Genomic DNA, 71,674 nt, shown 5'->3' on the forward strand with positions numbered 1-71,674 from the left:
GCTCAAAATATAGAGGGAAAGAAAGACAAGTACATTGTTTCTTATCACAGAGCAGGATACTCTCATTCATTGCCTGGAGTTTAAATAGGTACAACCCCTTAACCGGGCAGTTTCGCAGCATTGTAACTGCAAATTCCCTTTGAGTCAGCAATTCCAATTTTAGAAAGTAACCTGCAGATGTAACCATCCATGGAGAAAATGACTCGTGTACTGAGTAATTCACTTTAGCATATTGGTAATAGCAAAAGTTTGGAAATTGCCCAAGTGACCAAAGTTAGGTGACTGATCAATAAATGACAGCATATCTACACAAGAATATCACGTTGTTCTTTATGTACTGATACGGAAAGATCACTACCATTTATTGTTAGGTTGATGAAGGATACAGAGAAGTGTGTGTATTATTTTACCACCTGTACTGAGGCCATAACACATATGTATATAAGATTTGTCTGCAGGCTGTTCCAGGGCACACAGAGGCTTTTTCTGGAGGGTTAACACCTTGAAGTGTCCTTCAACCAATAACAGGTGGGCATTGATGGATGAATACCTCAGTTCCCTCCCCATCAGTTGAAACAACTGAGAGATGTGGATTCAGCCTCAGTTACCCACAGTGGCGACCTGCTCCTTCACTCACACTTGGATTTCCTCGCTTTTCTGTCTCATCCCCCCACTTTTTCACTCTGCTGCTGGGGATGATCTCCCAAATGAACTGCTTGCACCCAATATTGACCTTAAGGTCTGTTTTGGAGGAAACTCAAACTGAAACAATGTAATTGCTTGTATTTGGATTGAAAGAATCATTGGCAGCCTCTAGGGGAGGGGGACTGGGCAGGTGAGGGCAGGAGTTACAAACCGGATTTTCATCATAGAACCTTTGGTATCTTTTGCAGCCTGTGCTGTAGGAAGTAATACCCATTGACCAACAATTTCCCAGTAACACCAATTGATAAACGATACAACTGGAGCAACACAAAGTGTTCTGGGAACACAAATGGGGCATGTAGGGAAACCCAAACTCAGCCAGTGAACATAGTCAACCGCGAGCTGTGGAAGCTGACTACAAAGGTTCAAATTCTGGCTCTACCCACCACTTGCAAGTTGCATGATAGGCCAAGCTGCTTGAACTCTTGGTGCCTCAGTTTCTTCATCCGTATAAATGGAGCTGATAACAATGGTACCTATTCCATGGGGTTGTTGTGAGGGATATTACACATTAATGTAAGTCTCTTAGTCTGTTCAGGCTTCTATAACAAAATGCCACAGACGGAGGGAGTGGCTTATAAACAGCAGAACTTTATTGCCCACAGTTCTGGACAATGGAAATCTGAGAATATGGGGCCAGCATGGTCAGGTGAGGGTCCTCTTCTGGGTCGCAGGCTTCTGGCTTTGTCCTCACGTGGCGGAAGAAGCGAGGGAGCTCTCTGGAGTCTCTTTTATAAGAGCCCTAAGTCCCCACCTCCTAGCACCATAACCTTGAGGGTTAGGATTTCAATATATGAATTTGGGAGGACACAAACATTCAGACCATAGCACCATGTAGGGCAGTGGCAGAGCTCACTGGCAACCCTCCGTCTGTGTTAGCTGGTGTTAGGTTCAGCTGTGCAGTGTGATAATGAGGGAATCCAGGTTTTTCCAAGGGAAATTCTCAGATTAGGTATTCCTCACCCAGCAGCCTCCCAAATGTCTCCATTCTGTGCATTTGCTGCTTCCAAGAGGCGAGCACAAACTTCCCTTGGGAAATTTCCAGATGAGCTTGCACCAGCCTCAGATCCACATGATGGTCGGGCAGAGCCTCACAGAGGCATCAGGGACAGTAAAAGCCCCAAGAACCAATCAGCAGCCCAGGCAAGTTGAGGGGACGAATCCGTGTTTGGGGCCTAGAACTGTACCAGGCAGCAGTTTTGACAAGAAGCTAAGGATGTGCAGTGTAGACAGAGAAGTGCCATTGGCTTTGGTTTACGTCGTCTTCCAGTTTTTATGTCTCTAATGGAATGAGCTTCCTTTCCTCCCTCTCACTTAAAGAGAACTGCACTCTGATAATTAAGCTCGAAGCGAGCCCACTGTGTCCACCATATCACATAAGTACATTTCCAGCTCTTGGTTCTGTTATTTAAACGGGCACCCTTATTTATTGTACATGGTAATACATATCTTTGTTTTCTGGTGTCTCCTAGACCCTAAAGCAGAAAAAATGCTCTAATAAAAATTCGTATATTGCCTCTTTGAAGCCGAGAGGCCGTATTATTAAAGATGGCAGAATGGTTTGGGTTTGGGATGTTTTAATGAATGACTGCCTTATATTTCTTTTCTTGTGACACATATATGATTAGTAAATGTTGTCTGCTCACTGATTAACTTTGTTTATTTCCTAATTAGGTTTAGGATCAGCTGTCTAGCAGTTATAGAAATAATTGTTTGATTAATGTGTGGGAATTTACATTTTCATTACACTGCTGAATTAAGTTCTGTCCCAATTAGCTGCAACGCCCTATGCCGATCTGGGGCACTGGAATTACAATTTTCACCCATTAAGTAATAACTGTTATATTGATTGGTGATAATTGGGTGCAGATAGTAAATACACATTAGCAGAATTTAAATTATATACCAACTGGTTCTTTCGGTTTGCTTCCAGAGTAGCAAAGTTCTAGAGACGGCTACCTGGGGGTTTGGCTAGAGTAGGACCTCATACCCTTGTTGGTACTTCTTCTGCTCGGTGAAGTCCATGAAGTTCACAGAGGAGCAGTGGAAATCATCCATCTACTGGTATTGGATATCTGAGCTTACAAGTGAGTATCTCCTTAAATTTCTCCCTAAGCCTACCTAGCTCACCCAAGTACCTCCCTGTTTCTCTCTCAAGAACCCTCAATGGCTCCTCATTGCCTGCCATTGTCGATTTAAATGTGCTGGCCGGTGCCCAAGAATCTTCAAACTACAATTTTTTCCTATCCATCCATTTATGTTAGCTTTTCTTATGTGAATGCAGACCCACTCAGGGTATCTCAAGAAGCAAGCAGGGTTCACTGGAAGGACATGTGCGGAGTGGAGGCAGACCCAGGTAGTCCCGGGAGGTAGGTAACAGGGCATTTCTGCCTGTCTCAGTTTCTCTCTCCATCCAGCTGTCTTTTTGTCTCAGTCTCTCCATCTCTACCTTTGTTTCCATTGTTTCTCTGTCTCCCAACTCCTGACGCACGTTTACTAAAATCTTCTCTTTTACCGCCAACCAGTTTTCCCGCCCTCTTCGTTTTTGCCCTCTCCCTCACAGCTGCAGCCTGCACATGGCTTTGGTTTGCTGTGGCCTTGACTCAACCCCAAGGACACCCATCACCAATTACCCCTGTCTCTCCCTTCCAATTCCTGAGGGAGGAATGTGGCCTTGGGACTTCACCACCTGCCAATCATTTGCCTTCCTCTATTGCCTTATTTGCCACAGACTTCTAAAAGCCGGGCTAAAATTTACACTACACAATAAAAAAAAAAATCAATTGTTTGAATTTAATATTATGTATCATAAAGGGAATTTTTATTCAGTACCATAAACGGGAGCCAGCATTTTCCTGATACAGCCCAAAATAAAAGCGTAACAATTAAAGTTTTAAAAAATCACATGTGTAAAAAAGTAAAAACTAAAAATCCTATGTGCCCCAACTAGAACTGTTCTCCGTGCCCCCAGCGCGTCCACCCTTCCCCTTGGAAAGCACTGAACTAGCTCACCCTTTTGAAGCCACCGCGCATGTTGTTTGCCAGCAACCTGAGGATTGGTTGCTCCCAGGTCATGTGCCCACCATTGGCCAATCAGCTGGGGCCAGGGTGAGGGCGTGGTCACGTGACAACAGACCCGCGCAGTGTGGCTGCTGGGCGCCCTCCGGAGAGCCCGTGGGCTGTGTGTGAAGTGATAACCTGGCCCGGGATGACTTCTCGCGGGGAGGGCATTCGTCCTGTTTCTCTGTCCTTTGAAGCCGAACAGAACAGGATGACCCCCAAGCGTCCAAGGGAAGCTAGACCTGAGGCCCTGGGAAGGAAGACGCCGCTCCGTTTGGCACCGTTCACAGACAGGTCCATCAAGAGCTGCATCTCGGCCCCAGAATTCAAGGTCAGCTCTGGTGGCCTCCGGAAAAGGAACTCCTCCCCTCCAAATTCCTGAAAGGTGGAACGACAGGCGGCCAGGCCATTATCTGCCTGCCAGCGAGGCCTTTATTCTCTGAGCCCAGAGGGAAAACGTCCGGGCTCTGCCGGGAGCGCCGGGCGCAGAGACGGGCCTCCGTTCCTGATTGCTGGTGATGCCCACGCTGTCACATCTGCAGGGGAGCTGCGGGCTGCCCAGGCGGCGGAGATGGGGGTCAGGAGGACAGCTGCGGCCCCCGGAACTCTCTGTGCTGGCCCCACCGCAGCTCTCCTTGCACTGCGCGGAACCCACCCGGGTGCTGAGGGTCACGCGAGGCTGTTCCCGCCCACCCCTTGTTTCCCTTCCCTCAGCACAGCCCCCAAATTAAAAAAACCACAACCAAAAACCATGATGCTTTGTAAAGGGAGCAGAAAAGGCTGCATTCACCTGGACTGTCCACTCCGGAGAGGAGACCTGCAGCTATGACGTTGGCTGCCGTGTCGTTAGCACCGTCTGACACACAAAGTCCTCAGCTACAATCTGCAAACGGATGGCTGAGACAGAATGGGAACTGTGGCCAAACTGAGCGCGGCTTCTAGAATAAGTAGCCAAGGAGAGAGAGCGCATCCTTCCTTTTATTTATTTTATTGCAAAAAAAAAAATTTTTTTTTTTACATTTCCGTTCATTTTTGAGAGACCGGAGAGAGACAGAGTATGAGCAGGGGAAGGGCAGAGAGAGAGACAGAATACGAAGCAGGCTCCAGGCTGTGAGCTGTCAGCACAGAGCCTGAGGCAGGGCTTGAACCCACGAACTGCCAGATCATGACCTGAGCCAAAGCTGGACACTCCACGGACTGAGCCACTCGGGTGCCCTTTTATTTTATTTTATTTATTTTTTTTTTTTTTATTTTTTTTTTATTTTAAAGTTTATTTAATTTCAGAGTGCGAGAGCAGGGGGAGGGGCGGAGCGAGAGAATCCCAAGCAGGTTCCACACTGTCAGAGCAGAGTCTGTGGAGGGGCTCGAACCCAGGAACTGGGAGACCATGATCTGAGAGCCAAAATCAACAGTCCAGGGCTCAACCGACTGAGCCACCCAGGCACTCCAGATCCTTCATTTTTAGTAAGGATATGACGAGAATAGAGGGAGTCCAAAATGGGACAGAGAGCCATACAGAGTGTCTTTTCTGATGGGATCAAAAATATTGGTTCCCCCCACCCCCACCCCCACCCTTCCACCTCTGCAAGGAAACTGGAATCCTTTTTAGTTCCGGCAGAACTCTTTCTTGGAGGCTCAGCCAAGAAACATACTGTGTAATGTAGTTTTCCAAGAGGAAGAAACTCCTGCCTTCCTGAGTGTAGCTCACAATGGTCCCCAGACCATACTCCCCAGAAAGACAGATGCTGGGTCCTGTCCGGTTGATGGGGCAGGTTTTGAAGTCAGGCTGCTTGGGATTGAATCCTGGCTCTGACATTAGCTGGCTGTGTGACCTTGGACCATGTGACTTAACCTTTATGATCCTCCATTTTCCCCAACTGTGAAATGGGGATTATGATTATAACTACCTTGTAGAAATATGGTGAGGAATAAATGAAATAATTCAGGTGAGACGTCTAGACCAGCCCCTAGCCCATGTAAGCGTTCAGTAGGTGGTAATGATTAAATTTCCGCTTCCCGCCTGCCTGAGTTTCTGGGTTTGATACTCATTCCTCTAAGAGCAGAGAAGTGATATATTGTAACTTTGTATTGCAAGGTCACTGTTTTGCATGGGGGAGAGGGTTGGACGTGGAGCCTTGGAGGGGTAGGAAAGAATGTTGTACCCTGGCTTGACTCTTGTCCGGTGCAGGCGATGCTGGTGAATATGGGCCATAACTGAAGCTCAGTTTGGGATAAACAGAGCTGAATATATCATCCCTGTCCTCCCGGAGCACACAGTCTTCTAGAAGTTGAGATAGATACATGTGTGTAACCAAAATGGCACCCTTGTACGGTGCTAGCACACCAGGATGCCTTGTAATTTAAGGTTAAGGGGTTGTACAAGATGTATTAATGCATCCACCTTGCCAGAGGCATCCGAATCAGCCTTTTGGCATCTACGACCATACCACCCTGAACGCGCCCGATCTCGTCTGATCTCGGAAGCTAAGCAGGGTCGGGCCTGGTTAGTATTTGGATGGGAGACCGAATCAGCCTTTTGGCTAATCCTTGGGTGGAGGATCACTTTCCAAGAGGAATAAAGATACTGTTACTCCTTTTCAGGGAAGGGAAATGGACTTTTGTGTTCTAATCACAGGACCTTTCCTGGGGTGTCACAGCTTGCGAAAGGCCTGGGTTCCTTTTCAACACTTTATTTCTGATACGCCATTAAATACTGCCACATAAAAATAATTTGGAGGATGAGCTTAAAGATGAATGAGGCAGGATCCAGGACCACAGCAGGGGAGGAGCTTGGAGACTGGAGACTTGAAGGCTCGTGTTCCATTCCCGAGACTGTCACTCTAGTGGTCAGCGCCTGGGAGGGACAGCATTTGAGCCCTCTGGGGACCAGCCTGTTGGCCGGGGGTGGGCTCACCCAACCTGGATTTCCATCATGTCCAGGGAGCCAGCCCCTGCCTGGGTCTCCAGAACTTTCCTACTGACTGTCCTGGCACCAGGAAAGTAACATCAAGGCCCTTCCTGTGCTCTGTACCCCATTCATCCACCTTGTAAGAATGCTGCCCTAAAGACACTCACTAATCCTCAGAAGATCCCTAGATACTCCAGAAATGTGTGAGTGCCCTGGAGGGGAGATTCCATTTGGGACTGGACTGAGCACCTCAAAGTGGGAACAACGGGCAGGTGACACCCCTGTTGCAGGTGGAAGTTTACTTCAGAAAATCAAAGAAACACAGGCCAACATAGCCAAAAAGTCAGAAGCTAGAGCGTGGAGCGGGCAAAGCTGAATTCCAGTAACTCTGCCGTGTCACCGAGGGTCCCACCTCTCTCTGCCTTCCAAGTGTTGGCTTAATCTGAATGCTGCCTTCCCCTGAGGTCAAAAGAGATCTCTCAGAGCCCTTCCTGGGGATATGGGTTTTTTTATTCATACAGAAGGCAGCTGGAGCTTAATCCCTGGGAAAGATGCTAGGAAGTGGGGGTAAAACGCCCACCAAAGAATGATTCCACAGAGAAACAAGAGAGCTGTCCGCTTCCCTCAGTTGGTCCAAGGCTGCTCCTTCAAGGTGTAATTCCCCAGCACTTCCTGAAGCAGGCAGAGCAGCCTTCTGGAGATCAGGAAAGCCCTCGGGCAGAGAGTTGCAGACAATGGCACCTCAAGCTGTCTGCAGCAAGCTGGATTGGAAGGGACTGGCCACATTCCCCAGAGGTAGCCTGGAGGCATCAGGAGAGTCCCTCTTCTGGGCAAGGAAGGCTGAAGAACATAAATTCATTCTGGTGGCAGTGGGGAGCCATCGAGGATGTTTTAAGTGAATGGATGGCAGAGGCAGAGATGCATTTCAAGACAGTTTCTCTAGAGGCCAAGTTGAATCTCAGAGTGTCCAATCAACCTCAATTCGTGTGGGAATCATGCCTGCTCCTTGCTGAGCGGTACTGTGATAGAGAGAGTGTGAGTCGCGAGCCGGAACGTAAGGATTTGGCAGGCAGTCGTGATGAGGGCTTGCTTGACTCGAGTCCCTGAGCGCCCACTGGAGCCACAGCTGACTGCAAAGTTACTCAGGATGCAGTCAAGTTCTCAGACACCTGGACTGTCCCAGACAGCCTGAGCCTGAGAGAACGGTCTGTCCAGGCTGTTGTCCCTGGGAACACACCTGCTGGGGGCCAACAAATGGAGCAGGCATGTAGGCGGCCCCCCGGTTGGTTGCAAGCCTCCAGGAGAAGATAGTCGAGGCTCATGGACCCAAATGTCTGTGTCCCATCAGGCATTGGAATGGGAAAAAAGTGTTTTCCGGTTTGGTCTAAATTGCATTTCTCCCCTCCTCCACTTCTCCCCGCGAAAGTATGTCTGAAAGGAAGACCAAAGGTTTCCAGCCAGCCGCCCTTCCTCTAAGGAACAAAGAGCATAGGACCTGAGGACAAGCCAACTAAGATGTGGTCCTTTATCTCCTGCCCAAAGTGAGGTGACCTAGGCCAATCATTTTGCCTTTCTGGCCTCTTCTGATCTCAAAAACAGTGCTGTGTAATAGAAATTATTTTATAAGCCACACATGTGAGCTATGTGTGTCACTTTCAATTATCTCAGCTCCACATTAATAAAAAAAGCGAGAGGGGGGCCTGGCTGGTCTAGTCGGTGGAGCATGTGACTCTTGATCTTGGGGCTGTGAGTTTGAGCCCACGTTGCCTATAGAGATTAATTTATTTTACATTTATTTCTTTATTTTGAGAGAGAGAGAGAGAGAGCACAAACTGGGGAGGGGCAGAGAGAAAGAGAGACAGAATCCAAACAGACTCCACCCCATCCGCACAGAGCCCAGTGCAGGGCTCAAACTCACAAACCAGGAGATCATGACCTAATCTGAGATCGAGAGTCAGATGCTTAACCAATTGTGCCACCCAGGCGCCCTGAATGTGGAGATTACTTTTAAAAAAATCTTTAAAAAAAAAATTTTTTTTTTTTGAGACAGAGCATGAGCAGGGGAGGGACAGAGAGAGAGGGAGACACAGAATCCAAAGCAGGCTCCAGGCTCTGAGCTGTCAGCACAGAGCCCGACGTGGGACTCGAACTCACGGACTGTGAGATCATGACCTGAGCTGAAGTCGGACCCCTAACCGACTGAGCCACCCAGGCGCCCCTAAAAAAATCTTTAAAAAAGAGAGACAAGAGCAAGAAATGTGAGATTGATTTTGATAATATATTTTATGCAACCCAGTGTATCAAAATTATTATAATTTTAATACATAATCAGCATAAAACATTATTAGTGTGATATTTTCCATTCTTCTTTTTCTACTGAGTCTTCAAAATCAGGTGTGCATTTTACATTTACAGCACCTCTCAGTTTGGACTGACCACACGTCAAGTGTCATTAGCCACTTGTGGCCAGTGGCCTTTGTATTGGGCAGGGTTGCTCAGAGTTGCTCAGATCTTGAATTTAGATGGTGGGGTTCTCAGATGGACTTTGCTTTTATTGCAGCAAGAGGGATGGAGGTTAAATACAGGAGAGAGCTTCGTGTGTGTATGTGCATGTGTGTGGGTGTATATGTGTGTATATGTGTGTACCATGTGCGCACACGCATGTGTTGTGCATGCATGTACGTGTGTATGTGTATGCGTGAAATGTGCGCATGTGCATACGTGTGTACGTGTGTGTTCATGTCCGTATGTATGTATGCATACATGGGCACGTGTGTGTGTGCGTGTATCTGTGAGTGGGGGTGGGGCTAAAATGCAGATGCTGAGAGGGGATGTGGAGTCTTTATTCCACAGAGCTGCGTTCAAATCTTGGTTCTGCCACTTACTGGCTTAGAGTCTTTGGACAAGTCACTCAACTTTCTAAGCTGGAATTTCTTTGTGTGTCAGATACTTATGATGGTACCTTAGAGTAGTAATGCAGAGAAAAGAAGGTAATACCTGTAAAGCAGAGAGCCTAGTGTCTGGCACCTTTTAGGTTATTATTGAAGATAATGTTCCATCGAGGCAAAATCAAAACCAAATGACGTGCACTGGAGATAAACAAAATATCCCCTTTTTCCTTCTGTAGGACAATATTTTAGGTTCTTGGCTTTAGAACAAGGATGGAAAATTTGTGGTACTAGACTATTGCTCCTCCATCTTATGTCTTGACAGACATCACTAACGAATCACAGCTTCTCTCCATCTGAGCCCGGATGGAACCTCGGAAGCCTCAACACAGGCAGCCACTACCTGTCAGTGTGAATTGACATGAAACATACATGCTATCCCTGTCTTAAATCATTAGCATCATCTGATGGAAGACAGATATCAGAGGAACCTTTTCCTCTCTGGGCGTTTCTTTTGTCCAGTTTGGGTGACCAAACTGCACGTGGTTTCCTGAATCCTGCAGTGGCTGGATCTTGGGAACCGGCAGTCTCTCTGGAATGCCTTCCAGGACCATGCGTCTGGGCTAAGATGGAACCCTGGCTATTTCACCCAGAGAGGCAGGTTCATTTAGAATTCCGAGGGCCCGATTTCTCTTGTGCCAAGTTGCCAGCAGGTAACGAATGACCAGGCGTGTCACCAACCGCCCGGCTTCCCATCATCATTCTCACTCGCTCAGTACTGCCACCCCCCCCACCCCCCCCCCCCCCCCCCCCCCGGTCACAGTCACAGGCTTCCCTCACCAAGATGAGAGAGTGAGAGCCAGCCACATTGACAGTCCCTCCCCGAGGAGACAAGGCAGCAGAACCAAGACCAGGTTTAAGGCAGATGCAAAGAAAACAGGTCCATCCGTCTTTGTTTCTTTTTTCATTCAACAAATATTTGCAGGGACCCAGGGCAGTTTCTTAGGGCCTGAAGGGAAGGGGTTGTCAAGATGGGTTGAGCTTGATTTTTGCCCTCAGAGCCTACAGGACACAGTGGGGGGATGGGGAGGGGGGCTATAGGAAGTCAGTCAATAACTGGAATACCTGATAAATGTAGTGAAACCCAAGGAGGTCACATCACGTCACCCCTGCTGGAAATCTTACAAAGGCTTCCGAGGCCTTTGAATAAAATTCGATGCCTTGACCTTGGCTCATAAAGCCTGATATATTAGGCCCCAGCTACTTCTTGGACCTCCGGACCCACTGCCCTGTCGTCCATTCTGTTCCAGTTAACAGTGGCCAGGAGGTCGCCAGCCACTCCCCCTGCCTGCAGTGTCCTCCCCTGACCTCTTTGTCGGCTCCTCCCTTTTATTCGAGTCCTCCCTATAGCCCCTTTCCCAACCAGGCCCCTCTGAGCCCACTGACAGCCTGGCCGGTGGCCGTTCCTCAGCTTCTGCCACTTTGTTCTGGATCCACTGTCCTCAGGCACTTCTCCCCAGTTGCTATTTTCTGTTGATTACTTCCTGTCTCTCCTCCAAATGGGAACCCCGGGAGGTCGGAGACTTTTCTTCTTTGTTCTCAACTGTGCTGTGTGCATCTGGGGCGCTGCCTGGTAGATGGTCAGTAAGTAGTAGACACCTAGCAGAGGGTCAGCAAATATTGGTTTATGTAGTGAAAGACTAATCTCCCGGCTGACATTTTTGAGCACCCACCAGGCACCGTGAAGAACATTCGACATGAATTATCTCATTGTCCTCATCACTACACGAAAAGGGAAGGGGTATTATCAGTCTCCATTGGCACAGTGAGGAAACTCTTCATGTGTGAGAAGTTGGCCCACTCGTCTGAGCTCTCAGCTGGCAAGTGGTGGAGCTGGGATTCGAACTTCGGTTTGGGTGACTTGACTCACATTCTTAAGCCCCTACCTGCAATGTCTTCATGTAGGCGTTCATCCGGCTCGGTTCTTGATCACTGTCATGTCATGTCCCACTCTGGGGTGGCCTGAGGTGCTCAGTCAAGTCCCAGATGGCTGGTTTGGGATCTCCCCCTAGTGCACCCACACAATTCTAGACTTTCCAGGGGTGGGTCTTCTGATGATTAGTGAGCGGCTTTAGGCCAGCATTCTTACAAGGTAACTGAATAGGGCACAAAGCACACGGGGCTTCTACAGACCCGCGGCCAAATCTGGAGACTTGAGTTCGAGTCCAGAATCGTGGCTGTGTGGTCGGAGGAGCCCCATTGCCTCCCACAGCCTCCATCTTGCCACATGTGTGATAAAGGGGGTGGGATGAAGTTGACAGCCTAGATGGTCCTGCCCATTCACCTTCCACGCAAGCAAGGGCTCTGCAGCCAGCCTGCAATAGAAACTTCCAGATAGGCCAGCCCCTGAGGTTTCTTTCACCTCTCACCTGCCGGCATCCACTTGCTTCCATGTTGCATCGAAACATACATGTGGAATAGCAGTAACGCCAACCTGTAATTTTATAGTTGAAAACACTTTTTGCTGACTATGTCTCAGCTAATCCTCCCAAGAAGGGAGGCAATATCTTGAAAACTATTTTCATGTCATTTAGTTTCTAGCACAACGAAGTATTTTCAAACACTTAGAGAGTGGAATGAGATAGAGGATTTATCATATGCATTTTCCTTCCTTCTTGACCCAAATTCCATTAAAATTTTTTTTTTTTAACTGCAATCGGTCTACAACTTTGTGGGGGAAACAAAGGTGTTGTTCACGAACCACGAATTTAAAATAACTTCAGACAGGGGCGCCTGGGCGGCTCAGTCAGTTAAGCGTCCAACTCTTGATTGTGGCTCAGGTCACGATCTCACGGTCGTGAGATCCAGCCCCGCATCAGGCTCTGCGCCGGGTGTGCAGCCTGCATGAGGTCCTCTGTCTCCCTCCCTCTGCCCCTCCCCTGCTCATTCGCACACCCTCAAAAAATTAAAATGAAAAAAATAAAATAAAACAACTTCAGACAGATTTAAGTCGTGTGTTCTCTGATCTATGGAGAAGGAAGTCTGGAGAAAGCCATAGTCTCTAACGCAGCTCCAAGCTCAAGAGTGAACAGACAGAAGGAGTAGGGAGACTCTGGTACTGACAGGGCATTATGTGTGGGCCGTGCCCTGCCCCGCAAGGCTGAATGAGTCCTTAACCCTCCTTACTTTGGGGGCAGTGGAAGTGTGGACACTGGGACTCAAGTTCGGGCTGGGCCGCAGGGACCTACTAACCCCAGCAGGGACAGGACCTTTCACACCAGAAGACAAATTGCTGATGCTTCCTGCAGTATGTGTCATCCTGTCCTCCTCAAAGGCAGGAACAGGAAATAGAAATATCATTCAAGGCAAGCAAAGTGCATCCCAGATGCAAACAGGATCAGGAGCCAAGAAGCTCTAAGTATTTGAAAAAAGAAACCACTGCGGAAAGACAAAAATACTGTCCAGCTAAGCAGAGATAACAGAGCAAACAGAAAATGGCAAACCAAACGTGATTGATCAATTTAGGAAGGCAAGCTAGGATGTCATATTCCTCGAACAAGAGTGAGGGACTCTGCGGTCAATTAGAGTATGTCGAAATTTAAAAATATATTGGGGCGCCTGGGTGGTGCAGTCGGTTAAGCGTCCGACTTCAGCCAGGTCACGATCTCGCGGTCCGTGAGTTCGAGCCCCGCGTCGGGCTCTGGGCTGATGGCTCGGAGCCTGGAGCCTGTTTCCGATTCTGTGTCTCCCTCTCTCTCTGCCCCTCCCCCGTTCATGCTCTGTCTCTCTCTGTCCCAAAAATAAATAAACGTTGAAAAAAAAAATTAAAAAAAATATATATAATAATAGCCACGTGGTTTTTTTCCTCATTACAAAAGAGTATCTGCCAATTGTGGAATATGTGGGAAAGAATGCAGAGTAACAATTCAAATCATACCTATCACAGCACCGAGAGGAAACTCACTTTTATTTTAGTGTCTGTCTTTTCAGTTTTCAAATATATGTGTATATATATGTGAATATATACATATAAACACATGTATTATTTTTCAAATCAAATCATTTTTTTAAAGTTTTTTTTTTTTTATTTTGAGAGAACCAGCAGGGGAAGAGGAGAGAGAGAGAGAGAGAGAGAGAGAGAGAGAGAGAGAATCCCAAGCAGCCTCCACACTGTCAGTGCAGAGCCCAATGTGGGGCTCAAACTCACAAACCATGAGATCATGACCTGAGCTGAGATCAAGAGTTGTGGATGCTTAACCAACTGAACCACCCAGGCACCCCCGAATAATTTGTATACAAAAGGTATTATGCTGTTGGTAACATGCTTTAAAATGACTTGGGGCGCCTGGGTGGCTCAGTTGGTTAAGCATCCGACTTTGGCTCAGGTCATGATCTCATGGCTCATGGGTTCAAGCCCCACATCAGGCTCTGTGCTGACAGCTCAGAGCCTGGAGCCTGCTTCAGATTCTGTGTCTCCCTCTCTCTCTGCCCCTCCCCTGCTATCACTCTGTCTCTGTCTCTCAAAAATGAATTAAAAAGTTAAAAAAAAAATTTTAAAGAACTCCCTCACCTAATAATATATTCTGAATATCTTCCCCATGTCATTAATCATTTATTTCTATATGATTTTTAACATATACATGCTGTGATGATGTATGGAACCCCCATAAGTGATTACCCTCATCCCCTATCTTTGTATACCTAGATTGGTTCCAACTTTTCACCCCTATGAATAAATGATGCTGGGAGAAGCATCCTTGAACACGAATCTTGGCTCACCAGGAAGCTTGTAATTTGGGGGTGGTAGTCTTCTGAAGGCCATTTAAAGTATGAGGATCATCGTAATAATACAAATAGCTAACAGTCACAGAGCATGTTGTGTACGGGCCAGGGACACCACACTGGTTTGTCCCCGGGCTCCCTGTTTTTGCCCGTTCTTAGTAATGCTTCTTTTACCCATTATTCAGAACCTGGGTGGCTGGCATTGCTGCTCGCTAGCCGTGTGACCTTAAGTAGGTCACTACAGCTCTCCGAGCCTGGGTTTGATCGTCTGTAAAATGGGACTGATAATACTACCTAATGCACAGACTAATTGTAAGGATTGAGACAGAACAGGCAAAGAGCAGGATGCTTGGCACACGGAAAGAACTCCGTAGTTCCCCATCTGCCCATGGAGCTAGTCAGGAATTAACATCACCCTTCCATTCACACGGTGGGGGAGTGCTCCGCCAGCCTGTCTGGATATCTCTTTGTCAAGCACCCTGCAACTAAGATTTTTCTCTTCTCTTCAAATGCGTCTAATCTGAGGTGGGAGGGGGGAATAAGAAAGTCCCCAGGAGTCGCCTCCCCCCCACCAGCTTCCTGCTGGCTGCAAAGATCCAACAGGAATCTGCCTCTAGAGGGGCTGCCTTCCCATCTGGCTGTAATCACCCTCCTGCCACCCAAAGTGAGAGCACCTCACAAATTAGGGAAATCAGAGGCGGGCACCGCAGACAGAGCTCAGGCAGCAGGATGTCGAGTGGCAGGAGAACCACTTGCCGAAGCTAAAATTAACAAGCTTCTTGGGTTGAAGGTTTTAATTAAAAAATGCTAGAGAATTATTTCCTTAATTCAGATACTTCTTCTTAGTAATCACTCTCCTCTGTGCTGCCCTGAGACTCTGTCTGCGGCTCATTTAATGGATGTTCTCAGCAGCCTCAGCTGCACAGGACCAGTGGCCGGAGTTTGGGGATGTGGGTGTCCTTCAGGGGTCCACCCTGGGGTCGCAGACCTCTTCATGCTGTGCGTTCCCCCTGGCCCACAGCATCCTCTCCAATGGCTTCAGGTGCCAGCCGTGTTACTGTTGCTCCCCCCCCCCCCCCCCGCCCCTAACCTAACCCTAACCCTAACCCTAACCCTAACCCTAACTACCACCACTGGCTTATATCCTGGATGGTCCTTGATCTCCAGAGCCACATCCAGCTGCCCACTGGAGACCACTGTAGGCAGCAGCGGTGGGTCTAAAGCAATCTCCCCCTTCCCACCTCCTCTTCTATTTCTCAATTCAGCGCATAGGGTGCTGGATCTGGATGCCCAGTTCCTGGGGCAGACTCTGTGCCCTGACCGTATCTCTCGTCCTTACCATTAGGAATTCACCAGACAGACTTCGTCTGCCTTCACCTACCGTTTGTAGCCTGAGGGTTTTTTCTGTCGTCTACATGCGGGCGCAGACATGCTGGGAAATTAGCCCACCCTCCAGAGGCAGCCCTCAGCTAGTACGAGCAGGAGCTGGTGTATAAATACCCCAGCTTCCTTGCTGTGAGAGTGGGATTCCTCTGCGGTCATGGTCTACACTATCCTTAGAGCTCCCCAGCAGCCAAAAGCACCTTTTGCCCTCAGTGGTAGCTGACTAGGTCTTCACTGGCTGCCTTCTCTTCTTCCCTCGCCTTCCCACTCAGCCATCTTCACTTCCTAAATGAGATTCTCCCTCTTGTCTCGGGGTCTACCACTGGGCACCAAGTTAAGGACTCTGCTCTCTCCCTTTGAGTCTCCATGTCCATCCATATCCAATGCCTGTCTCCTTAAATATGCCTCCAGTCTGACCTCTTCTCTTCCTTCCTGTTGCTACTGCCTTAGTCCAAGCCACCATCATCTCTGATGTGGACCCCTGCCCGGCCTCGCAGCCTGTCACCCAGCACTCCCCATCTTGTCCCTGAAGTCCATCATATGGATGCATTCAAGGTGATCTTTGTAGAATGAAATCTGATCATGCCATGATTCTGCTTAATCTCCCCGACGAGACCAGTGTGGCGACTATATCCAGCAGTCCCCACCAACCCTGCTGCCGTGAATCATCCGGCTCTCTCTGACTGTCACCATCCTAAATAGATCAGTATGGGTCCCTTTCACAGCGGTTGCAAAGAAAGGAACAGCTAATCCTATCCAGGGTGGGTCATCCTCCTTTCGAGTTCTGGGTGGAGGCATGGACATCTATATCATTTCATACCCAACGTGGGCAAATCAAGTGATATTTTTGTAATGACTCTGTGTGAACATTTCAGAGATGACTCCTTTTATTTTTTTTTATTGATCCTCTTGCCAGCTGCCATCACCCTTTAATTGTGTCTCCTTTCCCCTCCTCCCTCCTAGCCTCTCTGACAGATAGATAATAATGATCTGTAAATAAACATGAACGTGCACCAGGGGAGCAACTCTTGAAAAGCACTCTGCATGGCAGGAGGCAGGCAGACAAGCAAAGCACTCAAGTCGCTCAGACCCTGGATAGAATCCCAACTCTTTCTAGAACAGGGCTCTCTGAGAGAACATTCTGTGGCAATAGAGTGATCTACAGCTGTGCTGTCCAGTATAGTAGCCACCAGCCGCATATAGCTGCTGGGGACTTGAAGTGTGGTTAGTGCCACTGAAGAATTGGATTTTTAATTAATTTTAATTTTAACTACTTTAAATCTAATAGCAACCCGTGGCTAGTGGCTATGGTCCTGGACAGTGGAGGCCCAGTCATGTTACCGCTCTGGACCTGTATTTCTTTCCCTGTCAAATGGAAGTAATGATCTTTCTGGCATTAGGTCAACAGCAGCTGCTATACCAAATAGGCTTCACAGCACCGTGGCTCCAAGTCAGAAGTTTATCTCTTCTGTGTTAACAGTGTAGGGCCATGTCTCTGCCAAGGGACATTCAGGAATTCAGGATGATGGGCTCTGCTACCTCCAACACATCGTCTCTCTAATTACGCCTAATCTAGCCACCGGGAGGGGGAAAAGAACAGAATTCCAAGGCTAGGGATTTTTATCTTAAGTAATTAAGGTACAAGTTACAATATCATTCGCACTGTCCCAATTCTTGGCAAGAACTCACTCAACATCACCACTCATAACTGCTAGAGGAACTGAGGAATTTAGTCCCCAGATGGGCAACTCTGTCCCAGCTCAAACTCTTGCTTTGGGATAGGGAAAGAACACATTTTGTGGAAGACAGGTGACTGTATCCATCATACCTACTTTGGAGGGTTATTGTAAGGGTTAAATGATATTCTATGCATAACATAGTACTTGTGTCTCATTCAGCTTTTGCTGTGGGGAAAACAAAAAGCAACCTTAACACTTAGCGTCTTAGAACGACACTTAGATGCTAGAACAACAAGCAATTTAGCTCACAGTTTGGGCTGGGTTCATTTGAGTGGTTCTAGTCTCAGATGATCTTGGGTTACTCATACCATTTCAGTAGGTTGCTGGTTTGGGTTGTGTTGGCAGGGGAGCTGGCTGATCTAGGACAGTCCCAGCTGGACCATCTTGTCTCTGCTCTACTTAATTTCTTATCCTCCAGCTGGCTAGTGACAGGGTTCCAAGAGAGTGAAGGGAACATGCACAAGGCCTGTTGGGGCTTAGGATTGGAACTGGCACCCAGTCGCCTCTGCCACATCCTGTTGACCAAAGCAAGTCACGGGGCTGATCAAGACTCAGGAGCAGGAAAATGGACTCCATCCCTTGTTGGGAGGAGATGCAAAGTCATATTGCCATGAGGTATAGATACGGGGAGGGGAATAATTAGCACCATTTTTGCAAACAATCTACCATAATTGGGCACACAGTTCATTTCGTAAATGATGCCTAATGTTAAATTATTAATCCATGAAGGCAAATGTATTTTTTTATATTGTCCAGAAATTTATTGAGTATGTACCATGGGTCAGGCTGTAGGCTAAAGATAGAGGCTGGGTTTGGTGTGTTAGGCACTGAACTGCTCCCAAGAAGTCAAGTTAATTTTATATCATAAAAAGGGAAAAAATAAACTTCAGAATAAAAGCTGGTTCTCTACCCTTTGGCTCTTGACTGATGCCCAGCGTCGACTTGTCATTTCCTGGGTACCTCTGATGAAAAGTAGCTCGTTAACCGTGACCCCCGTTGTTTTGTCGATGGTGTGGTCATCTCTCTGTGTCTGGGTGCATTACCAATGAGGTTTGTAGCCGCTGTGGCTTTGTCTGCTGGAGGGAGGCACTTTAGAATAAACCTGGATAGATCCAGCATGAACTGACAGAAGCCTTTGGAGAAAGAGAATAAATAGCCTACTGATTCGGAAGGCTATATGAAAGGAATTCTTCTTGCTTCAGCGTAAAACGACTTGTCTTGCCTGCAAGATGAATCAGAAGCATAAAGGATGATGAATGGGAGTGGTTTCCAAGCGCTGGGAAATATCATGGGCCCCACACTGAAGTTGCATCTGGTGACTGCAAGATACATCTTGCGCCCAGTGACATCCACCTCTTCTCTCCCTAGGTACTTGTAGCCCTGCTCCCACCGTCTCGCTATCAAAACCAGTGTTCTTTTGCAGCTGAGAACCTCGCTGGGCACATGCTCTCTAGAAAACTCCCAAACAAAAGAAAATGCAAATTAAAGACTGGATAAAATGCCCATGACAGGGGACCCTGGAAAAGTAAGCAGGCACTCCAGGCCTTTGCCTTGCCTCTCTCTTGCTTCGGGCATCAAAGCGACTTATAAAAGTAGTACACAGAGACTTTCGCATGAGGAAAGAATCACTCCTTGGGAGAGTTTCTTCCCAACGTTTTAGAATAAAAAGTTTCAAATCTATGGGAGAGTTGAAATAATTTTATCCGTCACAAAGATGCTACCCCTTAATATTTTCTTTTTCTTGCTTTATTGCTTCTGTCTCAATCAACCCACCCTTCTTATTTTTCTGGTACATTTCAAAGTAAATTACAGTCATCAGCACACTTCAGCAGGAGCTTATTAAGACCACAGGTGTCAGGGATCCATATCATGTTCCCTGAATCACTAGCTGGGGGATCTGAGTGTTTAATAATTATTAACCTCACTTCACAAGTGAGAAAACGAAGTTCAGAGGTGGGTCACAGGACCTGCCCAAGGGCCCGTAGCAAGTAGGTGCTAACGCTGGGATTTAAACCCACTCAGGGCATGTATACACTCTGAGCCTGTGCTCTGCCCATTCTGCTACAAAGGCTGCCTATGCGATCTGCTCCTGTCACTTCTCCTGGCCCAGAGCTGCCCGTTGTAGCAGGGCCTCTGGGCTCCCAGCTTAGCGACCGTGTCTCTGACTCCCCGCAGTGCTTCTGCTCAGAGCATGAGACTGTGGCTAGACCAAGGTATAGAGTCTGTGGTTTGGGCAGGGCTCCAACTCTACTTGTAGCCCTTGAACCCCGAGTTTTTGTATCTCTTGAAACCTGTAAAATGGGCACAGTGATGGTTTCTGACTCATGGATTTAGTGAGATCGTTCATGGACATTTGTGAGTGCTGAAAAGAAATAGATTTTATGATAGTATTCATTAATATGTACTGTCCTGTAAACCTCAGTCTATAGACTCGGGCAGGCAGAAAAATGGAATTTAATTGTTTTTCCTTGTAACCAAACTCAGTTTTAGTTTGAGCTCACATTTTACATTACATTCTTCAGAAACATACCTTAAAGTAAGGATTCAGGTAAAAGTGACGTATGAAGAAGTGGTCCCGGGAAAATCTGATGAAAGTGAAGGCCAGTGAGACCCTCAACGGAGGGGGGTGTCAAGCCAGGTCTCATGGAGGACAGCCTCTGCTCGGACCTGCAAGGTGCTAGGGACAGTGACAGTCACACATCAGAATGTTCCAGACTGGGGGCACATAAGCTGACGATTCTTATGTCCTTCTCTCCACCCCCGTCAAGCATTAGTTACAGGTTTTCCTGGGGGATGTAAATGCGTAGCCACTCTGGGTTCTCTGGTGGGCAAGGCCAAGGGGGTTCTGGAAGCCTGAGAGCAGCCCAGAGACACAGGTGCTGGCCATGGAAAATCAAACACCTGGGGAGAGCGTGTGCATAAATATGGTAAAGGGTCCGAGGGATGTAAATGGGACGCCAATAACAATTTAGGTTAGTTCTCATTGGGGTTACCTTGGGCGGGAGGAGCATACGTCGTACCAAAGCACGGCAGTGAGATGGGAATCAGATCCTTCTGTTCTAGTCTGTTCCCTCTGGCAACACCTGCAACATCCTGACCTGTCTGCTCTTGGCGCATCTGCCCATCTGGGTCACTGCTGGGTGAGTCTTTGTTCCTGACCCCCAGCTTGGCCTGTAGGAGCTCTTCTGTGGCTTTCACACCACTCTGGGATTTAGGAAACCGTCTCTCTCTGGGACTTGCTTCGAAACCTGGATCCTTCTTCCGCTCTGATGCCATTCTTAGGCACAGGAACCTCAGAAGGGTGGGTCTCAGGTTCACATGTCAGACCCATCCCGCGCTGGACACCAAGAACTCAGGTCTTCCCCCTCCTATCTGCAGGTGACACCCAAGGGAAGGGTTTCTGTAGGTGTCTGCTGCTCTCAAGTGCCTCAACCTACCTGGGGATGCTTCCGTGGCCTGGGGTCAGGGAGGAGGGTGAGGAGAAGAGCTCCTTCTCAGGGTCCTAACACTATCGGAGTTCTATGGTTCTCCTTTACTCTCTTCTCTTTTGATCCCTGTGGAGCTTTTCAAAAACTAGGGCATCTTGTCCTTGCTAAACATTCTTCCAACTGGTTTATCAGCAGCCCAAGAGTGCTTCTCAAACGTTTGCATACATTAGAATCACCCGGGGGGACTTAATAAGGCTGCCACTTTGTGCAGGTCACACGTCCAGAGATTCTGCATCAGGAGAAAGACTGCAGAGCTCTCAAGCCAGGAACCTGACTGCTTTATTATGTCTACTCTTCTGTGTCAACTCTTTCTCAGGCAGAGTTGCCTTGCCAGCCATTTGCTGCCTGAATTGAGGGAAAGCAGGCGTCGTAAGGAAATGCAGTGTGGAAAACAACTCCAGTGAACACTCCAAAACATGTTGCTACTTCACAAGGCTTTATCCCAACTCATGAAGCACTTTCAAACATTTATTATAGGGGTGCCTGGGCGGCTCAGTCAGTTGAGCGTCCGACTTCGGCTCAGGTCACCATCTCATGGTCCGCAAGTTTGAGCCCCACATCGGGCTCTGTGCTGACAGCTTGGAGCCTGGAGCCTGCTTCAGAATCTGTGACTCCCCCTCTCTCTCCGTCCCCTCCCCAGCTCATGCTCTGTCTCTGTCTCTGTCTCTCAAAAATAAATAAAAGCTGAAAAAAAATTAAAACATTTATTATAAACTGTTGGATTGCTTAGTTTTCAGGCTCCCTCCTTGCTTCCATGTCCTTATACAGACATCCCGTTATGATTTTTGCAATTCGGGGTGGACTTTTCTTCCCCTTCTGCAGCAATTGCTCCTTGCTGGATGTTCTTTATGATAACCATGGGGTTGAAAATCCATTTGGCTATGGGTTCATCCAAAAATTTATGCCGAGGCAGTGGCTATACACAAAACAGACAGTCGCTCTGGGGAAAGGGGGCAACCGAGCATTGTGGTCAAGCATATGGGTTCTGGGGCTGATTACCCTGCCTCCACCACTTTTCAGCCATGTGATTTCAGGTAAATTCATTTCTCTGAGTCTTGGCTCCTTCAATTGGAAACTGAGGGTAATAATATCAACCACCACAGAGGGGGGCTGTGAGGACTTGAATGAGCCAATGTAGGGAAAGTGCTTAGCACAGGAGGTGTGTGGTGGTTACAAGTATCCATAACAGCAGGTGTTTCACGTTGGGGTGTTAGCCTGAGCTTTCTCCTGGAAGTTTTCCATTTGGGTACCCTTCATTGCCATTTGGCTGCAGATGGACTGGGTTTGAGAAGCAGTGGGGATTGGAGAATGTTAGTCAAGGGCAAAGGGAAGGGTCTAAGCTATTCTAGAGAAGGTCCACCACTTTACATTAGACCAGAAGTATCTTTGGGGGTCCCATTGGTTCAGACCTGGCTTTGTTAGAAATGACACCTGGCAAAGATCAGTGGTGAAGAGTAGACTTCAGTGGTTTTTAATTTTGTATTAAAGGGGTTGGAAAGTGTGGGGATCCACTTTATAGCAGCTACATTTTATTGAGGGCCAACTATGTGCTAAGCTTCTAAGAACTTTACACACATTGTCTTGTTTCATCCTGTCATAGCTCGGGTTGCCGTAACAAATACCATAGACTGGGCAGTTGAAACAACAAGCATTTATGTGTCACAGTTCTGGAGGCTGGGAGTCCAAGATCAAGGTGCCAGCTGATTTTAATGTCTGTTGAGGACCTGCTCCCTGCTTTAAGGATAACTGCCTTCTTGCTGTGTCCTCACATAGTAGAGAGAAGGAGGAAGCAAGGTCTCTCCTCTCTATTCCTATAGCGGCACTAATCCCATCATGAGGACTCTACTCTCATGACCTACTTGCCTCCCAAAGGCCCCCATCTCCAAATACCATCTCATTGGGGATCAATGTTTCAACATATGAATTTGGAGGTGGGGAGAAACATTCAGTCTGTAGCACACACATCATCTTATAGCACATCCCTACAACAACCCTATGAACTAGGTGCCATTCTGACCCCCATCTGAGAGATGAGAAAGCTTGGCTTTGGAATGGTAACTAACTTGCCCAAGTTCAGGTGGCTATTTGGGGACAGTGTCAGGATTTGAACCCAGGTCTGGCTCCAGATCCCACAGCCTCTTCACTCCTTTATCCAACGCTTTCCGTTGACAGGTGAACCCTTCTTTCTCTAAACAACCCTTGAAGGCAGTGGGTCTTAGATTTTTTGAGAATCCGATTGAACTCCTGGATCCTCATGGATCCTAAAATGTCCTAACTACTAAAGCTGTGTCGGTTGGGAGTGCCCAGTTCAATGTCAGTTTCTTCCAGCTCAGATGTCTCTCTTGGGGTGTCAGCCTTACCTTGTAGTCTTCGGGTGAATAGCACAGGGATCAGAACCAAGCCAAATATACAGGGAAACATCACAGCAGGACCATCCATCCGTTTGCTGGAATTACATTGTCATGACCTTGGCCAAACCATCTGATGTCTTCAAGCCTCAGCTTCCTCATCTGTAAAGTAAGATTGTAATAGTGCCTACTTCCAGGTTTTGTGGAGCTTTAATGAGATACAGTATGTGAAGCTCTTAAAAGAGAGGCTAGCGCATCAGAAGTTCTCCAATAAGTGTTAGCTGTGATATTAGGATTGTTAGTCCAGAAACAATAGTCCCCATTGCTTTCCCCCTTCTATCATTCATAACGTTTTTTGACTATGGATTGTGGCTCTTCACCAAGTCAGTGAGCTCTGGAGGGCAGCCGGACTGCTCAGGATTAGATTTCAAATGTATTCCTCTCCAGCTACGTGACCTTGAGTAAGCCCCTTCATATTCCTGAGCCTCCGTTTCATTTCCAGCAAAATGGGAATTATAATAGCACCTACCCTGCGATACGGTGTGTGCATGTACGACATGCTAGAACAGTAGCTGGAACGCAGTAAGGGCTAAATAAATGTTAACTATTATTATAGCCACTGGCATTATTGGCACTAATACTGTCCCACTGAGAGCTGAGCTCACAGATTTTTGCTCAATAAATGCTGGTTGGCTGACAGGTGACCCTTTCCAGGTCAGATAATCGATTATACTCCAGTCAGTGGGTTTCCTCTTCCTGGGAAGGAGCACAGGCCCTGCTGTAATACATAAAGCAGCAGACCCAACATCCACCCTGGCTGATCTAGGAACACGCATCCTGGGTTGAAACAGACACTGAAATATGATGCTCCCGGCCCAATAAAATTGTCAGATGAGCTGCTCTGAGCAAGTGCCTGATTAAGCGAATCTAACTGCAGCCGTAGGTTACTTCTCGGCACCATTGACTAGCGGGGCATCGATCGATCGTCTGGGCTGGAAGCAGAGGCGGTGCGGGGAGGTGAGGGTGTCCAGGCAGGCCTCCACTGTCAGAAACAAATTACTTATGTCTCCAGGACTGCCTGGCAGGAGGGCCATAAATCATGGTGGTAATCGATAGCTTGGGGGTGGACCATCCTGAGGCAAGCGTGGGGGCTCTGGAGTCGGGGGAAGGACCCGGGTCCCAGAGGGGTTGTATCAGACAGCCCCAAACCCAAGCTATTGAGCCCCAAACCCCGCTCTCTCCAACTGTGTGACCTTGGGCAAGTCACACACGCTAGTCACCTGGGGACCATTTCATCATGTACAAGATGGGGCTATTAATACCTCACAGGGCTCCCGGGAAGCGTAAAGGAAACGCAGATACTCTGCCACGCCCCTGTGTCCACCGTGACACCCACCTGTGGCCACCTGAGGACTTGAAGTGCAGCGGGTCCAAGCTGAGATGTACCACAAACGTACAAGAACACTCCAGATTTTGAGGACTCCGTATGATAGTAGGAACGCTTTTTAATGCTTAATGTCGAATGCTTTTTCATACTGATGGCATATTGAAATAACATTTTGGATATATGGGATAAAATAAAATACACTGTGAACGTTCACTACAAATGCTTCTTCTTTAGTTTTTGAAATACGGCGCCAAGAAAAAAAAAGCAGAAAATATCTCAATAACTTTTTATATGGGTCCCGTGTTGAAATGGTATCATCTGGGAGATACTGAGTTAAATGAAAGATATTTAAATTAATTTCACCCATTTCTTTTTACTTTTTTATTTGATTTTTAATAAGTTTTTATAGTTATTTATTTATTTATTTATTTATTTATCTATTATTTATTTACTTTGAAAGAGAGAGCGCAAGCCGGGGAGGAGCAGAGAGAGAAATTAAAAAAAAAAAAAAATAGGGAGCCTTTACCAAGTACTATTTGAAGTCTGCTACATGCATCAGCTCGCTTACTCATCCGAGTGACACGATGAGACAGACACCAATCCATTTCACAGTTGAGGAAACTGAGTTTCCAGGAGGTCCAGCCCTTACCGAAGTTGCACAACCAGCAAGAAGAGCCGGGATTTGAACCCGGTTCGACCTCACTCCAAAGCCTATATTCTTGACTGCTGCTCCATACTTGTTCACATCCACTGCCTGACTTGGGGCCGGAAGCATGCCATACATAGGGGCAAGGAGGAATTTGCAAGCTCAAGCAAAGTTCCTCAATCAGCCAGCTCCAGGTGCCCCACGTAGTGTCTTCCAAGGGCGGGACCTCAAGGGGGGCATCGCCTCCTCTCCGATGTAACCACTCTGCGAGTCGAGTACCCCGACGAGTGGGCTAAGGACCCCCACCTTTCCCAGACCTGGCGTCTTCCTGTTTGCCGGGGAAGGGTGGGGTAGCAATTCTAACCTGAGAGCCAGCCCCCCACCTCCTCCCTGAACATTCTCACAGCTTCCTGCAACGGTTCCTCTTACTCCTGAAAGGGATATTTCCAGATAGATAGGCTGGTTTATTTCCCATTTTGTCATGGAGTCGGGCCCCTGTGTTTGTAGGTGTAGGTGGAATTATCGGCTCAGGCGATGAAGGGGACCTTGTACATTGGTGTGTACGGGTAGAAGGAAGGATGCTGGGTGGACAAGGGGTGGAAGGTGGTGGGCACCTCTGAGTGTGTGAGCGCGCGTGCACAAACACGCGTGCCCGGTATCCCCTCTCTCCTCATTCTGGGAGCAACGTCGTCCCGCTTCTTTAGGGAACTGTCTGTCCCTCCACCCCTCCGTGTGTCGTTCCATTGAGCCCTATCCCTCCGGTGCTAAGGTAACTGTGTAACTCGAGCTAGGCCAATCAGAGTCCCTTTCTTGGGGATTTGAATCTTGAGCAGGTACCCTAGGGACAAAAATAATTAGTTCATTTGTCTTTGGAGGCAGCCACCATTCCTGCTGCTCGGGTCCCTGGGACTACCCCGGTTACCGGCCTTTCTGTGGCTTATTGTTTATCTCATATTGCAGTTCCGTGAGCTTTCAGTAACTCTCCAGTTTACCCTCCCCTTGTTTTTAAGCTAGACTCCATCTGCTTTTTTGTTACAGAGCTGGCCACCAACAGAGAGGAAGGAGTCCCAACTCTCTGGACTGTCTGGTTTGCCAGGAGGACTTGGTGGGGGGCGGGGGGGGGGGGGTTCAGTGGGGGAAGGTCTTAACATAATACTCAGCAGTAGCCTGAGAAGTTCAGAACCCCCTCGAGATTTTTGCCAGTTCTCAGAAGGATTCGAGTTTCCAGGGTTCTTGCTTCCGCACTTTGTGGCCCCACATCCCTCCAGACACGAAGCTCAGCTTCCTGCTTGAGCTCCATTTTAAAAAAACAATAGACAGAAATCCAATTGCACAAACTATTTGTGAGGATAATAGATTTCAGGGGCGGGGTGGAAGACAGGAGAGGTTAACCTCGCTCGAGTGAAAACAACTTCAAAATGGAACATGAGGCATCAAGATTTTTCAAATATCCCCGGATCAGCACTCTTCGGGGGTTGGTGGTGGTGACGAGGGTGATTCAGACCCCTTTCCCTCACCCGGCTCCAGCCTCTAAACATCTTGCTGGGTTTGCTCTGTCTCTCACCTCTGCAGGCTCTCCTAATCTCACCTCCCCGCCGTCTGCCCTGGCACAAAAGCATCCATTAGCTTCGTTCTCTAGTACAGAGTGACTTCAGACTTTTCTGCAAAAGCTTCCGGAGATCTGACGTCCGGGCCCTTGCATCTTACCTTTTATTCCCGACCCTGCAACTTCAGTAGCCAGCTGTTGGTAGCACGATATTTCCCCATGTAATTGTGACGATCGTTTTTAGCCATGACCACAGACCAGCCCAGGAACCTCCATCTTAGCCTGTCCCCCTCCTCTGCTCACTGCCTTCCCAGGGCATCACCCCCAGAACCAGAGATCTGGCTGTAGCCCCAGGGGCCTGCTGAGGACATGAGAATTGGTGTGATGTCCAATGTCACCATCGGGGGAAGGAGCTAAAAGAAAAGAGAATGGCTCTCTGTTTCATTGAGCGCTTACTCTGGGCCAGGCCCTGAGCCACGCACTGGGCCCACATTGCCTCTTTCAGTCTTCATGAGGACCTAGGAGGTGGGGTGCCGACGTGATCCCCTGTTCCCAGATGTGGAAACTGAGGTTTGGAGGAGCGGGTGTATCTGGGCCTCCACACCCCATGACCTCGCTTGTTCCCGGACCACAGATACAACAAGACTCAAGCCCCCCGCCCCCCCCCCCCCCCCATGTGGGCTGGCCTGCATTCGCTAAATCCACTTCTGGATCGTGTTTGCCCTGCAATCGACACGGTAATGGCCAGAGCCTAGAGTCCTGCTCTTCACGCTGCAAATTGAATTACATCCATCAGCCTGGCGCCAGCACTATTGTTCCCAGGGCCTTCCCAGCTTTAATTAGAATATTTTTATTTTCCCTAGGAGAGGGAGGACAGCCGATCTCAGCTTCAATAACCTTGCCGGGGGCCAGAATCTGGAAGCGCAGGGCTGGTGCACCATCAGACGGAGCAGCCCGCAGGAGTGGGAGCAGAGGGCAGAGATTCTGTGTTGGCGTGGGGTCCCCTCTGCCCTCTCCCACCTTCTGGGAGCTGCTGTGATGCCAACAGTGGCGAAGAAGGAGGCCAGCAGGAAGTGACTTTGAAGAGCACACGTGCTTACACACAGTCACTCACTAAGGCTCGAGGGACAAGGGCCACAGCTCCTAGGCACACTTGGACTGAAATCAAAGTGCAGCAACCCCAGAAGGACCTGTGTGGAGAGGCTGGGAGCCAAGGCTAATGGTTCATCCCCATGCATCGGGAACCATGTAGCAAGGTGGTTAGGACAGCACTCCCCCGAAGAAACATAATACACACTCCATATGTAATTTAAAATTTTCTAGAAGCCACATTCAAAAAAAAAAAAAAAAAAAAAGTAAGGGGCACCTGGATGGCTCAGTCGGTTAAGCATCCGACTTTGGCCTAGGTCACGATCTCACCGTTCATGGGTTTGAGCCCCGCGTCAGGCTCTCTGCTGACACCTCAGAACCCGGAGCCTTCTTCGGCTTCTGTCTCCCTCGCTCTCTCTGTTCCTCCCCTACTCGCACTCGATAAATAAATAAACATTAAAAATGGTAAAAAGAGGGGCACCTGGGTGGCTCAGTCGGTGGGGCGTCCCACTTCGGCTCAGGTCGTGATCTCCCAGTTCGTGGGTTCGAGCCCCGCGTCGGGCCCTGTGCTGACGGCTGGGAGCCTGGAGCCCTCTTCGGATTCTGCGTCTCCCTCTCCCTCTGCCCCTCCCCCGCTCACGCTCTGTCTCTCTCTCTCTCTCTCAAACATAAGTAAACACTTAAAGTTTTAAAACACTGGTAAAAAGAAGGAGTTGAAATGAATTGTAATGATCTCTTGTATTTAAATGCCAGTACATCCAATTATGATCATGTCAACATGGAATCAATGTGAGGAATCATTTACGAGATTTTTCACAGGGAGTCTTCAGCATCCGGTGTGTGTTTGACATTCACAACACCCCTCCATTCAGACCTGACACTTTTCTGTGCTCATCGGTCGCATGCGGCTGCCGTCCCGCCGGGTGCAGGGTGGGGGTTTGCACTGTGGAGCCTGACGCTGTGGGCTCAAGGCCTGTCCTGGTATTCGTTTATGGCATTATCTAAGTTCCCAACCTCTCTTCCTCACCTCCTTCGTCTGCCGGATGTTTGAGGACAATGACCTTTAACTCCCAGGCTGCTGTGGGCATTCAATGAAGCACTTCATGTCAATCCCTTAGCAGAGTGCCGGCGCGTAGTAGGTCCGGGCGTGTTAGCTCTTCAGTGGCTCTACCCATAAAGTAACGGCAGCTCACGAACCGGGCAGTGTCCTCCAGGCCAGGCCTTTTACCGGCTTGCTTGACACTATGCCTTCGCTGTAAGCCCATCACGGTGCTTTGAGGTAGGAATGATTAACATCGATATTTTACGGACGCAGCAACTGAAGCTCAGAGAGGGGCAGTAAGGATTTTACTGCCCCCAGGATGAGCTCTTCATGCGGCTGGTGGGGGGGCTTTGTGATCTGTCCCTCTCCACCTGGATAGCCAGGCAGCAGGGTGACAGGGAGAATATGCAAGCGAGGGCCTGCTGACCTGGGCTCGAATCCCGTTTCCACCACGTACCATGTCTGTGACGCCAGACAGTTTACCCCCCCCCCCCCCCACCGAGCCTCAAATTTCATCATCTGCGAAATGGGGGCAATCTACCGCATGAGGTCCTTGCCAAGATTTATTGGGTTAATATAGGAAGAGTGCTTGGCACAGAGTAAGGAACGTAAAGTGTAGGCACTTTTATTATTTTTATTGATGGCGTTTTTTATCACTGCCTGTCCCCTCTCTAAGGAAGACTGACTAGCAGTTCTGTCCCCCGATGAACCCCATTCTCTCCTTTCATACTGTGGGTCTTTGCCCAGCCTGTTCCTTATCTGCATCACGTCCCTTCCTTCTCTCGTTCCTTTCTGGTTTCGCCGCCCCCTTGGTCTAGAAAATCTGGACACGGTCCCCTCCCGGGGGAATCTGCTGCCCCCCCCCCCCATTCCTTCCCCCCCCCCCCCCCCCCCCGTGGCTCTGGAATGGCTGCTCCCCTGTCCCGGGATCAAACCCTGCATCAGGACAGGACCGTCCCAGCCCCAGCACAGGCCTGGCTCAGGGACACATGCGAGCTGAACAGAGATCTTCCCAACCCCTGGAAATGAGGTGGTGGCTGTCTTTCTGTGTTTGGTTCAGGCTGGCTCTTGGTTTGTGGCACAACTCCATCATTTTCTCGCCGTCCGAGACACTTCACCTCTTTATTCTTTTCCCTGTACTCTATCAAGGCATAATTTACATACAATACAATGAACAAACCTTAAACCGGCTCAGTTAATTTTGCCAAATGCAACACTCTTTTTTTTTAAATTGTTTTTAATGTTTATTTATTTTTGACAGAGAGAGAGAGAGAGACAGAGCATGAGTGGGGGAGGGGCAGAGAGAGAGCGGGAGACACAGAATCCCAAGCAGGCTCCAGGCTCCGAGCTTGTCAGCACAGAGCCTGACGCGGGGCTCGAACTCACAGACCGCGAGATCATGACCTGAGCCGAAGTCGGCCGCCCAACCGACTGAGCCACCCAGGCGCCCCCAAATGCAACACTCTTGTATCACCCTGACCGATTTATGTAAAATCCTTCCAGAAGCGTCCCTGCCCTGTGCCCCTTCCTACTCCGTACTTTTCCCCCCAGAGGTGAGCAATCCTCTGATTCCTAGCACCTTTGGGAAACTCTGCCTGCCCTTGAACTTCAGGCGCATGGACTCCTACTGCATGCTCCATCATTTCCATGAGATTCGTCCATGCTGTTGCACATCAGTGGCTCATTGCTTTTTATTGTTGAATAACATTTTGCTGTACGGACACCTAATTACCGCCCCCCTCCCCACCCATATTCTCTTATTGGGTGGACATTTGGGCTGTTTCCTGGGAAATCTTTGTGTTTTCATTTCTTTTGGATAAATGCCTCCAAGTAGAATTGGTCCTATGATAAGACTATGTACTACTTTATTAGCAACTGACCAACAGATGCCCAAAGTGGTTGTACTTTGTTTTCAAGACGCCACTTTCTCTGCCTAAGCTGAGGATGATACCGTGTCCTTCTGTCTTGGGGGCTTGGTGAGAAGGAAGTCAGGAACCTGCATGCCAAGTGGCTTACCCACGGTCATTATTATTCGCATGTGCTCTCCCGTGGGGTAATTTGCACCCGTGGTTGGCGGGTCCCACTGGTCTGGGTGCTGTGGGCCCTGAATGTCAGCACCAAACAGGAGACGTTTCACCTTGGAGGTGTCCTTCCTCACAGACTCCTCAGCGGGATTTCATTATCTCCCCGCTCTGTGAGGCAATTCAAATAACCACGATTATTTGCACATCCTCTGAACCAGAGAGGGCAGAAGACAAATGGCCCCCGCAAATCCCCCCTGCTACCGCCTTGGAGAGGGACCTCCAGGTGTGATCTCATGGCCTGGCATCAACCTCTTTCCTCCCTGGTTTAGCTTGGCCAGGAAGGGACATCCTAAACAGAATTCACAGCCTGTTCCCTGGGTCCTGCAGAGACGGCCTTCTTCAGGTTGTCATTAAGGCTCCGTCACAGCCTCAGCTAGAAACAATGGTTTCCTGGGGATTTGGGTTCAGTTGTCAAAACGGCTCTGGTTTGAAACTCTGCATATAAAGTCCAAGCCCCGAAGCCTGTGATTCTGAAGCTGTGTCTCTGGGTCTCTCCTGTTTGCAGAACTTCCCACCCGTATCTTTTTATACAGATTTCCAAAGGCCCAGTGGCTCATTCGGACAGGCATTGGTTCACCCCAGGCTCTGCCACATACTGGCTGGGTGACCTCTGACAAGTCAGTGCCTCCCTCTGGGCCTCAGCTTCCCCACAATTTCAGTTTCTGAAAAGCAGAATTATTGCTACTTCTATGGCCAAGACCTCAAGTGCCCTCCCTCCACCAGGTAGCCACGCTCTCGTTTCCTTCCCTAACTTGGACATGGACTCATGGTCACCTGGAGTAAAGCCTTTATTTTTCCATCACTTCCTGTGGCCCAAGGCAGTCATGGGACTAATTCCGGCCAGGGAGACGTGTAAACAAATGTCACCTGCAACTGCCTGGAAGGACCCTAAGAGGTCTCCTGCCTGCTGACTGGAATGTGGTTGTGATGCAGGAGCTGAAGCAGCCATTTTGGGCCGTGAGGAGAGAGCCACATGCTGAGGATGACAGAACCTCCAAGAAAGAAGGAACTCTAGTCATTGGCATCTGTCTTGGACCAGCTGTTTCTGAACTCATTTCACCATGAGAGAAAAATAAGCTTTCTGGGGCGCCTGGGTGGCTCAGTTGGTTAAGCGTCTGACTCTTGATCTCAGCTCAGGTCTTGATCTCACAGTCATGAGAGCCCCATATTGGGCTCCAGTCTGGGCATGAAGCCTACTTAAAAATAAATAAATACATAAATAAATAAATAAATAAATAAGCAAGCTTCCTTCCTTAAGCCATGGTTACTTTATTTCTTGTCCTTGCAACCTGTCGGAATCCTAATCGCTACCTGGTATTGGGAGGATTACATGAGCTGATTCCTGTAAAGATGTTAGCACAGTGCCTGGCTCCTAGAAATCACTCAATACGGCATAATGTGTGTATTACTTTATGTGTGTGTTACTGAAAAAAAAAAAACAGTTTTTTGTTTTTTGTTTTCAGTTTATTTATTTTGAGAGAGAGAGATGAAAGCAGGCTCTGCCCTGTCCACGCACACAGAGCCCGAAGCGGAGCTTGAACTCACGAAGCGTGAGATGGTGACCTGAGCCGAAGTCGGATACTTAACCGAGCCACCCAGGTGTCCCAATGTTTCTATTACTTTAAAGGGATTGTGGATTGTGGCTGGACAATCGTGGGTGTCATTTCTGACTTGACTGAGGTGAAAGAAAGAAATTCTAAATAGAGCTCCCTGAGCTTGTGTGTGTGTGTGTGTGTGTGTGTGTGTGTGTGTCTGTCCTCAAGGACTACTGCCAGGATCTCCTACGTGGGGTGGGGGTGGGGGGGCGTCTGTTTATTCCCAGGGCTTTGGTCTGGGTAAAGCTGGCTCCCATCCTCAGACAACTCCTACTCTGTCTGCTTCTAGAATCTTCTCTCTTAATTTCTAGTCACCCGGTCTGGGGCCCCGGCCTGGAAGCTGTGGGCTGTGCTATAATTCCTCAGTGTTTCCTCAGCACACGGAGTGCTCCGGGGACGAAACTGGCCCAGATGATCCCTTATTGCCTTTTTTATCCAGGAATTAAGGCCCCTTTGGCACAGCTCTGGAGGAGGCTGGGAAGGACAAGGGATCAGCCACCCCAGCTCTGATTCCTTAAAAGTAGAAATCTGAAAACAAGAGCCCTACAGGATGCGGCACAGTCGTGCTGAGTACCTTTGTCCCTGCTGCTCCTGCCAGCTGAGGCGCTCGCTTGGCCCCCAGCCACAGTAACGAGAGTATTATGTGTCGAGCCCCTGCTTGGTGCTAAGCTTGGTGCTAAACCCCTTCCGTGCACTCTCTCATTTAACCTTCATGCCGTGGCTGGCATCCAGCCCACTTCGCAGGTGTGGAAGCAGAGGTTTCGTGGTCAAAGAGCACGCCCTGCATCACATGCTCGTCTGGAGTTAGGCTACAAGGCTTGGGTTAACCAAGACGCCACCCTCCTCAAGTTGCCTTTTCCCCCTGGAGCCCTCCGCCCTGAACTCTGCTCCCATTAGGTGCTACAGATGGTCGGGGTCCCTACAATCGTCAGTTACCCCGGGAGACAGGAGTCTCCGGCAGGGCTGGCCTCAGAATCCCTCTGCTCATTCACAGGAAGCAAACGTTTTCCTTCCACACAGGAAATGCTTTATGGCTCCTTTTTGATTAGAAGAGCGATTTATGCTCTTCTAAGACATGCAGATGATACATAAAGGTGTAGAGAAACGCGTGAGCTTCCTGCCTAAGGAACCATGCGTGTGAATGTGTAGTGAGCCCTTCTGTGGGTCAGCCCGGGAGCGGGTAGTGTAGACAGGGGTGCCCAGCAGAGACTCATCCCTGCTCCCAGGAACTCCCTGCTAGCGCGTGGACCTGTGTCCAGCTCGTTTTCCAGGCAAAATCACATGACACACGTTTTTTCAAAAAGAATGGGGCCATCCTGTGGAACTGTCACAATTTTTCTCTTACTATCATCTGATGATGTCCTTCCACTCCCTAAAAGGAAAATAGACGCTACGGAGTGTGGCTTCACCAGGGCTGCCTGAAAGCAAATGGCTTCGGCTTCGGGTTCCCAGGTGAGAAATGCACTCCTCCTGTGAATACCCGCCCCACCACAGGCTGTTTCCCTCTCTCTTCCACCGTCCCCACCTGTAAAACACACAACACTGCCCTCCCATATTCTGTCAAAGAGCAAATGAGATAAAACACCCGTAGCACAGTGCCTGACACACAGTAGGGGTTTCAAAAACGCTGGGCTCCTTCTGCTAGGACTTTGTTTTGCATATGAGCCTAGTAGGGTGATTTTGTCTCGAGTTTTATTGTTTCCAACCTGGGGTGCTGAGGCTGAGGTGCTCATGTTTCCTGGCTTAGGACACATTCACATCACTGTCTGCAAGCGTCTTCCGTGTGTCATTCATTCATTCATTCTTTTCCATTTATCCTCACACCCCACTCTTGTCCACCCCTCCCGTACATGCCCCACAGGCAGCCAGTCTGATCCGTTTGATGTCCTTTTATTTATATTTGTACCCGGAAAACATGTTTTGTGTGCATGTGTTTTTTTTTATTTACCGGAACGGTACGGTGCTGTGGGTTGCATCCTGCTTATTGTTTCCTTCGTGGTGCTGTGCTATTAACATCCACCCGTGCTGTCGTGTCCGCATCTAGGACTGCCCGATGGTGCTCCCTGGTGTGGGTCCACCATAGTTTGCCCCTCCGTTTATGTAGGGGCAGACCCTTACAGGGACTCAGCTTGTTGCCAGCGTAGATGGCGTGGTGGTGACCAGTCTCTCGTGTAGCCCCCCCATCCCTGTCCTGCGGCCTCGGGTGAAATTTCTCTGCGGTGGATTGCCCTTGGCTGCCCTCCCAATCAGTACTTGCATACGATGCCAACATTAGCAAGTTTCTTCTGATTGACCCCACCGGGGGTCACTGCATCGGGACCCCTCCCATCCTCTGCTTGGGATCATTTTTGGAAAGCCAAACGTAAGTGTAACTTTGTAAAGGTCTTCATAGCTATTTGGGATCCCCGCCAACTTCAGAGCTCCGGGGGCTGTTCAGAGCCTCATTGTCCTCACTTGTACGATGGGGTGGGGGGGGGGTGGGTAGATCATCTGGAAAATCAGCAGAGCAGAAAGGGTCAGAAGACCTTGGGTTTGAGTCCTAGCTCCGCCATTTACCAGCTATGTGCTCTTGAGCAAGTGGCTTCACCTGTCTGAGCATCTGCTTCCCCATGTGTAACACGGGTCCCTAAAAGTATCCATTTCCGGGGGTATTGTAAGAGATAATGAGATAATGCATGGAAAGCTCTCAGCCCCTTGCCTGGCTATTCCCCACAGCCACTCTTACTGCTGTTGAGATGAAGACTGATGATGGTTGAAATAACGAGAGAGCATAGCTCCAGGTTCTGATCATCCCTGAGCCTATGATAAACGCAGTAGCACAACTAATGGCTTGACCGACTGCATTTCATTTCTTCCCCTGCATTTCCCCATACCACCTGGAGGGGGCAGTAATGAGTCACCAACCTGTGACCTAAGCAATGAACGTTCGCAAGATACAGAAAAAGTCCTCTGCTGAACCTCTTTCTACGGGTTTCAAATCACGAATCCTGCCATTGGCTTTCTTTCCTGTGCCCATCCCCAACCTGGCCCCTGCCAACGTTTTTGAAAAGCTGGTAAGTTGAACACATTCTCCTCAGCAAGTGCCGGTCTTCCATCTAGCCTGCTAGGGTTAGCTGGCCTCCCGTGTAAATTTTAATGCAGGTGTTCAGTTTTCATTGTTTGCTGTGCACGTGGACCCTATTCTAATGGGACAGTATATCTCACTTTTATGGAGTAGATATATGCCAGGCTGCAGACTGGCTTTTCTCTAAATCATTCTCTCACGCTGGATCCCACTTTGTAGTATATACCTGTATTTCTTTTCCAGGTTTTATTTTTAAGCAATCTCTACACCCAACATGAGGCTCAACCTCGCAACCCCGAGGTCAAGAGTCGCACGCTCTACCGACTAAACCAGCCAGGCACCCGAGTATATACCTGTATTGATACGGGCAACAAATGTTTATTGAGCACCTAGTATGGTCCTGCCGCTGTGTGCTCCACAAGGGAAGGCAGGTATTGAACTTTCAGTGCCTAGGAGAAGGCAGATATGGAACAACGAATTACACAGATAGTAAGTTAAATTAAAATGTCACAAAGTTATTATACTGCATTACACTATGCTATGATCTAGTATGCAAACATACACAAATACAGGCACGCAGAGAAGTATGGGAAGAGATAGAGCAAAATGTGACTGTTGATTTTCTTTGGATGATGGGTATATTGAACAGGATTCTTTCAGTTGCAAGGCTCAGAAACTCAGTTTAAACTCATTTAAGTAGGGAAGGGGATTTGTTGTCTCGTGTATTAAGCTGAATGATATGAAATTGTCTTTGGGGGGAGGGGGTCAAAAGTTGCCAACTGTTGGAATTGCATATGGCTCAATTTAATAACTTAAGACTCTATTAAAATACTGACTTCAGGTGTAGTTGGATCCAGGTGCTCAGACAATGTCAGAAATCTCTCTCTCCCTGTCTCAGCTCTCCTTTCTTCTGTGGAGTTGGCTTCATTCTCAGGCAAACTCTCCACACACTGAGGCAAGACTGGCCACTCCCTGCTCCCGACCTCTTTGCAACTTAGGACAAGTAAAAAGAAAAAAAAAAAAAGAAGAAGAAAAAAAAGCCTCTTTCTCTCTGATTCCAGGGCAAGTTCTGGGCAGAGCTCTAATTGGCTGGGATTGGTTGTGCTCCCTTCCATGAACCAATCACTGTGGCCAGGGCTGGGATGCTCTAATTGGCCATTTCTGGGTCACATGCTCCTCCCCTCACCCCACCCCTACCCCCAGCCTGGGGATGGCGTCAGCCACTAATTAGCTGGGTGGAGAGTGAGACATGTATGGTTTTAAATTTGAGCACGGCTACTAGATGAAATGGAAAGACATGGCTGCCTCAGAAAGATTTCAAGCAATTTTTTTTCTTTCTTCTTTTTTTTTTTTTTTTTTTTGCCTCTCTACGTTTCCTAAATTTCTACAATGAACATGAATTACTTGCAGAAAAACATTCTCAAGTTATTAGAAAGAAACCCAAAGGTATTGAAAATGGAATTTGGACGCGAATGTGGCCTGGCTTTATTCCAGGCCAATAATGGCTTTCTGTGTTATCCCTCCAGGTACGATTTGCATTTTAACCAGAGTCAAAACACCGTGACTCCAAGGAGAGTGTAATGAAGGAATTTAGGGCACAGAGCGAGCCCAGGAGGCCCTGGAGCCCATTGTCTGCCTTCTCTAGGGCCATATTGCCCCGAGATCCGGTTGACCTTGAAAAGCTTTCATGCGGATTAAATCAACAACCTCAGAAGTGGTGTTCAGCTCTGAAACTCAGTTTCCTCACCTGCCAGGTGAGGATAATAACAGTTCCTTCCTTACAGGATTGCTGTGAGATTAGCGAGCCAGCACAGGTAAGCACAGTCCTAAAACAATGGTCACCCCGTTCCTGCGCCTCCAGAAGGCCCTCTTCCCAGGCAGGCCGTGGGGGACTGAGCAAAGCTGAATTCAAAGCCAGCCCTGCCATGTACCAGCTGTGTGGCCTCCCACAGGACATGAAACCTCATGGCATCTGAGTTCCCTCACCTGAAAACCGGGCATGAAATTATTCTTGGTGCAGAACTGAGAGAATCTGACAGGGTAGCATTAAAAAAAAATTCTTTTAAATTTATTCTGAGAGAGATTGAGAGCAGGAGTGGGGGAGGGGGGGGGAGAGAGAGAGAGAGAGAGAGAGAGAGAGAGAGAGAATCCCAAGCAGACTCTGCACTGACAGTGTGTAGCCTGATGTGGGGCTCAAACTCATGAAGCTGTGAGATCATGACCTGAGCCGAGATCAAAAGTCAGACAGTTAACCCCACCGACTGAGCCACCCAGGCACCCCGACAGGGTAGCATTTTAATAAAACAACGTGATGCTTAGTGGACACTCCGTAAACGTTTGCTATTGTTCCCTTTCTGGTGACTTTTAACCTCTTTCCCAGAATCATCAACACAGATCACATCCGTGTAATTAGAGACCGTGTTTTAGAAACATATTTACATGCATAACTATGATCATTACATAACACAGTGAGAAGGCAAATTCATGCAGAATCAGCAAGTTCCTAGGCTATGATTTTAAAGATGTTGATTTCCTTCTTAAAAAAATTTTTTAAAGCTTATTTATTTATTTTGAGAGAAAGAATGTGTGCAGTGGGGTCGGGGAAGGGCAGAGTGAGAGGGAGAGAGAATCCCACGTAGGGTCCCACGTAGGCTCGAACCCCTGAATCGTGAGATCATGACCTGAGCTGAAATCAAGAGTCAGACGCTTAACTCACTGAGCCAGCCAGGCTCCCCCGATTTACTTTTTCTATTTAAAAAAGATATATGTCCAGCTGTTCCAAAATGCTAAATTACCAAAGGTGTTTACTTATAAAATTTTCTGAAGCATGACTTGGGGGCTGATATTTCACACCTTGAGTTGTCTGTCCATCCATCCATTCATCTTTCCTTTTCTTCCTTCCTTTCCTCCTTCCTTCTTTCTTTCCTGCCATCCTTCCACCCATCCATCCATTCATGAATCCATATGGCCATCCAATCATTCATCCATATATCCATCAATCCATTCATCTGTTCATTCACCCATCCATCCACACACACCACCCCCCCCCCCCATTCATCCCTTCAACATATAATGGATGCTGTGTGCCAAGTCCTTGTTCTGGATGCTGGGCACACAGTGACAAATAAGACAAACACGGTTCCTGACCTCACCGAACTTACTCCAGGTTCCTGGGAAGCAGAATGTGAGTGAAAAGGCTGAGGCGGAGCACTGATCCAGGGACTCAGCGTGGTCCCCAGGGGGGTGAGGTGGTCCTCTGGGACACCAGGTGAGTCATTCTCTGCTGTGGAAGCCCCTCCCTGCAGGTGGATCCATGAACCACCCAGGAATGGTCAGCGTGGGTGGGATTTTTAACAGGAAGAGGTGGATGTCCTTGTGTGCAGGGGCCTTGAGCCATCAACTGGCATGTTAACGTGATGTCGCTTTTTTACACCCGAAATTTAAGATCAGGCTTATACCCATTTAAAAAAAATTTTTTTTTTAACGCTTATTCACTTTTTGAGAGACTGAGACAGAGTGCGAGCAGGGCAGGGGCAGAGAGAGAGGGAGACACAGAATCGGAAGCAGGCTCCAGGCTCTGAGCTGTCAGCACAGAGCCTGACCTGGGGCTCAAACCCACGAACTGTGAGATCGTGACCTGAGCCCAAGTCAGACACTTAAGCGGCTGAGCCACCCAGGCACCCTGGGCTTATACCCATTTTGAGTAGACCCTCACCCTCCTGAGTTTAGCTTCAACTAATCTGAATGGGGTTTTGTTACAGCCAGCATGCCCTCACTGCAGCCCATGAGGATTATTTTGCTTAATCTTTGTTAACAGCACTGCGGAGCTGGATCTGTTACTGACACCAACTTAGAGAAGAGCAAAGACAATCTCAGACAGGTGAAGTGGCTTGGCCTGGGTCAGACACTCAGAGGCGGGGCTTGTGCCCAAGTCCTAAGCTGGATTTGAAGGCGAATGTAGGGGAGGGCACTCCAGGCGGCGTAAATTGTGCGCAGGGGAGCTGGGAGAGGGCCCACGGACGTTGCCTTGCGGTTCTGCGCAGGGAGGAGATCGAGGACGTGAACTAGGCACACAGATCTGATCGCCGCTCTCCCCAAGCACATTGGGCCCCTGTGTGCTGGAGAATGCCGACCTAGAGGAGGGTTACTCCACACTGCCCCATTATGAGCACACACCACACCCCCCCCACACCCCCCGCTACCCTGGCGGAGGCTCGTGCAGTGACAGCCCTCATGACAGCCTGGACCAGGGGCCTTTTTCTGCAAACAGATTACATCATTACCTTGAGAGACGCTGCGTTGTGAGCATGACAGTTTTACGGCCTGTAGATCCCTACAACTGGAACCATCTGGACTTTTAAAAGCTTGGTAATGCAACAGCATAAACAGGCCTCTGCGTGAGTCTCCCTGCGTGCTGAGATTTAGAACGAGGAGTTTGCCGTCGGGGAGGCAGCCAGGTCTGATGAGGACTCAGGCTCTTAAGGGTTTAGGCAGGGTGATTTGCTGTGCAGCCCCAGGCAGATGTCTCCCCTTTCCTGGGCTTCACTTTTCCTCCTTACTGAGCCTGTTTTCTCAACGCGTAGGGAGGCTTGGAATGAGAAATGATACGCGTGTTCTTTGTTCAAACCACCCCTAAGCCCCTTCTCTCAAGATCCCAGGGCTTCCCACCATCCTGCCACCCCAGTTATGGAAACATCGGTTCCAAGTGGCTAGGATGTGTGTGCCCAGGGTGACGGGGATGCTCACAGCAGAGCTCTGTCTGAGGCCCTAAGTGATCTGCACGAAGGGAACACACAGACGTAACTGCAGAAATGCCGGCACGCACTGGGGGCGTGAATGAAATATTCTTCTTAAAGGCCAGGCCTTCCCTCCATCACAGCACAGGCCTCCTTGCCTCCAGCCCAGGTTTTCTGTACCTGACCTGAAGGACACCATGAACAGACTGCTTTCAGGCTGAGCTGATGAGCCGTCTGTTTTCACGTTGTCACCCGGGAGGACAGAGTCCAGAGACATTTCCAGGTGTGGTATGTGGGGGATTGGGGAAGCTTTCGAGCCCCCAGAGCTCAGTCGGGGGAGGAAGGCAGAAGGTGAATGGTGACAGACAAGGCGATACCATGTGGCTCATGAGGTTCTGCGGCAGCGTCCCACGTAGTAAGCAGATTAAGAAGAATGATAACAGGAAGTTATTGTCACCAATACAATTGTGGACACATGGCCACTCTCATGCCTTAGTGTATAAATTGGTCCCTGTAGGGAAATTTTGCAGTAGATACTGAGAATTTAGAATGTCCAGACTCTTTGGTCCAACTATTCACTACTAGGGATTTATCCTAAGGCAAAAATTGGACAAGTGCAAATATTTGTATTATAGGGTCACTTGAAAGCTTGTGAGTGAAAGCTTGTAAGTCACACAAATGTCTGACCAATGAGACAGATTTTGTAAAATATACCTCTGCCCCGCAGTGGAATATATACAGCTATTTTTTTTTTTTTATGAGCCTGACATCCTGACATCCTTTCCTAGGCATAGAAATGATAAGGCTATTTCTGTTTTGAAACGTGGAATAAAATGATGTCAGAAGGGGGCCTGGGTGGCTCAGTCGGTTAAGCTTCCGACTTCAGCTCAGGTCAAGAGCTCACGGTTTGTGAGTTTGAGCCCTGCCTTGGCCTCTCTGCTGTCAGCACAGAGCCTGCTTCAGATCCTCTGTCCCCCTCTCTCTCTGCCCCTCCTCTGCCCATTCTGTCACTCTCTCAAAAATAAGTAAACTTGGGGCGCCTGGGTGGCGCAGTCGGTTAAGCGTCCGACTTCAGCCAGGTCACGATCTCGCAGTCCGTGAGTTCAAGCCCCGCGTCAGGCTCTGGGCTGATGGCTCAGAGCCTGGAGCCTGTTTCCGATTCTGTGTCTCCCTCTCTCTCTGCCCCTCCCCCGTTCATGCTCTGTCTCTCTCTGTCCCAAAAATAAATAAACGTTGAAAAAAAAATTTTTTTAAATAAAAAAAATTAAAAAAAAATAAGTAAACTTAAAAAAACAAAGATCTTTAAAACATGATGTCAGAAAACTAGACTCCATTCACAAGACTCTTAGTTTTCTCCATCCCCATGGTTTGCTCACAGAGAAGGTTCTTCTCGTTCAGCTTCCTGGACGTCATCTTGCCCAAAGTTCCCAGATCTTCCCAGGGGCTCTAAGCCCTGCTGGAAGTGAAGGCTTTGTTTTCTGAACTTCACTCTCCTGTTGTGTTTCATTGTCTGCCTGGTATTAAGGTGAGCTATGCCTGTGCCTTCCATGCCTTCCTGAACTTGGCTAGACCCATGTCTGAAACACCTTTGATCCCCAGGGCATGGATAATTGTGGGGAAGGAGTAAATGATGCCTAGCAAATTCTCTAACATGAGAGAGAAGTTTATGTGAGGCCCTGCAGCTAATTTCTATACCAAATGCCTTAGTATCACTTGATATTCTGGCTGGTGTTGCCTTGAACTTGCCCCACGTCCTCATGAAGGTCAGCACCAGCTCCTGCTTGCTGTGATGCCTGTGATAAAGAATCCACAAATGTGTGAAACCGCCAAACTAAAGGGGGTAGGAAGAAAAGGTGCTGACCTAAGTAACTTTGGAAACGTGCAGAGTCTGAGAGACTAAAGGATACCGGAATTGAAGAATTACGTGAATGGATGGTGCATGGTGGGAGCCAGGCTTCTCATTGTTGAAGTATAAAATGAACAAGGGTAGGAAGCTAGATGATTCGTGTGGTAATGGATTAGAGCTGGGGACATCAGTATGAACTCATGTATAGCTTAATATATGTACATGCTGGGGTTTTTGTGTGTGTTTCTTTTTTATTTTAGAGAGAGCGAGTATGAACAGGGGAGAGGGACAGAGGGAGAGAGAGAGAGAGAGAGAGAGAGAGAGAGAGAATTTTAAGCAGACTCCATGCTCAGGGCGGAGGCTGACTCAGGGCTTGATCCCATGGGAGCATGACCTGAGCCAAAATCGAAAGTTGGACACTCAACCGACTGAACCACCCATGTACCCCATACATATTGTTACACACAGAAATATTTATATACACTTGTGTATATGTAGGTCAGCGTGCTGACAGTTCCTGCTCTTCACTGAGAGGGCCTAGAAGCAATGACACCCAGTAGCAACACAAACATCTAACGCCCGGGTCTTGGTTTAAAACCCCATTCTCCCATAAAAGGAACCAGGGATTGTAGGAGAAATGGCTGATTCAATGACCAGGACGGTAAATATGCAAGGTGAGCCAGGAGCAACTTATCCTGCCATACTGTAAGAATGCGCTTCAAACTAAAAACGAAAAAGAAATTGGGGTATGTCAAAGGAACAAAGGAACCAACTGAGAACCTCCCAGGGGCCCAAGCTGGGACAATGTGAACCAGATAAATAAAGAATTATTGGATTATAACTCAACGTGTAAAACAAATAGCCATGAGTCCATACTGATATAAATAAATGATTGAATAACTTAAATGGGAAAGAGACACAAGTATCCCATGCGGAAGAATTCCAAATAATTTATGTAGATAGTCTGCCCTCAAGGAGGGGGAGCATAACTCTTCACTTCTCAAGTGTGGGCCAAGTGTGGGCTGTGCACGTTAACTTCCCTCCAAAGTGTACGGGATGGAAAGGGGGCAAATGAGCACCTTGACAGTGGAGAAATCTGACAGACACTACCTCAGCCAGATGGGATCAAGGCCCACATCAGGGGTCATGTGTCATGTTAATGCTATGTATCCTTGATATGATGTGATGAAAATTTTCCCTCTCCAGTCTTCCTCCCCCAAACCCATAACCCCAGTCAATTTGTTAAGGAAAAAAAATCAGACAAAGGCGCCTAGCTGGCCCAGTTGGAAGAATGTGCAACTCTTGATCTCATGAGTTCGAGCCCCACGTTGGGTGTAGACATTACTTAAATAAACGAATGAGAACTTAAAAAAAAATTTTTTTATTTGGTACTAATAGAGACATTCTACAAAATACCTAACCAGTACTCCCGAAAAGTGTCAGGGTCATCCAAAATGAGGCAAGTCTGTGAAACCTAAGGAGACGTGGCAACTATATGAAAGGTGCTATCGTGGATGGGATTCTGGATGCCAGAAGGGAAGTTAAGTGAAAAGTAAGGAAAATGTGAATAAAATATGAAGTCTGGTTAATAATTATGCATCAGTATCAGCTCATCAGCTGTAACAAATGTACCGTATTGAGGTAAGATGATACTAATAGGCAAAACTGAGCGGGGATATGTGGGAAGGCTCCGTACTCTCTTCTCAAATTTTCTGTCAGTGTAAAACTTTTCTAAAAAAGTTCAGTCTATCTTTAAAAAAATTACCAATTAGGTACAGGTGAAGAATGATATCTTGGGTTTTCTTTAGTTAACTTTCTTTGTTTACTGTTGCTGTGAAGCGTTTTCATGTATGTGGTGGCTACTTCTATTTCTTCTGTGGATTGCCGATGGTCACGTTGTGGGGTTATTTGTTATGTGGCACTGTAGCCATAGCTAACTGATACAATCTTACTGAATTCCTGCAGCCCTATGAAGTATTATTTGTCCCCTTTCCATTATTCAAATATCCATTAAACAGATGAAGCAATGGAGACCCAGAGAGATTAAGTCATTTCCCCAAATTCAGACTCAGTGTCTCACCTAAGCTTTGAACCCACGGCTGTCTGACTCCAGAATTTTCTGACCACCACGCTAGACTGTGAAGTACCATGAGTGATGATGGCAGGGGGAGGGGAGGGAATCCTGACAGCTAGTTGGGCGTCCAGTGACGAGCTTTCGTGTAGGGATGCCAGTATGCCAAAGAGGGGCACCATGCAGCTAAACTACAAATGATATAGGATATCCTCGGGGCGCCTGGCTGGCTCAGTCGGTGGAGCATGCGACTCTTAATCTCAGGGTTGGGGGTTCGAGCCCCACGTTGGGTGTAGAGATTACTTAAAAATAAAATCTTAAAACAAGGAGATCCTCGAGTGGCTGCCATGAGAAATGGCTCGTGAGGGCACCAAACTTCCTGTCCCAAGCAGGGGGGCTGGGGTAAGGACACTCCAGACTCTGCTGAGAATAGCAAAATGGGCTCTCTGGAGTTGTGCCTGGAAGAAATGCGATTGTCAGGTGCTAGCAGGCAGCACAATCCCATGTCATACATTATCATGATTTAACGTCAAGGCTCTGAATACTGGAGCCAGGAAGCACTATCTCCTCTCAAGGATGCTTAACCAACGCCCAAGATGTGGGGGCCCGCACTCACTGGCCCCTGCCTTCCCAGGGCTCGACCTCAAGGAGCTGGACTGAAATCTGAAGGTTCTGGGCTCAAGAACCAGGTTTGACCTCTGGCTCAGCTGACTGTGCTGTGCGGCCTGGGGCAAGTCAGCTCAGTGCTCTGGTCCTTGGTTTGTTCATTAGAAAATGAGAACCGTAGCCCTTGCCCTACTGACCTCACGGAATTTTCCAGTGGATAAATCATAGTACTGATGGTTACTGCACACTCTCCACATACCAGAATTTTGCATGCATCGACTCTGAATACTCACAGCAATCTTAATGGGCGGGTGCTTATACTATCCTCGTTGTATAGATAGAAAAACAGGTCTGGAGGCAAAAACAGACTTGTCACTTGCCTGAGGTCACCCAGCCTGCAAAGATTAAGTCGGAATTTAGAGCCCATCCTGTTCACCAAAGAGGATGTCACTCACCATATTCCCATATGATGCTAGACGGAAAAAAAGCTTGAGGAACTTGGGACCCTTGGGGAAGAAATTGGCCGGGGGGGAAGGGGGGGCAGGCTGGAGAAGCAGGATAGGTGGGCGTGGTTACCAGCCAGGGCTTGGTCCTCATCGCCGGTTGGGTGTGCACACAGGGGGTTTGGAGAAGCAAGGTGCAGAGAGAAACCAGCCTGAGTGGACAAAGCTGGCAGAGGGGACAAAAGAGAGTTGTGGCAGCGGCCCAAAAATCATGCAAATCTGGTGAAGACAGAAACACCGGAAGGGGAGTTTTAGGAAGCTTTGCTCACAGATGGGCTCTGTAATCTCCATCCTCTGGCCTCCGCTATACCTGCAGTAAAATCCCCGGGTTTTGCCAATGCCTTAAGAGGTGAGTCCAGGTGCGCTTTGGATTTTGACAGCCTGAGACTGGCCACAGAGTGGCCAGGGGGCCGACCCCATTCCTCTGCCCTGGGCTCCTTGGCATGAGCCTGCCTCAGGCCCAGGACAGCCCCAGGGAGTCCTCAGGCTGCGGTTTCCGGAAGCAGATTTTTTTTTTTTTTAAAGTTTATTTATTTAGAGAGAGAGCGCGCCGCAGGGGAGGGGCAGAGAGAAAGGGAGAGAGAGAATCCCAAGCAGGCTCTGTGCCGTCTGCACAGAGCCTGATGTAGGGATCCATCCCACAAACCGTGAGACCATGACCTGAGCGGAAATCGAGAATCGGACGCTCAACCAACAGAGCCACTCCTGCGCCCCAAGGACAACAGCTTTTTTTTTTTTTTCAACGTTTATTTATTTTTGGGACAGAGAGAGACAGAGCACGAACGGGGGAGGGGCAGACAGAGAAGGAGACACAGAATCGGAACCAGGCTCCAGGCTCTGAGCCATCAGCCCAGAGCCTGACCCGGGGCTCGAACTCACGGACCGCGAGATCATGACCTGGCTGAAGTTGGATGCTTAACCGACTGCGCCACCCAGGCGCCCCAAGGACAACAGCTTTTTAAAGGAGTTAACTGTGCAGGCGGAGCATCCTAGCTGGGTCCTGGCCGAGGTGTCTTCTCGAACAGATGTGAGTTAGAGGCCCAGTCAGCCTTCTCTTTCCCTTCCTTTTACCTTTTTCTTGGCCATTCCTTCTTTCTCTTTCTCTCATTTTCTTCCTTCCTTCTCTCGCACTTCCCATCTCCCCCTTTCCCTCCAGGTCCCGCTCTCTTGGACAGCAGGATCCTGGTGAGTTGTGTTGTGTTTTTTTTTTTTTCATCATCTCATCTGGTAAAATATGGATCATTCACCTTCCATTCTCGGGGTTATTTTCTAAGCGTTTCTTCCACGTAGCTACACAACCTTCTTCCTTGTTAATGGCTACGTGATGTGCCACCAAGTACTCTCATTTGCATAACGGGCTCCCTGTTGTGGAACACTGGGTAGTTTCTAGGTTTTGTATCCTTACAGGTGAAAGTATTCGTTTTTTCTGGTCTGCCGTGTGTGGGGCTCGTGGGTCCAAGTTAAGTGGGGGCCTGGGAGGCACAAGGTAGATGATTGGCATGGGGTGGTAGTTCGTCCAGGAGCTGCTTCCTGCCTGCCCTCATCCCCAGGGCAGCTCGGAGTATACAGCAGGTGCCTCATGAATGCTGCCTGAGGATGCCTCTCGGCCTCTATTCCTGCACCTGGCACACTGCCTCAGCGCACTCTCCATTGAAGCGTCCTCTTTCCCACCTGGCCGTGACCTTCCATAGCCTTTTTATCTCTATGTCCCCCGTGCCTGGCACCAGGAAGACCCTCAGGAATGGAAGGGAAGGAAACAAAGTAAAGGAAGAGGAAGCCAGAGAATGCTCACTTACTCTGGCCACCCCTCATTAATAGGGCCTGGGATTGCCGTGGGACATTAGTGACAGAACATGTTGACATTGTGTAATTTATTAGCCTGAACTATACAAATTATACCTTCCCCCAGGATGCCCGCGACGAGAAGCTGCTTTTCATGAGTTTATCCTGGGGACTCGAATAAATAAGCAGAGAAACAAAAAAACCTCATGAATTTTTTAAAGAGCTTATTGGAATCGGGAGAAAACCTGGTGTTCCGGGTGCAGAAGTAAGTCTCCAATAGATCAGCATTCATTTCTCTTTACCCTCTGAAGTCTTTTTTAATCCTCTTGCTTGCCAGTGTTAATCCGTGTTTTTCTGTGAATCTCTCTCCAGATCGGCAAGTGAACAATACCCACCCAGGGGGCTTCTCCCCATGCATTTCCCACCACACTGGGGGGTGGGGGGGAGGCCAGTGCCTGGTGAAGGGTGGGCCTTGGAGCCCCAGAGGTGCTGTGACCCCATCCTCTGCCTGAACCTGTAGGGAGTGAGATTAGAGGTGTGGCATTGCCGCGCTGAGAGCCTTGGTGTCCTCTTAAAAAAAGCTTCTCGGCTATGAGAAACACCTGAGTTGATCATCCCCCAAATGTCAGCCTCGCCGAAAGTTAAGCGGTTTACAAGGTCTTGCTGAGAAATTCCATGTATTAGAAGCTAATAGAAGGTCAGCATTTTCCATTTCGATTTTTTTTTCTTCCTGCTGCCCAGGGTCTAGGTAATACTCTCTGGCATTTTGAAGATGCTTCTACGAATTGTGGCATGGTAGCTAAGCGCTTGATGGGATTTACCCTCCCAAAGCCTGTGAAACAGAAGTTGTTATTATGTCCATTTTATAAATGAGGAAATTGAGGCTTGCGTGGAGAGGGGTCCCTTGCCCAAAGTCACACACAGCAGGTGATGGAGCTGGGTTCTGTCTGATGTGTGTCGGAATCCAAAGCCCATGCTTCGATGCGTTATGACTTCTTCCTCTACTTGGCACGTCGGGAATGTCTCCTCCCCTCCCTTCCCCTCTGCAGTCGTCTTCCTCGGTGGTGACTCCGTAATCGATGCTAGCAGCCCGAGATCCAACTTAGAGAACTGCAACCTTGAATAGGCACAGTGGACATTCCATCTCTGGTTTCCTCTAATTTCCTGCAGCCAAGGTCAGCGAACTATAGCCCTTGGTCCAAATCCGGCCCGCTGCCAGTTTATGTAAATAAAGTTTTATTGGCACTCAGCCACGCACATTCATTTACACATGGTCTGTGGCTGCTTTCAATGCTACAAAAGCACAGATGAGTAGTGGGACAGACACCATATGGTCCACAAAGCCTAAAATATTGACTTTCAGGCGGTTAGAGAAAAAGTTTTCTGACTCCTACAATGCAGAGTTGTCAACGTTTATTACCCCAGAATCTAACGTGATAAATGATAACACCAGTCCTGTGAGTAGATGGCATTTTTGGAGGGCCAACTATGAGCCAGGCATTCTGCTAGTTGCTTTCAGGGGATGATCTCCTGGAATCCTCCAACAATAGCATCAAGCAGGTGCTCCGAGAGGTGAGTAACTGCCCATAGTCACAGTCACGGGGTCTGAGACACGACCCTTGAGCTGTCTGGCAGTTCATACACTGCAAAGTGTTCTACAGCAATAAAGCACCGTTTCCAGATTGTCTACCCAGTGCCTGGCATCATGCTGCATGCTGGGATGCAGCGTGATACATGACAAGCAAGGGACGGTCTCCATCCTTGGGAAACCCGTGGACTTATGGGAAAGACAGGCCTCCATCTAGATCAGCTGGCGAGATGAGCAGTCAAGAGCTCACAGGAGGAAGAAGCATCTGAGAAGGTGAACTTCGAATTAGGTCTTTCATGACGAACAGAAATGTGATCATTGAAATAGAAGAGGGAGAAGAACACCCTAGGGACAAGTTAAGCAAAGGCTTGGATTGAAATAATTGCCAGGCACCGGAGTCTAGGGTGAGTGAGGGGCAGAAGGGAGCAGAGGGTGGTCACAAACGACAATAGGACTTGTTCGAGACCGGAAGAGGAGAGGTTGGGATGTGATGCTGGCGACTTTGAAAATGTGTTTTCCTTCTCTTATCTAGAAAGAGCCTCAGGTTTTGCCATCCCTTTTCCATCTGGTAGGTAGTAGGTGCTCAAGAAATGCTTCCAAGAATCAAATGTCAGCCCTCGCAACAGGGAGCAAGCTTGCATTTGTCTGTCCTTGTGGGATGCTCACATGGCAGCAGGCAGCAACCACCACCCAGGTGACAATGACTCATGCACCTGGGACCACCAGGCTTCCAAAGAGTTTCAAGTTCGAGGTTGACTCCATTGGGTCTCTGGAGAGGGGCTTTCCAGAAAAGTCTCCTACTTTCCTACCTGTGCTCAGATGGCAGGACAGGGGTCTTGTGCCCTGAAAGAACTACCCTTCCATCATTGATCATTTGCTTGGGTTGGATGAGGAGATGGGGAGAGCCCTGCCTTTGGGGCCATCACCGTCCCCCATCCACCGTCCGTAGGTTTCTGGTGTGTGACCTTGGGCAAGTTCCCTACTTTCTCAGAGCCTCGGTTTTCTCGTATATAAAATGGAGGCCATTCCTGTGTCATGGGGTTGTTATGACAAGTACAGCCTGCCATATAGTAAAGGCCCAATATTTATGATCGGTTATTATTTTTACTATGATTAGCGATCAGATTTCTGTATCAGTCGGCATTTGCTGCCATCATGCCAACAGTCTGTGTGATTTATAAAAGCATTTATTTTTTGTTCCCTCTCACAGTTTCCTGGATCCGTTGGGGACGGTTCTGCGGGTTGGGTTTAACCATCTCCCTTGTCTTTTATCCTGGGACCGGTGCTCACCTAAGACATGCTCCTCTGAAGGCAGGGAACAGAAATTTCAAGAGAGGCGAGTGAAAACTCAGGGCCCGCCTAAGGCTTGCGCTCAGAACTGGCCCACAGTTATCTCAAAATATCCCATCGGCCAAAGCAAGTCACACGGCCCAGCCGAATAGCACGGGTGGAGAAAGGCGGAAGAATTGTGTCACTCCCACAGCTGCCAGGATTCCTAGCGTGGCTGCTGGCCATGTGATTCCACCACCTACCCAACATTGCCTTCCGTATTTTGCACAGAAGGCTGTCTCCAATCACAGAGCATCTTAGAGATTGGTGACTGTCCATAGGACACTGTATGTTTTGTATCAGTGGGGTTCTGACGAGGTAGTCTCTGGCTGAATTTCCGGACCAAGATTAATTTGCTGCTGGAATGTGAAGACGGCCACCCTCACACCCCCACCGCGGGTCCAGCGTGAGGGAAAATAAGGAGACAGCCCCCGTGTTGGATAATGACCGCCCAAATTCCAATACTCAGGGCCCGACATTGCCCGTTCAGTTTCCTCTGGCTGAAATTCTTGGTTGTTCCGCTGCTAAAACCAGGGTGGCTATTTACTCTGGGCACCAATGGCTGTTCTTAGCCATATTGATAAACAAGGCTTCCAAAATCATCTCAATACCAGGAACAGTTCATTTAAAACAGAAGCAGCAACATCACCAATGACAAAATCGACAGGTCAGTCCTGTGGTGTCCACCCTCGCCCAGGGGAGCCTGGTGATGAGTTGAGGAGTATTTTCGGACACAGACAAGAGCAGGCCTGGCCCAGATCCACTCATTCCTTCAGTAGCGCTTCCCAGGGAGTTCCAGTTATTTCCCAATTTGTTCCAGCCACACCACCTTTTGTGGCTTCGTTTGGGCATTGAGGTCATCGAGAGATGACTGACTTGGGCAAAGCAGAGAGTAGGGGGAGGAAAGATTCTTCACTTACTCACCCACTCACTAATTGCTGAGTGTCTTCAGGGTCCTGAGCTGGGGGTTCAAAGCTGAAGGAAGCAGAATGTCCACTGTGCTGGCCGTTTGGCACGGCAGATCCTCCTTCCACGTATCTTTTTTAGGGTAGGTGGTTGGCTTCCCATCAGCCCCCGCGCGGCAGATGATTGGTTCAAGCTAATCCCGGCCATACGATTCTCTTGCGGATAATTGGTTGAGGGGTTAGCATGTGACCCAGTTCTGCCCAATGAGAAGTGAGGGAGAAATCTGTCCGTGGCCTTTGAGAAACTTTCCCTCACGACTAAGAAGGAGCTGGAGGAAGGGGTGGGTGCTGCTCCCCAGCGTTTGCAGTATGTGCAGGTGTGACAGCCACACTTCTGACAGCCATCTTGACACGTGCTGCAAGGTAAGAGATGAAACTCGCTCCGGCAATGGCAGAATGGAGAGATGGGGACTATATCCTCCCTGATATCATTGAGCTGCTAAGTCTTTTTTTTTTTTTTTTTTAATGTTTTTATTTAGTTTTGAAGGACACAGAGAGACAGAGCATGAGCAGGGGAGGAGCAGAGAGAGAGGGAGACACAGAATCCGAAGCAGGCTCCAGGCTCCGAGCCGTCAGCACAGAGCCCGACGCGGGGCTCGAACTCACGAACCACGAGACCATGACCTGAGCCGAAGTCGGCCGCCCAACCGACTGAGCCACCCAGGCGCCCCGAGCTGCCAAGTCTTTAAGTGCAAAGGCCACTCTATCCTTGGACTTCACACTCTGTGGGGTAAGAGGTTTCCTCCAGGATAGGTGGGGGTTTCTGTTATCTGCATCCCAAGGCTTCCTACTTAATGCTGCAATATTATTGTAGAAACATGATTTATCTATAAAGGAGCAGGCGTGGAGAAGTGGGTTAAGTTGTCAGCTGGGAAACATCGGAATTAGGTGGTGAACCCAGGACTCTCTGCCTCCAGCCCTCTGTCTGCATAGGTGACCTTATAGCTGGCCTCTGAGAATGCGCATAACAGATGTTAAGCATCCAGTATGGGCCGTGCTGGATGCTGAGGGGGTAGGGAGCTCATGCCCAGAGAGAATGGTGAAGATCCTATCAGAAGAGCAGAACACGGGGGTGCCTGGGTGGTTCAGTCAAGTTGAGCGTCGGACTTCGGTCCAGGTCATGATCTCGCAGTTCTTGAGTTGGAGCCCCACATGGGGCTTGCTGCTCTGAGTGCATAGCCTGCTTCTGATCTTCTGTCCCCCTCTCTCTGTGCCCGCCCCCCCCCCCCCCGGCTCATGCTCTCTCTCTCAAAAATAAACAAAACATTTTAAAAATTTAAAAAAGAAAGGAAGAGCAGAACATGACAGGTGGGGGGTAGGGCCACACATGCTTTGCTAGTGCTGGGCTACAACCCCTCTCCCATCCCCCCGTACCGTCCACAGCAAACGGCCGCATTACCTAGGATCATTTGGTCCAGTGGCAAGCACTCCCATTTCACATTCAGATTAGACCTGGGTTCGAATCCTGCCTCTGCTACTCCTTAGCGCTGTGACACTGGGTATGTCCCACCACCTCCGAGTCCGTTACCTTGTGGTTCTGAGGACTGGACATGATGAATGCACATTGCCGGGCACTTGGAAGATGCTCAAGCGAATGATAACTATGAGGACGCTTATGGCAGGATTCTTACGAACCTTGAGAATCACACCACAAAAGGAGTGCTGTTCTAATGGCAGGAAGACCCAGGTCCTAGTCCCAGCTCTGCCATGATGAGCTGTGTGACGTCAAGCCATCCCTGCCCTCTCTGGCCCATTTACTTGCTCCCGTCTGTAGAATGATGGGGTTTGGCTTGACCAATTGTTTTCAAACTCTGCTCCACGGAGCTCTAGAGATTCACTGGCTCCATAACGAGGAAGAGGCCCGGTAGCAGAAATGGGGCGCCCCCCCCCCCCCGCCCCGCTTCAACGCCACGGTTCTTTTGTTATTTCTTTCATGGGACTGGGTTTTCTGGAAGATGCTCTTTGAAGAGAGGCTTCTGTTGCTTTAATTTCAAAAAAGAAGAAGAAAAAGGCAGCCTGAAATACTCCAGATTAGATTACTAAATTCCTTCCATTTATTCAGTGGTTGACAGTGTGAACTTTGGAGTTCAACCCACCCGATTTGAAGGATGACTCTGACATTATCTACCTTCGTTAACTTGGGGAAGCAAATAATTTCCTGAGCCAGTTTCTAATCATCTACCAGCCATTCCTGGGAGTCTCTTTCCCCTCATCTCTGCCAGCAGGAGGTGTTATAGCTCTTTAAAATGTTTGCCAGTTCAATGGGCACAAAATGGTGTTTCATCGTCACTTGAACTTGCATTTCCCTAACTTGTAGAGAATTTAAGCATGTTTGCCTGTATTTATTTGTTGGCCACTCAGATTTCTTCCGTGAATTCTCATCCTTTGTTCATTTTTCTATTGGATCATTTGTCACTTGTTAATTTGTGAGAGCTCTTTACTATAGTGTGGACATTACCCTAATACGGTATGGGTTTTATCTTTTACCTGCGTTACGGCTTTTTTCTAGAACGATCACTTGTCCTTTTTTTTTTTTTTCCAATCCTATAATAATGATTCCCCCACTGCACTGTCTTGTGAGGATTAAAGCACAAGTAGAATTCCTGGTATGTGGTTCGGTAAATTATTTTTATTACTTACAAGCTTTGGTGCGGGTACCGGATTCTGGAGTTATCCCAATGTGTGTGTGCTAAAATGCCATTGGCCGAAGCAAGTCACACGGTTGAGCCGAGAAAGAGAGAGGAAGCACCGTGGTCACGTGGGCAAGGATGTGGGCATGGGGAGGGATAAGAATTGCGGCCACCGTTGCAATCTGCCACAATGGTCCGGCACAGAGATCAAGACTGCAGGTTGTGGAAACGGAAAGACCTAGATCCTGGCACCTCTGGCTGCTGAGATTGCCACACCTCCCCCATGGCCCCCTTAGCTTGCCTATACCAGAGCCGTTTTCCCACAAGCCTTTGTTGTCAGCCAGCTGCGGCCGCCAGAAATCTCTTTTCAACGTTGCCTTCCAGCTGCTAATACCCTCTTTCTCTTCCAAGGATATTTGCATTAAAAGATCCTTGCTGCCTTTTCTGATGACAGGGAACACAGGCGCAGTGCACGGTGATCCAGCAATATAGATAGAGATCCAGCTCCGTAACTCTGCCCTGAGTGGAGACTTTCCTCTGTTCACATGTTCTTCCAGACGGTCCTTCTGTGCCTATCTGAGATCTCTACTCTTTGTCAAATACAGGCTCATGCTTTACACGCGTACCCTTTGCACTTAACAACAATGTGAGTGCTCTCCTGTGAAGAGTGTGGTCAGTGGCTAGGGCTTCAGAATGGTCTCAAAAGGAGAATATCAAAATGCAGATTCCCACACCTCATTCCTAAAGAGTCCATTTTGAAAGGTCTGAAGGGAGTCCAGGAACCCGTGTTTTTAACTAACTGTAGATCCACAGGGCAGGTGACACTTGAATAATGCAGGGGTCGGGGCACCGTGCACAGTCTAAATTCCACATATAACTTTTGACTCCCCCCAAATTTATTTATTTTTTATCTATAATTTTTTTTCTGTTTATTCATTTTTGAGAGACAGAGACAGAGCACGAGCAGGGGAGGGGCAGAGAGAGAGAGAGAGGAGACACAGAATCCGAAGCAGGCTCCAGGCTCCGAGCTGTCAGCACAGAGCCCGATGTGGGGCTTAAACTCCCGAACTATGAGATCATGACCTGAGCTGAAGTTGGACACTTAACTGACTGGGCCACCCAGGCGTTCCGACTCCCCCCAAATTTAAATACTAATAGCTTACTCTTGTCCAAAAGTCTTACTGGCCACACAGCACATATGTTGTATATTATATGGATTATATACTGTATTCTTACAATAATGTAAGTTAGAGAAAAGAAAATGGTATTAAGAAGATCATAAGGCAGAGAAAACACATTTACAGAACCATACTGTATTTATTGAAACACAATCCATGTAGGGGCACCGGGGTGGCTCAGTCGGTTAAACGTCCGACTCTTGGTTTCAGCTCAGGTCACGGTCGTGCGGTTTCATGAGTTCGCGCCTGCATCGGGCTCTGTGCAGGCAGTGCAGGGCCCGCTTGGGATTCTCTCTCTCCCTCTCTCTCTCTCTGCCCCTTCCCCCTCAACCTGTCTCTCTCAAAATAAATAAATAAAACTCAAAAAAAAATCCATGTATACGTGGGCCCACACAGTTCAAACCCCTGTTGTTGAAGGTCAACTACATTTGTATTTTTTTTCTTAATTTCTTTTTTCTCAACGTTTTTTTATTTATTTTTGGGACAGAGAGAGACAGAGCATGAACGGGGGAGGGGCAGAGAGAGAGGGAGACACAGAATCGGAAACAGGCTCCAGGCTCCGAGCCATCAGCCCAGAGCCCGACGCGGGGCTCGAACTCCCGGACCGCGAGATCGTGACCTGGCTGAAGTCGGACGCTTAACCGACTGCGCCACCCAGGCGCCCCTACATTTGTATTTTAATAGGACCTCCTTGCCTGGTGCTAATTTTGGGTAACAGTTGGGGGGGTGTATATCCAATGAAAGGAAAGACATGCCCGAGGACACCTGCCTTTCCCAGAGGAAGGAGCCTACACTGCCTTCAAGCCACAATTTCTTTGCCATCCGCCCAGGTATGGCTCCCTAAGCAACCAGGGAACCATTAACCCGAGGTCTGATACTCCCCAGCTCCATGTCCTTACCAGGCGACCACCTCTCTGAGCCTCAGTCGGCTCATCTGTAACATGGGAATCCTACTGAGTGTCAGGGCCATCGAGAGAGAGGCAGTGACTTCACACGTGTAACAACACCCGCTTGGGGGTTGGGCTCTGGGTAGATCTTCCAGAAACAGAATCTCCCTTCCCCCTCATGAGATGAGCAGAGCAGGGACTCACTGGCCGGCTTGGGGGAAAGCCAGAGAGTCCCCGAGGGGAGCAGCAGCCACACCAGGTGTCTTGACGAATTAATTATGGGAAATTAGGGCAAGTCAGGTTTCCGCCTCCAGGAATCTCATGTTAAGGTCGGGAGGATAGTGTGGGATTTTAATCATTCTCCAGGGGCTGGAGACGAGAAAGGCTCTTCCTGCCGGGACAGATGATAAGTAGGGGAACCAATCAAAATATGCAAATACAGCTGAGGAAGAGGCTGGGGACACCTCCAGAGAGTGCCAAGGCCTTTTCTGGATGTTTGCTGGCTGGGGACTCTTAACCCAGCGTACAAACCTGAGAGAGGCATTCATAACTCCTGACCTCAATTCTCTACCCTTCCCCGTAGCCTCTCCTTTTCCGATGTGACTTTGCAGCGGCTGCCATTAAGAAGTGGAATCTGTTTCCTTAAAAGCCCTTGAACCTGGGCTAGCCCTGGCACTTGTTTTGACCTCCAGCATATGGCAGAAGTGGATATGGTGGCTCCCAGCACGGGGGTCACGAGGACTGGGATACTTCCCACCCTCTGTTTTGGAATCTTGACCCACCACCGTGAGGACCAGCCTGAGCTAGACTTCTAGAGGATGGGAGACCCCTGGGTGACCCCCAAGTATGTAAGAAAGTTCAACCCAGCCCAGCCAGCGGAGCCACCGACACGACTCCAGCTGTCCTCGGACCCATCAGTGAGCCCAGCTGGGGCCAGAAGAACCTCCGGCTGACCTGCAGACAGTGAGCAAAATAATCGTTTATGGTTTTAAGCCAGGAGCTTTGGAGTAGTTCGTTAGGTGGCAATAGCTAACCGATAACAGTGTATGTGTGATATAATGATGTAAGAATAATAAAATTGTAGGAAGAACGATCACATAACCACGTCGCCAAGGACTGTGCAGGTGATGCTCCCTGTCTCTATTTGTATCGGTATTTAATGATCACAACGACCCATCTCATCCGACGGGGGAGGGAACTCAGGCTTGGTACAGGTTTGTCTTAATTGTCTGTCGTCAGAGGCCAGGATTAGAACTTAGCTCTCTCTGACTCCAGAGTTTGCCTTGTACTGTCTCCTAAGGGCACCGACTAATCCACAGAGAAGCTGTTCCCAGGGCAAGGCCAGGTTCCCCAGGCGGCCCGGAAGGCCCCCCACCCCATGACCTAGCCCCCCGGTTCCCCCTTTTGATGCTTCCCCAAAAACATCCATACCTTTGCCCAAGCCATTCTCTCTCCCTGGGGTTGACCTTCCTTTCTTTTCTACCCAAAAAACTCTTATGCGACCTTCAAGACCCAGCTCTGTCTCACTCTTATTGACTCTTAGCAACAAGCCATAAAAAGTCCCTTTTTCAAATAGGCACAACCCCGAAGCACAGTTGATGTCCCACATGAATGGAACTCCAGAGGTGAGGGAGGAAGGAGAGTCCCAGTGTGGCTGAGACAGCTGTTCTGTGGTGTTCTCGAGGGTCCCCCATCCCTGCCATGTCTTTGCTCTGTCAGCTGTCCTCACAGCGGGTTGCAGGAGAGCGGCTGTAGACCTGGCTTTGCATCCAGACCCAGCCACGTCCAGAGAAATCAGAGGGTTATTTCTTTTTAACCTTGTGTCTCACTTTGAGAGTCAAGGAGGCCCCTCCGTGCAGCCTCCAGGCAGATTTCCCTCAAGTCTCCTTGGCCAGGACTGGGTCATGTGTCCTTCTCCGAGCCAATCGCTGGCAGGAATAGGACTGTATCACTATCATTGACTTTGACACATCCAGTCATCCCTGATGGGTCAACCACCATGGCCATGAGCCACGTCCTCAGGAAGTTGCCTTTGACTCTTGAGGCTGGAGCAGGTGCCTCCATTGGGGTTCTCAGAGCTCGCCAACCTTGCCCATTATAACACAGCAGAGCCCCTAGAACGTGGCCTCCTCCAGCACAGCTGGGGTCGCCGTGTGTTGCAGGGGCTGCTTCTTTGGTAAGGCATCCCCTCTAACTTAGCTCTATCATCCTTGTCCGTTGTCTCCTGCACAACCCCCCCCCCCCATGCTCCCACGCTTAGAATTACTTACCCGACATCCTGCGCCAAATATGAACTTCATGACAGCAGGTGTTGTTACTGCCTCCTTTGCTGTATTGTCAGCCCCCAGCAGAGTCCCTGTCCCACTGAAGTGCCCAATAAATATTTGTTTTGCCTGTGGCTTATTTGCTAAGGCTGGAACTCTGGATCAATGCAGGAGAAGGAGCTGCAAGAGAAATATTGGGGTGTCACCTTCAAGGGCACCTTTGTGCAGATTTCCACCAGGAATGGCTTGAGCCTCAGCTGGATGCCCACTGAGGCTTCACCAGCCACGCGGCACCATCACTTTCATGGCCCCGAATAATAGTCAACAACTGCGGGTGTACATGGCTCACAAAGGGTCTGCCCACGTGTTAGCCCTCTGATCCTTACGGCAACTCCCAGAGCCATGTGGGAACCTCATTTTGTAGATGACTCCTGCAGGGGTAAAGGGACACACAGAGGCTGGGCTGTTAATTGCCTGGGCGTACTGAGTCTGCGTTGATTTCAAACTGGTGCTCTCTCTGATTCATAAAAAAACACCAATGGGTTTCCAGCTTCCAACTCTGGCACCGTCTAGGTGGCTGTCCTTGGGATAACATGTAACTGTTGACCACTGCCTGTATGATTTTGTGGAAGAAGCATTTTTTTGCCCCTTACAATAGCAAAGAAATTTTATTAAACAGGGTGTTTTGTACTGTTATCCAGCAAATATTCACTCTCCCCTCCCTGGTCAATGAGGAGAGTGCATTTCCTCGGCCCATGGATGTGGGGCTTGGCGATGTGGATTGATTTGGCCAAAGGAATGTGGGCAGAAGCGATGGTGTGCTAGTTCTAGGCAGTGGCCTCAGGAATGGCAAGTTTCTGCCAGTTCTTGCTCTCCCTAAGAGAACAGCATTTCCAGATAGGAGCTTCTCCTTCACCCTGGGGCCCAACAGAGAAGACACATGGGGCAGACCCAATTCTGACCCGTACCCTTCAGATATATATAAGTGAAAAGTAACTCTGTTGAAGCCCATTGAGATTTGGGGGGATGTTTGTCACACGGCTTTATCATAGCAAAAGCTGACTAATACACTCTGTTCCTGGATTATGCAAAGCCTTTTCCGTGCATTAGCTTATTCGGTCCTCACAACAATCTCCGAGGGGAGTACTATCACATTTCTGCTGATCTATGACTCCTTTTGTCCATCCCTGCATCAGCAGAGCCTAGGGCACTGCGTGGCACATGGTGTAGAGACAATTTTTTAGAGAACACTTTCAGATGAATTAATAAAGTCAAGGTAGGAACTGTGTGGCACTTTCCTGCTTTGTGGCCAATACCTGATTGATAATAATGAACTGCTATGCAGCAGGCACTGCTGACGTTGGTTTAAATGAGAAATTATCCCACCAAATAGTTACCAAGCATCTACTTCAATCCAGCATTGTTCTAGATGCTGGGAATAGAGCAGTGAACAAAAGAGACCAAACCCCTGCCTTCCTGGGGCTGAAAATCCACCCGGGGTGAGATAGAAAACAAATAAAATATATATAAACCCACGATACAATATAGTCAGTAATCAATGTCATGAAAAAATAAATCGGAGCCAGGAAAGGAGATGAAGAGGGACGAGGGTAGTGTTGTGGTTTCTAACCAGGCGGGGAGGGAGGGTCTCTCGGAAGGGGTGGCTTCCGAACAAAGACTTGGAAAAGGTGACTGAGAGGCATGAATGTCTGGGGGGAAGACTGACCGGTGGAAATAACAATTATTAATCCATTTGAGGGATGACTAAATGGGCTTGGAAGGATAAAATTGCTTGCCCATCGTCAGATGGCAAGTGGCAGAGCTGGGACTTGGGCCAGTTTTCTGGACCCAGGTAACCCGACTCCAGTGCCTGGGCACTTAACCACTTAATAGAGGGTCTTAATGGTGGTGGGGGGGGGGTGTGGGGCTCTGACCTAGCGGTGGGTCTGGGAATCCTTGCGCTGATCCCAGGGCCTCCACCCTGTGCCCTGAGTCGTATCTTCATCTGCCTTTCAGCTGATGACAGTGGGAAACCACTCGGGTTCCTGATGGATTCAGTGCTCTCCAAATGCTCTGTCGTATTAGCCATGGAAACGGGCTTTGTCTTGTCCAGGAGTCATCGCTTGATGAAATGAACAGGCACTCAACCTCCCGAAGCCCAAGGTGATTTAAAAACATTGCAAGAGCCAGCCTTAGATGAGGCTTATGCAAACAATCTCTTTAATTTGTTGGGAGGCGGGGGGCTGGGGGGGGGGGTGGTTCTTGTGGCTCTCCCGGGGCCCTGGGTTCCCACCGTAGGCAGCTGGTAGGTCAGCGTCCACCACCTGCCCCAGGATCCTCTGCTGCTGGTGCCTGGGACCGAGGTTAACCTGGAGAGGAGAGATAGGGTCCAGATGCTGTCTCCCGGCTGCCGGTGGGCAGAGGCGGAGAACACGGCTCCTCTGGGTTGCCAGACCCCAGCATGGTGCCCAGCACACGGTCAACACTCAGTATAGATTTCGGGTCAAAAAACTTCTGCTTGGCACAGTTTCTCAGAAGACAAAGCAGATGCAGCCAAAAGAAACCCAAGCAATGGATTCCAAGGCCAGGGACTGAAGATGTGTCCCTTGGGGTGGGGGGGGCGGTTGGGGGCCGCCACAGGTGTGCTTGCCTACTCCATCCTGCCGCCTTCAATGAGCCTGGACAACTAAGAGCCTGGCTCCTTAAAAAAGAGACCCCTTAGGCTTCCCCTTTAGGAGTCTCAGGGGGCCTCCTAGGTTGAATGTCCCCATAAGAGACACTGAGAGAAGAAGCAGATCCTTGGGAACAGGAGTAGGAGAGGGTTGGGAGCCGGGAAGGGAAGGAAACCAGCACAGCCTGTGTTAATAAGCTGGTAAGGGCCGTGGGCAGCCCCACTGGGGGACTCTGGGGCAGACAGGGTATAATGTGCCCAGAGTCATCCTGCCCCAGGACAAGCACCCGGTGCATTTACCCACTTAGTCTCATTTGCCAGTTCCCCAGCTCTTACGGCTGAGACCCAGGCTCGCACAAGAAACTACTGCCCTCTAAGAGAATGATGAGTGCACGGGAGTATGGGCCAGACGTTGACAGCAGCAGCCACGGAGGGTCTGAGGGTCTCCTCCCCGCACCATGAATGCAGTCCCAGTGGAGAACATCTCTGATCTCCGGAAAAGCCCTGCCCATAGGTGGGGAGAGAATGAACTTTGGAACCATGCGTCCTGGGCTCGAATCCCAGCTCTTGGAGGCTCACCGTCTGCTTTCTCTGCTGCCGAAGACGGTTTACACCCAGCAAAGGGAGATCTCAGAAAAGGCTGAGCCTGAGTGGAGGGTGTGGAGGTGGCCTGGTTATTCTTAGCAAGGAACGAAGAGAGGCAAAAGATGCTTTGGGCTGCCAGGGCCGCATAGCACCTTTCAGAGGGAGCAGCCAGACCACAGTCCTTCCTGGCTCGCCAAGTTTGGTTGGAAATTCTTTCCACCCCAGGCAGCGGGGAATTCAGGGAATTCGGGGTGGGCCTGCCAGGGCCTTCAGAGACCCTTAAATAAAATTTCTCAGCTCTGGTGTCAGAACAGTGGTCAGACGTGATGAGGGCTGTTCGAACAGCCGGGCCTGGCAAGCAGGACCCCAGAGGCTGGGCTCCTGGCCCATCTGTAGTTTTCCTTCCCGTCTGAAAGCTTTGATTCATGCAAGGGCTGACCCAAGGAGGGTGAGGGGAACTGAAAAGGTACGTGTCCTCAGAACCAAGGAAGAGGGAAGGACATTGCCACCACCTTGCTGACGCCCCGGCTTTCAAAGGTTCAGGAAGAGCTGAATGGCATTGAGACCATTGGCTTTTTGGTCCGAACTGTTGTTGCCCTCCAGGAGAGAACAAAAGTCCTTTTCTAGGGCACAGACTCTGTGGGTAAGACAGAGGGTAAGGGTAAGAGCACAGCCTCTGGACTCAAAAGAGTCCCATCTCTGTCACTAAGAAGCTGTGTAGCACTGGACAGGTCATTTAACATGTAAAAATTAATTAAAAGGGAACCTCACTAAAAGGGAGTCAGGAGGCCAGAAGGGAGTCTGGGGGGGAGGGAGAGAGTATCACTCAAATATCAATTTTAAGAAGAATTGTCAATTACAGACTCCCAACAGAATTCAGGAAATTATCATCAATTACGGGCCCCAACAGGGAGAGATGTACATTACATCCCCTGTAAGAAACCAACTACCCCGGCAACTCAGCTAGTGAGAAACTGTCAGTCCCGAACTCTTGCTTTGTTTAAGGGCCTTTCATGCAAAACAACCCGACTAACTTCCTCTTTCTCCATAAAGCGTTTCTTTCCTTTGTTTGTTGCACTGGCCCCTGGTTTTACTGTTTTGCAATTCTTGGCTATTCCCGAATAAACCCATTTTGCTGATAAGAGAACCTCTGTTCTTCAGATGAACAGATGTTGCCGTGCCTCAGTTTCCTCAACCAGTCATCCCTACGTTACGGGGTCGCTGTGAGGATTAAATGAACATTCAGTTCTTGGAGCAGAGCCTGGTTTACCCAAAGTCGTTGGTAGATAGTAACCCACGAGTCTAGCACAGGAAAGTATTCCATTAATAGCAACTATCCTGGGTACTGGCTGCTTTTCCATCTGTCCAGTCTGTCGTAGAGTGTTTAAGGCTTGCAGACGTGAGGTGGCTCAGTCAGTTGAGTGTCCGACTTTGGCTCAGGTCATGATCTCCCAGTTCGTGAGTTTGAGCCCCATATCAGGCTCTGTGCCGACAGCTCAGAGCCTGGAGCCTGTGTCGGATTCTGTGTCTCCCTCTCTCTCTGCCTCTCCCCCACTCATGCTCTGTCTGTCTCTGTCAAAAATAAATAAACGTTAAAATTTTAAAAAAGTAAATAAAAAGACTTGCAGACGTGAAAGAGGACAGGTCTTGCAAACGACTCAGGTTCCTCATCTGTAAGATGGGAATAATCGTAGGAGCCACTTTATAGACCTGTCATGAGGATTAAGTAAGTGAATTGAAGCTCCTTCACCACAGTGCCTGGCACACAGGAAGCACACGGTACTTACTCATTTTTGTTATCACTTGTTACTTAGTTTGGCTAGAATTATTCATCAATCCCCTGCTCAGTCATCAAACACTTCTGTCGCAGGCTTCAGCTCTCCGAGAAAAGTCAGATGTGCTATTAGCCTCCACAGGCGAATTCTAAGGATCTATGTGTTTCCCCTCAGGAAAGGGGTTTGTTTCCAGAAGGGAGAGAGGAAAATGGGAAGGCAGATGTCACAATGTCCACTCTGGCTCCTAGGTTCCTAGGTCTTCGGGTACAGTTGTGGGGATGAGCTGGTACCCAAAATGGACAAGAACAATGCCAGGAAGCAGGGCTCATACCCATCCTTTCTGACTCTTGGGTCTTCTACTGTGCTGTCTGGGAAGCCAGGAGCAGTGTAGCCCATGGAAGGGGGCGTACATTCTAGGGAGAGGAAGAGGCTGTTTCCCATCCAGGCTGTATCCGGGCTGGGTCATTAGGAACCTTGCAGCAATGCTAACCACAACACCCAGCGTCTCCCCGGATTGGACCGCTTTTGATGAGCCTTCTCCAGGAAAACAGGTGCACTCTGATAAAGTAAACTTGGGAAACCTGCCTGCTCGTCCCACACCAAAAGAGCTGTGTTTGAGGGTCTTGAGAAACCCCCCATGAAGGAACACTTTCATTTGAATTTAACCAGTGGTTACCTTGTAACACCTACTAACAACCGCCCCTGTAATCTACTAACACTTCAGGGAAGGCCACCACAGGCCAGTGCATTCAAGATCTTTGCCGGGCAGAGGAGTTTCACAGCTTGGAGAAAAAGCCCTTGTTTGCACTCCCCGCCCCCACCCCCCACCTCCGGGCCTTTTTGGAAACCCCCCTGCCTCTGTCTCTGCGTGGGCAGGGCCAAGCCTTGCAAAGCAGCTCGGTGCAGCTGGTTCGGCTGAGCAGAATAAAGTGGCAATATTCAAGAAAAGTCCTCAATTACCTAGATTCTCAGGAGAAACCAACTGGGGGGTAAGACCCAGAAACTGGGGAAATGCAGTGCATAATAATAACCACTGGGGAAAAAAAAATCCAACCGAGGAAAATAATTTGGAGAATTATTGAGTGCCAGAACCCCAAAGCTATAAACAGGATGTTTGAAAAGATTTCAAGCATAAAGGTCACAATCTGCAATTTAAATGGATAGTTTGTTGCCTTTTTTCTTGGTTATGGTTGGGTGCCACCAATTAGTAGAAGTGTGTGTGTGTGTGTGTGTGTGTGTGTGTGTGTAAAGGTTTTTCAAAGAGCGCTTCTCAATCAGGCTGGGTTGGTTGACAGCCTGAGCCCACACAGGGGTGGGCACATCCTTTATAGCATGAGAACAAGCGGAACTCATGCCCCACAGTAAGGGCCTTCTTCCTCTTTCTGGAAAAATAATAAAAATAATAATAATAACAGCATAAATCTCTGATCACTGCCAGCTCTCCTGCAGTGAGTTTACCTGGAGGAACTGTATCATTGAAAAATCATCCCTGGGGTGGGATTGCCCCAAGGTTCAACCTAGTCCAATGGTTGTTATTTAAAAACCAATTTTTAATATTTATTTTTATTTTGGGGAGAGCACCGGCGGGGGAGGGGCGTCGAGAGGGGGGACAGAGGACCTGAGGCAGGCTCTGAGCTGACAGGCTGACAGCAGTGAGCACAATGTAGGGCTCAAGCTCAAGAGCCGCGAAATCATGACCTGAGCCGAAGTCTGATGCTCAAACAACTGAGCCACCGAGGTGCCCCTACATATTCTTTTCGTTCTTTCTTTTTTTGAGAGATAGAAAGTGAGTGGGGAAGGGGCAGAGATAGAGAGGGAGACAGAGAATCCCAAGCAGGCTCTGCGCCAACAGACGCGGGGCTCGAACCCACGAACCGTTGACATCATGACCTGAGCTCAAACCAAGAGTCAGAAACTTAACCATGGAGCCTCCCAGGCGCCCCCCAGAGGACATCGTTAACCCGAGTCGTACTTATCAACTTGGTGAGCGCAAGGAGAGGGAGTCTGCTCAGCTGAATCTTGGTGTTATTCCCTCAAGCCTTTGTTCCGTGGTCAAATGCCAAAGGCGGTTATTTTGTGGCTTGGGGAGAGGTCAGGGAGCTGACAACCAGGCGAGACGGAGTGTCCTTCTCAAGGTTGGGACCCTCTCTGTTGCTCATGGGAGGGTATTTGTGACAGTGTTAGGCAGACAGAGTAATGGAATGGCTGTCAGGACAGGATTCTTCTAATGTGCACGTGAAATAACTGGGCATCTTTGTGGAGAATTAGCTAAACTACTACATAGTTATTTTCGCATTGGCATCCACTCTGCGGGGCCCAATGGCCTGCAGGGGCCTTCAGTCGACACTAGCCCCTTCAATGGCCACGTGTCCTAGATTAACGGTCTGTGGTCATCAGGTAAGTGTAGGTTCCTGATAGGACTCCCCCAAAGGCCCTCGTGATGAGCTTTCTCTCCTGCCTCCCAGGGCCACGAAGCTTACCAAACCCGCTCTTTTTGTTTTGAATTTCCCAAGCTAGCTTTAGACTGGAAACCCCAAAGCCCTCTACCCATGGACCCTAATAAAGGCATGTGCCCCTTGCACTCCGCCTTGACCTCCCCTCTGGGCTCCTCAAGGTGGCTCAGGACCTCCTCCCTGACAGGGGAGTAATGCACGAACTCTCTTTCAAACCTCCCGGTCTCCTAGAACTGTGGCTCAACATCCAGCCCCCTGGGGCTGTGCTTAATAAATGTTAATTTAACAAAGACACAACGATCTCTTTGAAATCCAGATTCCGACCCTGGAAATCTGCCAGGAAAGAAGGGATTCTGCAATTCCAGCCAGCCCCTGGGTGAACCTGGTTTCGAGAACACTTTTGACTAGGGAGGCTTTAGTGGAAGAGGGGCGTCCAAGCCGGAGACCAGAGCTTGTTTCAGTCCCCTTGGCCACCTTTGGCCTACTTTATTCATTTCTCCAGCAATTTAAGTTTAGTTATTTTAATGTTTATTTATTTTTGACAGAGAGACAGAGCATGAGCGCGGGAGGGGCAGAGAGACAGACAGACAGACAGAATCCGAAGCAGGCTGCAGGCTCCAAGCTGTCAGCACACAGCCCGACGCGGGGCTCGAACTCACAGACCACGAGATCAGGACCTGAGCTGAAGTCGGACGCTCAACAGACTGAGCCACCCAGGTGCCCCATGTTTAATTATTTTATTTTTTTAAAGGTTTATTTTTTTTCAATGTTTATTTTTGAAAGACAGAGACAGAGCGCGAGCAGGGGAGGGGCAGAGAGAGAGAGAGAGAGACAGACAGACAGACAGACAGAATCCAAAGCAGGCTCCAGGCTCTGAGCTGTCAGCACAGAGCCCGATGTAAGCCTAGAACTCACAAACCGCGAGATCATGACCGGAGCCAAAGTTGGACGCTTAACCGACTGAGCCACCCAGGTGCCCCAAGTTTAATTATTTTAAATTTCAATAGCTACGTCAGGCTAGTGGCTGCTTCATCGCACAGCAACAACTGCAGACTGAGTTCTGTATGGGCAGGGACCTTCTTGTCTTACTCTTGCGTCCCCATTAGCCGAGTGTCTGTTCTACACCAGGTCCTTAATAAATATTTGTTGACCAGGGCACCTGGGTGGCTTAGCCGGTTAAGCGTCCGACTTCAGCTCAGGGCATGATCTTATGGTTCGTGAGTTCGAGCCCCCCACAGGGCTCTCTGCTCTCAGCACAGAGCCTGCTTCAGATCCTCTGTCCCCCTCCTCCATCGCTTGCGCTCGTGCTCTCTCTCTTAAAAATAAATAAACATTAAAATAAATAAATATTTATTGACTACGTTATTGCATAATGTAAGTGAAGAGAGTTTTAAACCTTGTTTGTTAGGACCCTAGGGTTGTTAAGTGACCAAAACCCACCTTGAACTTGAACCTGCCAAAGACTTCATGGGCTCTTATGACCCAATTGTAGAAAGATCAGGGGTGTAGCTGATCTTGGGGAGGGTTGGAGCCAGGAACTAATTCAACAACATGCTTTCTCTTTAGCCTTTCGTCTGCGTGAAGGTTCATTCCCTCAAGCTAAGTCATCCTCACTGGACTCAAACCAGTATCACAGGTAGCTCTGGACATCTAAACATAGAAACTCCTTGATGAGGCTTTGGGATGATGGTGGGGTTCGTGGGGTCTGGAGCCGACGACCAAGCAAGAATTCTTGAAGATGTCTTTGGTGCGAAAAGGTGATTTTATTAAAGCACAGGACCTGTGGGAAGAGCGGCCCGGGGACCCTGAGGACAGAATTGTTATATGCTTGGGAGCTGGGGGGAGGTCAAGTCCGGGGTAAGTTTCCAGTGCGATTTTCCTATGCTAAAGAAGATTCCCAGGATAGTGGAGGCCCAGCTATTGTCAAGCTAAGGTTGTTTTTCCCTCTAGCAAAGCATTAACATTAAGACAGCGGGGCACTTCCTGGGGAAACATTTTACTCTGCTGGCCTCAAGCAGTTGCCAATGGGCTGCGGGTTATAAGGAAATTGAATTTTACCTGCCATTTCCTTTTCGCCTTTGTTCCCCACATCACTATGGAGGGGTGATGTGGGGGCTCCAGGAAACAGAGTCTATAGGTTTCCGGAGATGAGGCTATTGATAAGACTACCTTTTTCTTCTAATTTACTAGGATATTTGTAAACTGATGGAGACAAATGTCCTGCAGGACGGTGATCTCTCTCAGTTAACCATTGGTTTTCCCCTTTCCTTTGTTCTTGGGCAGCCAGGAGTGCCTGAGGACTGTCACACACATCCCACCTTGGGGGTCGTGGTGTTTGTGGCCTGTCAGCTTGACTTATGCTCCCTCACCAGTCCTGACCACACGAAATAGGGTTGTTTCCCACCAACTAGTCAGAAAACTCCCAGGGAGTTTCCCTGATTGGCTGAGCTTGGGTCATGTGCCGTTTCCTGGACCAATCGCTGTGGGCGGGGCCTTGGGATTCTAAGACTGGCCAAGCGAGACCCAAAGGTGTCCCTTCCTCCTTCGAGATGGCTTCCCCCAGATACACCAGGTTAGAGTGGAAAGAAGCAGTTCTCACAAAGATGGGGTATGCTTTTCTGGGCAACTAGAAGAATCAGCGTGGACGGAAGGGCGGAGGGAGGGCTCCCAGCTTCTGTAAATGGTTGTTGAGAGACATGTTGTCTACACTAAGGACGCGGAATTGCCTTCTCGGATTATATCCAAAGGCATAAAGAAGATAACAAGATTCCATTTTCCGGACTGGTTTCTCTGTACTCTCCTGTCCCTGCGGTGTTAGTGAAGCCATGGGGTTCTAGAAACCAAGGCCCCTCAAGGGAAGGCACTATTTGAACTGGAAAAATGAGCAGGAGTTTGTTGGATGGAGAAGCGGAATGAGGGAAAGAACATTCCAGGGAGGGGAATGGCATATGCAAAGGCAAGGTGGTGACGGAGCGTGGGGAGGTATGAAGAGTCTGCTAGACAGGGCACATGGGAATGGTGGGAAAGGAAGCAGGAAGTAGATTTGAGGCCCGGTTGCAGGCCGGGCTAAGTGAAGGAGCCTGGGCCTTCAGCTGTGAGAAACAGGAAGCCATTTGGAGGACTTAAGCAGGGGGGTGGTGTAGTCAGAGCTGTGTAGGTTCTAAGAGATTGCTGTGGCTGGATTTGGAGGATGGACAAGCTGGTGACAGGAGGCAGGGTGGCAAGGATGAGGCTGTCCCAATATGTCTTGAAGGACCGGCCGCCTCCAAGGTGGGCGGCGAAACACCAAGCTGTGCTCAGGCTGCTGGTGTCCTCTCTCCCCATCTTCTGCTTGGACCTGCCCTGGCCGGATCCAGTTCTCATCTGAGCCACTTGTCAGCACTGGGCAGGTTGCCCTGAGCCCTGAGCCTCACTTTCCTCATCTGGAAAATGGGAGTAAGGAATTCCCGAAATGCAGGGCGGTTGTGAGTTTGTGAAGCTAAAATGGATGTGATTGACGGCCCCAGGCCAGCAGACGCCAGACCTGCCCACAGTAGGCGATGAACAAATGTTTTTCCTTTAAAAATTTTTTTTTAATGTTTATTCATTTTTTGAGAGAGAGAGAGCATGAGTAGAGGAGGGGCAGAGGATGACACAGAATCCAAAGCAGGCTCCAGGCTCTGAGCTGTCAGCACAGAGCCCAACGCAGGGCTCGAACTCACGGACCGTGAGATCATAACCTGAGCCGAAGTTGGAGGCCCAACCGATTGAACCACCCAGGCGCCCCTGTTGCTGTTGTTTGTTATGTGTTGTGGCTCCTGAGTTCATTTGCGTGGAGAAAGGTTGAACACTGAAGACACGGGAAAGAAATAACCTTCAAAACACTGAAGCTTCTGGGGCGCTTGGGTGGCTCGGTCTCTTAAGCGTCTGACTTCGGCTCTGTTTGTGATCTCTAGGTTTGTGAGTCAAGCCCTGAGTCAAGCTCACTGCCGTCAGAGTGGAGCCTGCTTCGGATCCTCTGTCCACCGCCCCCCCCCCCACCCCCACCCTGTGTGTGTGTGCATGCTCTCTCTCTCACAAAAATAAACATTTAAAAGCAAAAACAGCTCTGTAACTAGGTCAGGCTGACTTCTCCTGAATTCCAAGGTAACAAAAACCCCTTCCGCCCACAAGCCCATGGCTCACTCTCCTCCTAGGACACTCATGTGTCTAAGTTGGAACGTGCCAGAAGAGGCTAGTTTCCAAAAGCATTTCTCTGGAGTCCGGGCTGGAGTCTCCGGGGAGAATGAGGGCATTGGGCTACATTTCAGACTGGGTCTTGGAATGACCTGTTTGCTGGGCCTGACAGCCACATGTCCCTGTGGAAAGACCCCAGTGTGGAGCCAGGACAACCCAGGCCTGAGACCTCCAAGTTCTGCGAGTTCAAGAAAGTTGCCTCACCTCGGTGGGCCTCAGTTTCTCCATTTGGAGGATGGGAACAGTACTGACGACACGGGGCTGTTGTAGGGATTAAATCAGCGAATGCATGTGGCACATGGGTCACACGGCTGTGCCTCCAGTTTGGGATCAGAAATGTGCATTTATTTAAAAAAAATTTTTAATGCTTATTTATTTTGGAGAGAGACAGAACATGAGTGGAGGAGGGGCAGAGACAGGGAGACACATTCTGAAGCAGGCTCCAGGCCCTGAACTGTCAGCAGCACAGAGCCCGATGCCGGGCTCGAGCTCACAGACCATGAGATCTTGACCTGAGCCGAAGTCGGATGCTTAACCCACCGAGCCATCCAGGCAGCCCCAGAAACGTGCACTTATTGAGTCCCTATGATGTGTAAGCTCCTCACTAAGTGCTGACAATACACAGACAAATAAGATACGGATCCTTGGCTTCCCAGGCTGGGGGCACAGATACCCGAATGAATACACAATAAATGATGTTGTAAGATAGTCACTGCTCAGTACTGCCCCCCTCTGTAAGAGATGTGTCAGGGTCTGTTGCATATGATTTTTCCACATAAGTAAAGGTATATTTCACGGTGATATTCTTGCCGCTGAGCTGAGCCATGGCCTGAGGATCTTCCTGCCCAGACCTTCCTTCCCCAGGCTGTTCTCAGGTATCAGACCCGCACCACAGTCTGAAGCCCCTTCCTGTCCAGTCTTGCTTCCTCTGTCTTTCTCCTCTCCGGAGCCTTTCTCCGTCAATTCCATGCCCTTCTGATTTCATCCATTCTGATTCTTCCTGCATCGCGGAGGATCTGAAGTCGGTGAGCAGAACATCCTGGCTCACAGTGATGCCTGATGTGTGAGTGACTAGGGTGAGAAATGGGGAATAGCGCCCCTGGCGGAAGAATTGAGGGGACAGGGCATGGCTGGTAAGGGAATGGGTTCAAAAGTGATTGGTTCCAGTCCCTTCTGCTGTTCAGTCTTGGGTGACTCGCTTAACCCCTCTGTGCCTGTTTCCACTGCTGAAAATGGGAGTCATGAAGTTATGACTTCCTTCCTAGGGCCACTGGATTAAATGAGATAATCTACGCCCAATGGCTTAGAGTGGGTCCTTGAGAGAGCCGAAGTACAGGACCAGCAGCGCACCTGCCTGGTGTCCCATGGGGGCCAGATTGGCTTCACCTTTCTGGGGCTGCAGCAGACTCTCAGAGAATTCCAAAGCTTCTCTTGCAGAAATGGGACCTTGGCGGGGGGGGGGGGTGGGGGGGGGGGTGGGTGGGGGGCGGTGGCAAAGGCCGCTGTCTGCTCTGCCCACAAGTATGGCTCTGGGAGAAGGGTCCAGCTCATGGGTATTTTGGCTGGGATGTGTGGTGTCTCCATGGCAGTTTGACCGTTATCTGGGTCATCCGATCCCAGGGACCTGCCAAATCAGATAATTTGGGTGGTTTGCCTGTCTCTCTGGATCAGATGTCCTGAGTAATGGCCCTTGTCTCCACCTGGCTGGGTCCTCCGCAGACAATCCCCCTTTCAGTGAGCCTGAAATGAAAGCTGGTTTCAGCTGCTATGTTCAAGGTCAAGGCTTAGGAGAGGATGTCAATTTAGAAGCCCACAGTTACCCTTTTTATTACATGG

At 49.0% G+C, this 71,674-nt stretch overlaps 1 long non-coding RNA gene and 1 pseudogene across 1 annotated transcript; one reads left to right on the forward strand and one right to left on the reverse strand.

The window, feature by feature from the left end:
• Positions 1-6,198: 6,198 nt before the first annotated feature.
• LOC125149757 (uncharacterized) lies at positions 6,199-6,326 on the forward strand (annotated as a pseudogene).
• A 29,787-nt stretch (positions 6,327-36,113) lies between these two features.
• On the reverse strand, positions 36,114-51,254 carry LOC125149507 (uncharacterized). The gene is made up of 4 exons (XR_007145947.1): positions 51,140-51,254; positions 45,307-45,408; positions 36,591-36,747; positions 36,114-36,203 (listed from the first exon to the last, which is right to left on the reverse strand). It is a non-coding gene; the product is annotated as an uncharacterized LOC125149507 (long non-coding RNA).
• Between the last annotated feature and the right edge of the window lie 20,420 nt (positions 51,255-71,674).

Source organism: Prionailurus viverrinus, chromosome D3 (assembly GCF_022837055.1).
Source record: "Prionailurus viverrinus isolate Anna chromosome D3, UM_Priviv_1.0, whole genome shotgun sequence".
Taxonomy (NCBI): Eukaryota; Metazoa; Chordata; class Mammalia; order Carnivora; family Felidae; genus Prionailurus; species Prionailurus viverrinus.